Genomic DNA, 72,089 nt, shown 5'->3' on the forward strand with positions numbered 1-72,089 from the left:
CCCACCCTCCGTGGTTGTGTAATGCATGGCTATGGTGTTGGGCTGCTAAGCACGGAGTCGCGGGATCGAATCCCGGTCTCGGCGGCCGTATTTCATTCTTGGCGAAATGCGAAAACATCCGTGTACTTAGATTTCGGTGCACGTTAGTGAACCCCAAGTCGTCCAAATTTCCGGAGTTCGCCACTACGGCGTGCCTCATAAACAGATCGTGGTTTTGGCACGTAGGACCCCATAAAATTTTAACAAAGTGGCGCAAACCCACACTCTAAAAAAGTTTACACCTTTTGGTTATATTTTGTCTCCAAACAACAATCGTCATCTGTCTTGCCCGCATTTCCTTTCTTTAACGCTACAAGCCCGGTACTTCCTACACTCTTAGACAAAAGGTACACCCTTTGGTGTGTATCTCTGCCGCACAACGATAATCGTCATCTGCCTTGCTTGCGTTTCCTTTCTTGAAAACACCGAGCCCGCTACTTTCCTGTTGGGGAATGCTATGTCATGCTGATAACGCGCATGCCGTTCGTTACTAGAAAGTACCGGGCTCGCCGCGTTAAAGAAAGGAAATGCGGACAAGACAGATGACGATTATCGTTGTGTGGCAAAAGGGTGTAATTTTGCTTAAGAGTGTAGAGTGTAGTCACGAACAGCTCGCGAGTTATCAGCTAGCCAGAGCATTCTCGACAGGAAAGTAGCGAGCGCCGAGTTTTCAAGAGAGGAAACGCAAGCAACGCAGATGACGATTATCGTTTGGGGACAAGATAAGCCCCAAAGGGTTTAAACTTTTCTTAGAGTGCAGTCGCTCACTTTACACTCTTAAAATGTTTGCACCCTTTTGGGCGTATATTTGTCCCACAACAATAATCGTCATCTTCCTTGCTTGCGTTTCCTTTCCTGAAAACTCGGCGCTCGCTACTTTCCTGTCGAGAATGCTGCGTCACACTGATAAGGCGCATGCCGTTCGTGACTGGAAAGTACCGAGCTCGCAGCGTTAAAGAAAGGAAACGCGGGCAGCACGGATGACGATTATTGTTGTGAGACAAGATACGCCCCAAAGGGTGTAAATTTTTCTAAGAGTGTAGCGGAGTCGAAACTCGTGCTCTCGCCCAGTCGTACCAGTTGTACAGCGCATCCGCAACTGCGTCGCGCCGCCGCCCCCTACCTTCATCCCCTGCGATACCTTCTGTGCCTGCCGAATCGTCGACGGACAAATAGGAAGCGGCCGTCGTTTGAACTATGGCGGTGGCGCCACTTACGTAGGCTTGTCTCGAACACTTTTTACATTTTGGTGCTCGCAGCTGACAAAAAAAATGACAACCATTACACTCTAAAAACAGTTGCACCCTTTGGGGTGTACATTTGCCACACAACAATAATCGTCATCTGTCTTGTCCGCGTTTCCTTTCTTTAACGCGGCGAGCCCGGTACTTTCCAGTAACGAGCGGCATGCGCGTTATCAGCATGACATAGCATTCCCGACAGGAAAGTAATAAGCGCAGTGTCTTCGAGAAAGGAAATGCGGGCAAGACAGATGACGATTATGGTTGTGTGGCAAATATACACTCCAAAGGGTGTAAACTATTCTTAGAGTGTACACTCTGTGAAGATGGAATGGCAGCGAAACCTGGCCACAGTCAAAGCTCTCAAACAAAATGCAAAGTGCGTTCGCTGCCATCCCATCTTCTCAGAGTGGAATTCATGGTTGCCCGGGCTCGAGATTGTCGTTTTCGTTCAGCATAGCGGGAACGTTCTTCGTCGGTGGTCGTTTCGCGCCGGCGCCGTTTACATTCTCGTTGCTCTTCCCTCCGGCGCTTCTCGTACCTGTACGCATGTTGTTCTTCGGGTGTACGAACTATGCGTGTCTGCCCCATCGATAACGCAGCTGTTCTTAGCGCCGATACTCTAAAAAAAGTTTGCACCCTTTGGAGTGCCCCTTGTGCCACACAACGATAATCGTCATCTGCCTTGATGCGTTTCCTTTCTTGAAAACGCCGCGCCCGCTACTTTCCTGTCGGGAATGCTATGTCATGCTGATAACGCGCATGACGTTCGTTACTGGGAAGTACCTGGCTCGCAGCGTTAAAGAAAGGAATTGCGGACAAGACAGATGACGATTATCGTTGTGTGCACTCTTAGGCAAAGTTACACCCTTTGGAGTGCCCCTTCTGCTACACAACGATAATCGTCATCTGCCTCTATGCGTTTCCTTTCTTTAACGCTGCGAGCCCGGTACTTTCCAGTAACGAACGGCATGCGCGTTATCAGCATGACAGCATTCCCGACAGGAAAATAGTGGGCGCGGCGTTTTCAAGAAAGGAAATGCGTCAAGGCAGATAACGATTATTGTTGTGTGGCAGAAGGGGCACACTCTAAAAACAGTTGCACCCTTTGGGGTGTTTTTTTGTCCCACAACAATAATCGTCATCTGTCTTGCCCGCGTTTCCTTTCTTTAACGCTGCGAGCCCGGTACTTCCCAGTCACGAACGACATGCGCGTTACCAGGGTGACGCAGCATTCTCGGCAGGGAAGTATCGAGCGCCGAGTTTTCAAGAAAGGAAACGCAAGCAAGGCAGATGACGATTATTGTTGTGGGACAAATATACACCCCAAAGGGTGCAAACAGTTTTTAGAGTGCACTCCAAAGGGTGTAACTTTGCCTAAGAGTGTGGCAAATATACACCCTAAAGGCACGTTCACACCGAAGGCGGAGCGGACAAGCGGATCCGGACAAGCGGATCCGCTTGTCCGCTTGCCCGTTCCGCCTTCGGTGTGAACGTGCATTAAAGGGTGACACTGTTTTTAGAGTGTTTCCTGCTTACGTACTATGATAACCTTGATGTCACGCTATTTTTCACGGCGAGCGTTCTAATCTGTTCTGCATTTTAACCCGATAGCGTTAAGGAGCCCGTGTCGCAGAAAATCCGGAGTCCTGAGTCCAGCGTCGGAAATCGCATCGACCAAAAAAAAATGTTTCTAACCACATATATTTAGGTGCATGTTAGAGAACCCCAAGTGGTCCAAAATTTCCGGAGTTTCCCACTACGGCGTTCCATCGGATCCAAGTAATTGACTTCATTAATTGAATTTTTAAAGTTAAATACGTATAAATATCGTAAACTATGACTGGCGCACAACTTACAGACATGATAGCTCTCGGATTGTAATCTTACTATACCAGAAAACAATTCTGTTACGCGAAAACGCAAAGAAACTATTTCGAACACACAAACCGGCCGCGGCGTCCGCCATTTTGCGCGCGCCGGCGCGATGGGTGTCTTGGGAGCCACGGATCGGCGCGCCATTAACTCCAGCTGGCGCTCGCCTCCACCGCATTGCAAGAGGCCGTGGTTCCACCACAAAGCTCGCCTTCGAGCATTGCGGTCGCGGGATAAAAAATTATGGGGTTTTACGTGCCAAAACCACTTTCTGATTGTGATGCGCGACGTAGTGGAGGACTCCGGAAATTTAGATCACCTGAGGATCTTTAACGTGCACTTAAATCTAAGTACACGGGTGTTTTCGCATTTCGCCTCCACCGAAATGCGGCCGCCATGGCCGGGATTCGCAGCCCAACAGCATAGCCGCTGAGCAACCACAGCGGGTGCATTCGCGGGAAGCTTTTCCAGGTAAACATTACGGTTACGTTCGCTCCAGTTGCCGGGAAGCGTGAGAAGCAGTCAGGGATCTTTGAATGCTATTGGCGTTCCACTCTTAGAGGCGAAGCTTAAGCGACCTCCAATTTTTTTTACATCTGTGCCGCCGCACTGCACGAGTACGTGATCACACACAAAACAAACATTGAAACCCATTGTGTATGGGTTTGTTAGAAATCGCTAAGTCCGTTTCTGTTGCCGGACGCCGAAAAAACTACGGAATGTTAGTCGTATACCACTTTAGCTGTACAAAAATCGTATGCATCAATAAAAGAGCAGCGCACTTCTGCTTGCCGAATTATTAGCGAAGCAATAACATGGCGTCCGCGATTCGTGTGGCCAAAGCCGTAGTAGACGCCGCGGTTGTCTCCACTCTGTATGGAGCACCGGCCGAGGTAGTGTTCCTGTATGTGCTACCGCAGGGATCAGAGTTGCGTATAACTTTTCCGGCGCCGCTCGCACCACTATTCGCCCAGGGCTAACACGTGGCGCAAAATGGCGTCAAATGTTTAATTGCGCCCCTGCGAAGCGAACTTTACGGGCCCGATACCGACTCATCGTTTCTGTCCATGCCATTGACATTGCAATCAGCGTACCGTCCAGCTAAAGCCCCTCCATACACGTTTCCGCCAACCAAGCGGTGGTGGCGCGTGGATGGAGGGGCTTTACGTCCAACGTGCGTTGCATTCATCGGCTCCGGACTGTAGGCACGGTATTCGACGATATTAAAGCGAAAGCTTTATTTGCCGCGAACTGGCTATTTTGCCGTGGTCATGCTCCGAGGAGGCACATGACGTCACACCGCTTTCCTACACCGCGTTCCTCGTCGTTGCGCTCGCCTACGCTCGCTTCGCCAGCTGCGTCGCATGCCTGATAACATGTCGGAGAATTGAAAAGGAGAGATCGCGTGCGCCGCAACCACAGTTGAGGCGGCAGTATGGGCGGCGACAATTCTGATAAGCAGGAGGAGGCCTGGAATCGACGTCGGAACGAGATCAAGAGGAAACGAATCACCCAGGAAACAGACGAACAGCGCGCCGAACGACTGGCTAAACGCCGTAACATAGCTAGACAACCAGACCAACCTGGACTTGCAACCAAGATTAACCAAGGTTAACCATGCTATACCTTAGCTTTCGCTACGTATATCCTGGCATAGCCGAGCTAAGCCACTGCGAAATTTTTAAGTCAAGGACCTTGGCGAAGTGATACGAAACACATCATATAGACACTTCTATTACAGCATGACGGGGTGCAGCGTACCAAACTGCACAAACCACACGGAAGGTGGCAAAGCTTTTTACGCGGTGCCGCGCGGACGGACAGACGCGCGCCGGCGACGTATGGCTACTGCTTATCAACCGAGACCGGCCGGCTCCGAAATGGACCAGGATATGCGAGATGCGTTCGCCTTGTTTACAGAGGTGAATTTGCCTTGTTTACACTAAAGCAACATTTTTCTCGTGTAACATCCCTGTTAACTCTGAGATGCGTACGGGTGGCATGAAATAAAGGTTGTTCACTTGCACGATTTTTGGCGTACACGTGACACAGACGCGGGACAAAGAATGAACGACACGTCTGTCTCGCGCTGCTCATATACGCCAAGAATATTAACTTACCAACTAGCCCAATTCGCTGTGTTGCTCGTACGATTGTTCTGCCTATGCGGCTCTAGAACAGTGTTTTAAAAACAGCAAATACTAGCGTATACAATTTGCCCGCTGCACCCTGGTTTTTCCTTCCTCTGTTTTCTTTTTTTTGTTCAATTTTTTGTCGGCGTTCTGATTTTCTATGTAACGTTGATTGATGTGCTAGTGTTCATTGTTTTGTAGTACGCGAAAACCTCGCGCGCTCCACTGGAGCTAATGAAGCAGCTGTTATAGCTTCAGCATTTACCGCCCGCAATATCTTCCTTGTTCGATCGGGATTAGTTGACGTGAGCAATGTAAAATTATGTCTGTATGTTTAATAAGCGCTGTGTTGTAGCAAATTGACCCGAGTAGTACGAAAAGATCGAGAAAAATGTGTTGTCATACTACAGTCTGCAATGTGTGCATAATTACTTTGCAGGTTTGCCATCTTGATGATATGAGTGCAATAAAAATAACCTATTGTTATTCTTAATAAATTGCTGCCTTTCCCGTTGCTTTGAATTCAGTCTCACGAATTCAATCTCGGTTCAATCTCGTTCGCGCACGCGAGATTGAACCGCATTCGCTGGCTCACCCTCACACGCTTTCACTCATACGGAACCTCACCGCGACGCCGACGACTACGGCAGGTATGCGCCTGGAGTGTCCATATGATTGCTATCGCAAAAAACGGCCGCTGTTGGAACTTCGGCCGGGGGCCCCACCTACGTTGGACTCCATATGGGACTCTTCGGATCGCTATTTGAACCGCGCCCGCACTAATGGAGGAAGGAACCTTCCTTCATGTCCGCCAGAGTGTGCTAGACTATGGTCGAGTGGGCCGAACGGCGCCCTGTCACTGAGGCACCGCGTGTGGAAAAAGTTTGCGAGGGCGCTGCGAGCGAACTGGATTGGGGCGGAGACGCGCTTCGCGGCAAATTCAACGCAATTTCGCTGCGGGCCCTAAGACCGACTGCGCGCGTACGCTCTTATAACAGCGCTTTATTTCCACTGCAAATTTATATTGACACCTTTTTGCTGCGTATACACATTTGAGGCGTCGGTTATACAGCACGACGTATTCAATTTTGCTCTCGTTGTCAAGTGCGTCGTTTGCTATAGGGAGCGCGCGTTCGTTGCGCGGACGCTGGCGGACGCCCAGTTTTCTCACAGAAAGTGTCTCTGGTAAAAAATTTCTGTGGTTTTACTTGCATTGGTGCGCCCGCGACTCTTGTCGACTGGTACCAATTGTAGTTTTAGCCAGGCGAACTGCTGTTTTTAACATTGTTTTCTAAATGTAACACGCATTTTTTGCCACAGAGGCCGCCTATCTGCAACGTGAGGTTACGATAGAAAATGCTATTGATATCGTAACCACCCGGGGGGCAACCACCCGACGTCGATGCTACGACTACATACAGCGTTGGTTACCAGTCGAATCCTGTATCAGCTACCTCTGATGTCACCCTCAGACAGCCAATACGAGCGCTTAGAAGCCATCCACAGAAAAGGTATCCGACTTTGCCTTGGAGTCCCTCAGCCAGCGTCAAACAAGAAAGTGCTCTACGAAGCTGAGTCACGCCCTCTACGACTTCAGGCTTCCCAGGCTCTGATGATCCAGCTCCTACGATTGAGTGAGTCTTCGCCCGGTAGAGCCCTCTTAAGACGTATAGCTAACAGGCCGCGCTCACATTTTTATGCAGCATTGAACACGCTTCGCGTATTAGGATTGCGCTGCTCGAGACAGAGGGAAAGGATAGAACCACCCTGGACATTCGAGGACATCACATGCAACTTAAGTGTACCACGATTGCAATCAAAGAGCTGCATTCCATCTGCAGAAGCCAAGTCATTAGTCCTGGAACACCTGAACACGATTTACCCGAATCACCTACAAGTATACACAGATGGCTCTGTCAAGGCAGCCGAAGACCGCTGTGCAGCTGCATTTTATATTCCCTCTTTAAGATATACGTGGTCTGGCCGTCTGGACTGTATAGCCTCGTCGACAGTTGTGGAAGGCGTAGCAATAGCTTCTGCTCTGCGCAAACTAAAGACTTTGCCTCCGCAGAATGTGGTTGTCCTTACGGACTCAAAGGCCGCATTACAACAAATATACCGTGGTTTGCCATCCCTCAAGTTCCCACGCAAATCACTAGCCGTCGTGAAAGAACTCAACAACAAAGGCTTCACCGTAAAGTTTCAATGGATTCCTTCTCACATTGGCATCTCAGGAAACGAAAAAGCTGATGCGCTTGCATACGCAGTACTCTATCATCCTCCCAAAATCAAGGCTCCAAAGAGTAATCAAGTGCAAAAACCTGACATTCGAAATCACTTTGAGTCGCTTTGGGTTCCACCGCATATGCCCTGCGTAACCAAGAGATTGCACCGAGAGGAAGCCACACTTCTATATAGAATAAGGACAGGATCTGCTAATACACCGGCCTGGTTATTTAAAACGGGGCGAATCAATTCTCCGAACTGTACGGCATGCAACGAGACAGGAGACATTGAGCACTTTTTGTGGTCCTGCCAGCAATTCCAAGATGAAAGAGCCATTCTCCTGAAAAATCTGCAAAACAAGAACCTTCCGCATGCGCGCCTGCAAGACCTTATATTTCCCGAGGGATCAGTTATAGCCCGCAAAGAAACTTCACGTCTCCTCATCGATTTCTTAAGAGAGACTGGTTTGATGGACAGATGGTGAAACCCTTCAGCGGTATTGTGCGAGACGCTCGGGCGGAGCAATTGCCGGCCTTGTTCGCCAGGCTAAACCCGCCTGTTGCTATACAATTCACCACCACCACCACCACCAAAATGCTATTGATATCGTGTCATTTGACGCGAGCGTCTTGTTGGTGTAATTTTCATTAGAGCCAATGATCAAAGAAAACAATATTATAGTGAAATAAACCAGGTTCATTATATGCGTGGCGCGAAGCTAGAGGTGCAGATGACCAGTGCATTTCTAGGTAAATCTAATTGTACATAGACATATATATCCACGAAATATATGCAAGGGAAAAATTATCAAACATTCTAAATGCACTGATTGCAAAAGTGAAAACTCCCGACCGGTATAAGCGTGTTTCTTCTAAAAGCTGCACGAGCGCCAGGTGAACCAATCGGCTTTCCGAAAAAAGGAATCAAGGCAATTATTATTGGCAGATTAATATGAACAGTGTTAGGGACAAGATATTGCCTATGTACTGTTTGATCCGCACCGATGGCACCGGCTGTTGGAATCTCAGCGCTGCCACCAGCTGTTGGAACCTCAGTGCTGACACCCGTTGTTGCAACCGGACCGTTGGCGCCCGTTGTTGCAAATGGGTCGCAAGCCCCAAGGGTAGCGTTGGCCTGGCGGCCTGGGGCACACTGGAAGCATCCGAAGGTCCCAGCAAAGCATGAGTCGACTGCTAACAGAACAACTTGTTTATTCTAGCATCGCAAAGAGCGGGCGGTCAGGTCGACCGAAGTAGAGAGACGGGAGAGCACGTTACACAACTGAAGAAATCGGAGCCTCTCTCCTGGCGTCCGGGGGCAGCTGCTCTTATACTCTTGGCGTCGCGGGCAAGAAGGAAGGTCACGGGACGACACCACGTGACAGCGAGGCACGGACGGAATGAGACATGTAGAGACGAGTGTAGTGACGCATCAGCCGGGCCGGCGCCGGTCAGTCCTCCTCGCTTCACATTTGGGGAGCTCCTCTCCCCGGCTGCCGCGCTTTGGCAAGCGTGGGCACACACACACACACGCACACACAAAGACACGTGGCACTGAACATGCCGGGACGCGCTCGGCGGGGATGCGTCGCGGCCGCTCCGAACGGGCCAAAATGTCCGCCGCTTTGAGCGAAGCTCCGGCGTACGTTGCATCCGCGCCGGCTTTTGCCGCGCGTCGTAGGCGAAACGTAACAGACCGCCCCGCCGGGGGAAGGAGATCCCGATGGTCAGGGGACTGCATCCGCTGTCCGGAGGGATGTCGCTCGATGATGCTCATTACCGAAGTCGGTCGTCCCTCGGCGTTTCTTGAGCGCAGCGCATCGAGAAGGCCTCGTTCTCACGTTCAGGTTCACAGAGGACACTGCAAAGTGACTTCGGGAGAGTTCTCATTTTTCTCTCGTTCCCAGCAAGCGTTAGAACTACGCCGAAACTCAGCCGCTCAGTCAGCAAGCACGGCACAACCCTCACTAAGCCATGCCAGGCTCTTTCCCCTTTAATACTACTGCCTAGTTCCTTACAGTAGTCTAGCAGCACTCAGAACGCGTCCACAAATCGGAAAATTGCACTAGAAAGCACATTATCACTTTGAAACACTACACAAAAGCAATATGTTAAAAATCCTGCCTCAGGAAGAAAAACATCAATAACAAACAATTTTGAGGCTGATTCCCACGTTAGGGGCTTCGACTTAAGCCATCGGCGTTACCGTTGAGACTCCCCTTTTTGTAACGCACCTCAAAGGAATGTTGTTGCAAAGCGAGGCTCCAGCGCAGGAGGCGGCCATTTGTGAAAGAGATAGAATGCCAGTGATCCGTTTCGAAGCATGCGAAGCGGAGATCGCAGCGAGCGACCGTACACTAGCTCAGCTGGCGAAAACCCTGTAGCCGCATGCGGCGCGGTCCTCAATGCAAACATCACCCCAGGCAGAAACAGCTCCCAGTCAGTTTGTTGTTCAAACCACAATGCTCTCAACACGCGCTTCATGACGGAGTGGAGCTTCTCAACGGAATTCGACTGTGGGTGGTACACTGAGCTGTGTAACAGCTTTACCCCACACCTTTCGAGAAAAGTTGTCGTCAAAGCGCTAGTGAACACTGTGCCCTGATCTGATTGGATTTCCGCAGGAAAACCAACTCGCCCAAATATGGACAGTAGTGCATTGACTATCTCAACTGAGCTGAGTTCTTTAAGCGGCACTGCTTCAGGGAACTTTGTCGCTGGGCAGATCACAGTCAAAATGTGTCTGTACCCCGTGGCTGTTACCGGCAGAGGTCCCACTGTATCAATAACGAGCCATCTAAAAGGCTCCGTAATGATAGGTACCAACTTCAACGGCGCCCTCGATTTGTCCCCTGGTTTGCCCACCCGCTGACAGGTGTCGCATGTCTTCACAAAGTGGTCTGCGTCCCGAAAACACCCTGGCCAATAGTACTCTTGCAAGAGACGGTCCTTAGTTTTCTTAACTCCTAGGTGTCCGGACCACGAACCCCCATGAGACAAGCGCAACAGATCCTGACGGTAGCACTGAGGCACGATCAGCTGATCGAACTCCACTCCCCTGCGGTCTACATACTTCCGGTACAGGACCCCACCTCTTTCCACAAAGCGAGCATTTTTCTTGGCGATACGTTCCTTGACAATGCAGCGTATGTTTTCTAGGCTGCCATCCTTCTTTTGCTCGGCTATCAAAGCCGACCGGCTGACTTTTAGCAACCTATTAAGTCCGTCTGACGTAGGCGCGATGAGCAAATCTGCAGATAGCTCTTCTAACTTTCCCGCATCGGGAATTTTCTCTCCAGTATCTGGTGCCTTTAACGCTACAGGCTCAATTTTATTCAGTTCGGGCGTGCTCTGAATATCCGCTTGCTGCGCCTCTGACCATTTCTCATCGTTCGACAACGTCGGCCCCGCAACTACCGCCTTTGCAGCGAGCTCCCGAACCTTCGATCTGGTTAAGGCCTGAACGCTAGCCTCACCAAACAAAAGCCCCTTCTCGCGCAGGAGGTGATCGGACCTGTTCGAAAATAGGTACGGGTACTGGGGGGGCAGCATAGATGACACTGCCGCCTCCGTCTCAAGTGCTCCGAAAGGTCCTTCAATAAGCACTTTTGCTACGGGCAGACACACGCTATGAGCTTCCACGGCTTGTTTGATCCATGCGCACTCGCCCGTGAACATATCGGGTTCTACGTAAGAGGGGTGAACTACATCCATCGTAGCTGCGGAATCGCGAAGCACTCGGCACTCTTTCCCGTTTACGAGGAGGTCTCGCATGTAAGGCTCGAGAAGCTTCATGTTCTCGTCAGTGCTGCATAATGACAAAAATACGACTTTTGTTTTTGTTTCCGGACACTGCGCCGAAAAGTGACCCGGCTTCTGGCACGTATAACACACGCGCGCTTGCCTCGCCTCGAACCGCTTTCTGCGTTCGGCTTCGGCTGCCGCCGTCTCCTTACGTTCAGTCGGACTGCTTTCACTCGCGTCCGCACTTCGTGTGTCCCCCTTTGCTCTCATGGGTGTGAACTTCGGCCTCTCAAACTTGGAGCCAAATTCACCCTTTTGACCGTCCTTAGCTCCACGAGCCCGACGCGTCACAACCTCTTCGGCTAGCTCAGCGGCTCTAGCCACCGTACTAACGTCTGGCCTATCCAGGACCCAGTACCGCACGTTCTCAGGTAACCGACTATAAAACTGTTCTAGGCCGAAACACTGCAGAACTTTCTCGTGGTCACCAAACGCTTTCTCTTCTTTGAGCCACTCCTGCATGTTTGACATAAGCCTGTAGGCAAACTCTGTATATGACTCACTTTTACCTTTCTCATTTTCCCGAAACTTCCGACGGAACGCCTCCGCTGACAGCCTGTACTTTTTTAGCAGACTCGATTTCACTTGATCGAAATCCTCTGCCTCCTCTCTCTCCAAGCGAGCGACTACGTCGGCAGCCTCGCCGGGTAACAAAGTGAGCAAGCGCTGTGGCCACGTTTCCCGAGAGAACCCCTGCTTCTCGCACGTTCGCTCAAAGTTAACCAGGAACAAACCAATGTCCTCTCCAAGCTTAAACGGCCGCATCAAGTCAGTCATTTTGAACAATACTCGTTCTCCTGCACCGTGTGCCTGACTGCCATTACGAGCGCGTTCCATCTCTACCTCGAGACGCTTCATTTCCAAAGCGTGTTGACGGTCACGCTCTTCTTTTTTCTCTTGTTGCTCTCGTTCTATCTGTTCTTTACGTTCACGCTCATCTTTCTCTTGTTGCTCTCGCTGTTGCTGTTGCTGTTCTTTAAGTTCGCGTTCCTGTCTTTTTGCCGTCTCCCTCTCCTCAATGGTCTCAAGTAGGGGTGTGCGAATATTGAAATTTTCGAATACGAATCGAATACGAATAAGGCGAAAAACAGTCTTCGAATATCGAATCGAATATCGAATACATGTTTAGTATTAAAAATTGCAAAAGATGTATAGGTAGCTTTATTACCCTTTTAAAAATAATACTGCACTTTACAAGGCTGCTTCAGGTTAAAGAGGCACCCATTATAGATAATGGACTCAGAGGTAATGCTCTCAGTCAGGTAAAACGCTTGTTACAGATTGTCGTGAAGGAAAATTAACTGCTCAATATGGTCAGAAAGTAAACGCTCTCTATGCACTGTCACATTTCTACCGGTAGAAAAGACTTTCACTAGGAACTGAGGTGGCAGGGATCGCCAAGTACTTCTGGGCGAGTGCACTTAAAAGCGGGTACCTGAAGCGGCCAATGGACTACCACCACTCACAAGTATTCATACCCCTTTCCAGAAGAGGCTTTTCTGCGTAGTCTGTAACTTCCCTCTCAGAGGATGCCAAATGTGTCTTCTCTTTGGTCATTAGTAGATCCTCAAAAGCATTCCATACGCTCGATGCCACCAGTGGACACGAAGTCGACGCTGGCACGGCAGTGTCCCCACTGCGTTCCAAGAGAGCTGCCTGAAGCTCCCTTGTCATAAGGTCTTTCAGCCACATCATCTGACCAGATGCCTGATGAACTGTGGCCTTAAAGCGCGGATCAAGAAACATGCCTAGGCTGGCCACTTCATCAAATTCGCACTCCGCATAACGAGTCTTGATAGATTTTGCAAAAATGTTAGAAAACCCTGAGTTGCCTTTGCAACATTCAAGGCAATGTAGCATTCCATAAATAATTGGAATTATAAAGCTCGGTGAAAAAGAAACCGAAACTGATCATGTCTCAAGGGCCTGAAGCAGATATACTGAAACAGACCATACAGATAATGAGCGGATCATGCGAAGTTCTCAGTTAATAAACATGTTCTTAGGAGAATGCGGAGCAAGCATCCAATTCATTAATTGGTCAATTATTCGCAGTCTATCCGAATATTCGCCGTTTTCACCGTTATTCGACCGTCCTCGAATATTCGGGAATTTCCGAATATGCATTTCTCGAATCGAATACGCTTCGAATAAGGAAAATATTCGATTCGTATTCGAAATTTCGAATATTCGCACACCCCTAGTCTCAAGGCATTCCGACAGCTCGTCATCCTCAGCTCCTAACTCAAGAATAGCCCTTAGCAGTTCTGGTTTTCTGAGTTTGTCTGAGACATCCAGACCCAACTCTCTTGCAAGCTCCAACAATTACGGTTTGCGCAACGACTACAAATCCATGGCTGCTCTGAATGCTGCTTTCTCTACTGCCTACTATTGTCTTGCCGCAACTAACCCGGCAGCAACGACAACCACAATTACCAGCTCTGTTTCTGACACTAACAAAAGCCTGGCAAAACTCAGAAGAAAAAAGTCCCGCACTCACCAAACCTCGCAGCCAAGAATTCAGCGCAGTCGTTCCGCTGCAGGCAACCAGTCATCACACAGGGCTCGTTGCACTGCTCCCGGATGGTCGTTGTGCTGCTCAGCATACAGTCAACCGCATATCTTCGCTGCTGGCCTCCGTTGTCGCGATCTCACCGCTGGCAACCAGATGTTTGATCGGCACCGATGGCACCGGCTGTTGGAATCTCAGCGCTGCCACCAGCTGTTGGAACCTCAGTGCTGACACCCGTTGTTGCAACCGGACCGTTGGCGCCCGTTGTTGCAAATGGGTCGCAAGCCCCAAGGGTAGCGTTGGCCTGGCGGCCTGGGGCACACTGGAAGCATCCGAAGGTCCCAGCAAAGCATGAGTCGACTGCTAACAGAACAACTTGTTTATTCTAGCATCGCAAAGAGCGGGCGGTCAGGTCGACCGAAGTAGAGAGACGGGAGAGCACGTTACACAACTGAAGAAATCGGAGCCTCTCTCCTGGCGTCCGGGGGCAGCTGCTCTTATACTCTTGGCGTCGCGGGCAAGAAGGAAGGTCACGGGACGACACCACGTGACAGCGAGGCACGGACGGACTGAGACATGTAGAGACGAGTGTAGTGACGCATCAGCCGGGCCGGCGCCGGTCAGTCCTCCTCGCTTCACACTTGGGGAGCTCCTCTCCCCGGCTGCCGCGCTTTGACAAGCGTGGGCACACACACACACACGCACACACAAAGACACGTGGCACTGAACATGCCGGGACGCGCTCGGCGGGGATGCGTCGCGGCCGCTCCGAACGGACCAAAATGTCCGCCGCTTTGAGCGAAGCTCCGGCGTACGTTGCATCCGCGCCGGCTTTTGCCGCGCGTCGTAGGCGAAACGTAACAGTACTCAGACTGAATCAGGGAGACCGGGAAGTCTTTACCAATTTAAAGTTATCTCCGTGGCTTGTCTGGTGATCTTCTTCAACGTGCCAACAGGCGAAATGAAGTAGAAACATATAGTCTAATCGAATGGTATTTGCTATTCAGATCGTATTCGACTTCAGAATTCACTATTAAAAATTATTGAATAGCCGTTTGCGTTCGAATGTAGCTTTTGAAGTTTCGAAGGTGAGACGATGCAAGTGAGGACTCTTATTCCGAAGAGATTCGTGGCGGTTGCGCAGAGCCGCACCAGTTCCTGAGAGAATTAGCGCGCGGGTGCTAATCAGTTCGGCTGAACAAGTTCCTAGCTGTCATTCAATATAAACGCTCCGTTTCGGGACAGCCAAATCTGCAAACTTGATTCAGGCAAGGAAAAAAAAATTTTTTGACAGTCTCACCATGTCTGCAAGACTGCAACCCATTAAAACTGGGTGCCCAATGTGTTACCCCACTTATCCTTTTCAACGAACGCAGCAGATCTACAAATATCTCTACGTGTATGCGAGGCTTGCCGTTCCTTTAAATGCTTCGTTATTGTCCTAACGATAGTGCACCGGATAACTGAAAGCAGGCGTTTAATTATAATACAGAAGCTGCTTAGTTGAGCGGACGTACAGTCGGGAACGGCATTACATTTAGGTATGAAATATAAGATAAGCGTAACCTGTTTTTCTCAGAAATCAGACTCAAGAATAATTTCCCTCGTTTACACCCCAAGAAAAAAGCCGAAGGACGCAGCTACCTTCTTTTTTTTCTTTTTTTTGTATTTAAACAAATTCTACCGTTTTACGTCTGGCGATATGCTTACGAGGCACCCTGTTCAGTTCTCACCACCTGGGGTTCATTAACGTGCACCTACAGGATATGCTCATGAATATGCTTACGTACACGAGTGTTTTTCCACTTCGTTCCTATGCAATTCCGCGACTTCGTTTGAGCCCATGAGCTCGAGTTTAGCAGCGCAACGCCATATCCATTTAACAGCGAAGCTGTTAAGGGCTACTTTCCCCACTATCGCGTCCGCGTGTAGAAAAAAATCCCGAAGATACTGCAATACCAGGCCGACCCGCGGCGGAGGTGGCGCAGGCGTCAAGCACTCCCCATACGTGGGCCGATCCCGAAGATAGTACAATACCGGGCCTACCCGCGGCAGAAGTGCAGTTCGCCTTTAAGGGGCCCACATACACAGCCTCACTGGTCATCCTTCTTCACAGAGTGGAAGGGCACTGAGTTTTGTTGCTGTTGTTAAGCATGGACTAGACAAAAAATTTCACACGGCTTACAGGCCACAGATTAGCATATATAATAGCTACCGAAAACTTTTTTCGGCGCCCGAGTGCCGACCGCAATAAAAGAACCCTTGCCAGTTACTCTGCGTTCTGTTACGCGAGGAAGACGGCAACATGAATGGAATGTTGCACTGCAGTTTTTTTTTTTCTATAAGAATACTTCCCGTAAATCTGAGTACAGGGCACCGCATGGGGCCGATATGTTTTATTTGTTTGAAGCGGCAAGCAGAAAGTTTACATGTTTTTTTTGTTTGTTTTTTTTTTTTTTGTTCGTCTGCGGTGTTACCACAACAGCGCACTGGGGCCTGCTCATCCACTATACTCGACGGGTGAACGACATGCTGCCCCGGAGAAACCATTCATAATTAATCGCGATCCACGAAACGCAGAACCGACGCACACTCAACATGGGCGCAGGTACACAAATCAACTGGCAAAATCCCCTACACCCTTCCAAAGCGTTCCCAGCGGCGTGCGTCAGAGGGCAGCACAGGAACGTGAAGGAGGCGGATTCGTGGCATTCTCCCGTCATACTTGCTTGGAAGAAGAGGAAGAAGAAGAAGGGTTTCTGCTAGCGTCCCTGCGTGTTTCACGTCAAGGATGTCCACCTCTCACGCCATGACACCTTCCGTGCCGTGAACTCCTTCGAAGGCCGAAGTCTTCGATGTTGTTGTCCCTGCGGGGAATGGTCCCGAGACCGTCGTCGACGCGACGGCCTCAATAGTTGGCCTCTCTGAGGTCTATTGCGTACAACACATGGGAGGCTTCAACTTCCAAGTCACCGCCAAAAGCATGGCTTCCATGTCGATGTTGTCGAATCGTCGATGCTGGCTGCCTTGTCATCGGTGGCGAGCGTTGTCCTGCCGTTCCCGTCGGCCCGCAGTTCACGAACGTAACCTGCCTATTCTTGCCGTCCTTCGTTCCGAACGAAGTCCTCGTCCAGGCGCCATCACCATACGGCAAGGTTCTGTGTGTAAACGCTGGTCTTATGAGCGGACGACGTGGCGTGCTCACGGGCACCCGCTTCGTTCGAATGGAAATGAGCACCACAACCCCTGTCCCCAATTATCTGCGAGTCTCTGGTCATCGTGTGACGTTTGACTACCGTGGCTTGCAACGCGTGTGTCATCGGTGCGGCTCCAGCGACCACTACCGTGCACAGTGCACCGCAGCGTTTTGTGGCCGTTGTGGCATCCATGGCCACGAAAGCGACGGATGTGACCGTCCTTGTCGGCGTTGCAGGGATTGTCACCCTACAGTCGTGTGCCCTGTGCGGCATTCATATTCAGACGCTACTGCTGGTTCCTTTCCCCCATTACCGCCGGCGTCAGCTGCGGTCGCGACTGAGTGTGACGCCGTAACCAAAGAGATTGCCTTGACACCGCATCAACCAGCGTTGGCAAATGACAAAGAAGTATGCAGCTGCAGATCGAGCAATCGCAACACGCCATGTTCGCCGGCCTCGTCGGCCGAAAGGGAGGACCGTGCTATTGATGGCGTGGCCGATCGCAGCACGCCATGTTCGCTGGCCTCCCAGGCAGCGAGGGACACGCACGTTGTGGCCGATGGCGCCTCCGCTTCGGCTTCTACCATCAGTCCTGATCACACGGGAGTTTTGGACATGGCTAAAACACCTGGCCCTGCAATTTCTGCGCTCTCTACACCAACGAAGTCTGCGGTGTCTTCATGCGCTTCAGTTGCGTATACAACGCCGCATCTGATTTGTGACTCTTCTGCAAAAGCCACTGCGTCGTTGTATCTGAATGAGCCCCCGGCTGCCGAAGTTGACGGCAGCGAGGACATCGATCCCGCAGCCCAACCGCTACCAGCATCATCATCATCTGAAAATAGCTTCAGCCTCGGAGTTGGCAGTAACGTTGGACTGTCACCAAGCCTGGATGTACTCGATGTAGAAATGGCGGTCCCGCGAGACGTAAAGCGTGCACACGCGTCAGCCTCTGGCTCGGACGGCGCCCCGGATGGCCGCGCCGAGTTACAACGGCCAAAGAAACCTCGGCCTTCTTCGAGAGGGTCGAAGAAGTGACGTGTGTACTGCATGTTCCCTGGACTTCTTCCCGGGGCACCGACTTGAACAACACTACCAGGTCTGTTCAGTGACACTTATAATTAGATATGGCCGACACCCTGAATATTATTTCATTAAACGCACAGGAGTTCCAAAATCCTATAAAACAAGCCGAAATTGTCAGCGTGGCCCGCGCTAAAAATTGTGACATTCTGTGTTTGCAAGAAACAAATTTTTTTCGCCATTGATCGCGTTTTTGCTTTCAGACGCACTTTCAACCTAAATTGCGTTTTCTCTCTCGCGACGTCACGCTCTAGTGCGGTCGGTATTATTATTTTCAATAGTAGAGCTCTCTTGCGAGATCATCATGTTTTTTATGATGGGACAGGGCGGATATTGGCATTTGATTGTGTGCTATCCTCATTTAGGTTAGGCATGCTGTGCATCTATGGGCCGCTCAAGCCACTAAGTCCAATGATTTTTTTTCGTGACCTGTGGACGTGTATTTCCTGGACGGTCGTCACGTGGTTCTTGTTGGAGATTTTAACTGCGTTTTAGGCACGCGAGCAGATGTGAAAGGCCCGGGCTGGGGTCGCCCTGATTGAAACGCATGGGAGGCACGTTAGAAGAACTGGTGGATACTGCCATGAAGCTTCGTATGGCCCTTCGGGTCAATCAACTGATGCGGTTATGGCAGCGGGAGCTACGGAGGCGTTTCCAACGCCTCATCGCAGCGTCGTTTTTGTCAGTTGCTGCTTGGCGATGCAGACATAATCCGTGTGCACACCCTGAAGTTCTGCGATGTGCAAGAAACTCTCTTTTTAGACAGCCGAATGTACTCGGTTCTGTGGCCCCAAGAGCATTTCCTGTTATGTCACCTCCCGCACGTGATTATTCGCTCTTTGTATCGCATTTTGAAAACATGGCGCGTACGAATATACGAATGGACCACGGTAACGTCGAAATGCTTAGTGAGGGGCCTCAGGTACCGCCTGAAGTCGCTGAACGTCTGTGTGCATGACCGTCAGCTGACGAAGTGAAATCAGCATTATCTTCCATGAAGCGTGGCTCGGCCCCAGGGCCGGACGGGTTACCCGTAGAGGTTTGAAACATCCTGGGAAGATATTGGTGCCACTTTCGTGTTTGTTATCAGCCGCTCCTTTGAGAACTTTGAATTCCCGTCTAGCTTTCGCGACGGTCGTATTGTGCTGATACATACGACCGATCCATCATCAGTTCGTCGAGAATGGAGGCCAATCACACTTCTCAACGTTGACTACAGAACCTTCACAGCTGTTCTCACCCGACGCTTGGGAAGCCCGATGCCTTCCTTAATAGGACACCATCAGGCATGCTCAGTCCCTGGCAGAGAGATACACAGTCTCTCATTCGTTACGCGTGACATAATAACATACGCGCTGATTATGTCAGCACGTGGTCTCTTAGTTTCACTAGATCAAGAAAAAGCATTCGATCGCCTTGAACATAGCTGCATATTTAATATACTGACCTCGTTCGGCTTTTCGTCAAATTTTTTTGAACTTATTAAGACGGCCTATCCAAATATCGGAAGTACATTGTTCCTTGATGGTCGGGAACGTGCACCATTTCCCGTTACTCGTGGTCTTCGTTAAGGGTGCCCTCTATCCCCTGCAGTACTCTTTGTGCTCAGCCTTGAGCCATTTCTGCGCTCAGTACTGAGAGACCCTTACCTGTGCGGTTTCCCACTGCCTTGTAGCGGTATTGTGAAGGTGACATCCTTCGCCGATGACATCACATTGTATCTGAGGGATGAAGATATCCCGCAGCCTTTGAATTTTCACTGAGTACGGAAATATTTCAGGTGCTGCGCTAAATTTTTCAAAATGTCGTTATTTGTTCATTGGTTCACCACAGACACGCCTAAGTCCCCTTTACTGTCTTCAAAAGAACGACTCTGTTCGTATTTTAGGCCTTGATTACACCTATGATGGCATATCAGACTCTGTGTGGCTCTCAATTCTTGAAGATGTAAGACGAAATATTCATATTCAAGGGTATGATTTGCCCCTATTAGAAAGAAGGTACTTAGCACAGTCTGTATTTTGCGGCCGAGTGTGGTACGTTTGTCACGTTGTACAGCCGCCATTGCGAGTTTCTAGGTCCTTGCAGTCCCTTCTTGGTTCCTTCTTCTGGTCGGGCTGGTCTGTCGCGGGGCGCTTAAGCAACCACGCTCTCGCGGTGGGTTCGCGTTCCCATCCGTGTCTGTTCGCTGCCGGCTGCTTGCTCTGCGATTTCTGCTCCGTCCGTTAAAGCGTGATCAGTGTCCTGTGCGTGAACTCGCTGGCTATTTCCTTGGCACGAAAATTCGTTACATGTTACCGGGCGTGCACTTAAGTCTCGGACCACAAGTATTAAACGCACCTACATTTTACTCTACGGCCGTGACATATTATCGCCACATACAACAGGTATGTCCTGATGTAAACGTACTTGAAAACCGTGTGGTGGATACAATGTCAGCCTTACTGCTTCCTCTAGTTCCCCCAACGCGCCGCACACGTTCTAATAATGTGCCGTGGGATGCAATAACGGCGTCATTTCTGCCTCCACCTACGCGACTTCATGTGGTGTCTACGGTGGCAAGTGCTTCCAACTCGTGACAGGCTAGAGCGGTGGGGTGTAGCCCCATCTTCGCTGTGTCCCAATTGCACCCTTCAGGAATCCGATAAACATGTGCTGCTGCAATGCATCGTTGCCAGGGTGTTTTCGAGGGCAGTGCATACTGGTTTCCGTGGCCTTTGAGTTAACCGCTTTGTTACATCTGGTCGCTGCTCACGCGGCCGCTTTGCGCGACTTTTAATTACTGCGGGGGCCTTTTATCTATGGCGTAACAGGTGCGAGGCAGTTGCCGCGGGGCATCGTCGCCGCGCTCTGTTTCCACTTCTGGGGAGACTCTATCCTGAACTAAAGCCCCTCCACCCACGCGCCACCGTGTATGGAGGGTCTTTCTTCTGAACTACTGTCGTTTCTGTCAGTCTGAGTGGTTTTTGAAAGCGAAAATGAAGAGATGAGTACAGCGTTGTTACTGCCTCTCGTGCGAAGGCACCTCCACAGCGCTGTACGGGTGAAGGGAAAGGATAAAAAAGAGTAGAGGAGAAAAGAATGTGTAGAGCCCCTCAATGCTCGCAGCATGCCGGCCACGGTGTGACGGGCAACATCGAACGGCGTCGTCGTTTCTGTCAGAGGAGTTGTTCTTCCTTGGGGAAGAAGAGTTCCTTCGACAGTGGTCATGTCGTGTTCTGTTCGTGACTGATGGACACGTACGGCTTAATTTTCGACCAGCCTGCATGGTTCTTGTAACCAGGCCATCAGAAGTGTTCATTGAATGTGCACAGAATGCAGGTGCCTGTAACTTCTGTGTGTGCGTGCTCTCTTAATATACATGATCATTTTGTATATACACATCTCACAGCATCACTTCAAAATTATGTACAAGTGTATCTGTCATATCAGCATTGTACATAACCATTGTGTACACTGCATATATGGAACATCATTTTATACATGTTACAATTAGTTTATGTGTAACTGTGCTTTTCGGTGAGTTTATGTTGTTTTATGTTAGTGAGTGAGGACTCGGACACTAATTTGAGAACGTGCCGTGTACACAATCCTTCGTTTCTTGTAATATATATGTTATCGTCCTGGTGCAATTGAGCCGTGATTGTGACTCAGTCTTCGTATCGTCTCTTGTCGAAATAAACTTTTTCTAAACACAGTATCTTTCGTCGTCGCGCGCCTCATTGCACAACATGCACCCAACCCCAGCCACTTGCCCCACCCAACTGTATTCTAGTACACTATCCCCGCAAACCATAGAGTTACTATACTGACTCTAGAGGACAAGCTACCCATAGGGCCCATGCATTAAAATCGGGAACCCCAAGAGCGCCGCCATGTTGCTACGCGCCGAGGTTGCCAGCTCCTGAGACGCTTGCTAGACTTGGTGACAGTAGTCAGTTTTAATCCGGCAACAGTAGCAGCGCAGCAGCATGGCGTCTCGCTTGTAGTGTTGTGATGTGTGCGTGCAGCCGTGTGTTTGGGTACAGTGGCTACTGTAGTTTGGGCTTTATAAGTTGGTTCTTTATTCTATGTTGCGGGACGGTGTGGGTGTGGTCCATGTTGGCCGTACAGCTGGCAGTTATGCAACCGAGGGATGATCCTGTTCAAGTTTCCGGCGGTATGCGGTTTTCAGCGGTCACGCCTGTTGCAGGAGTGTCACTCGACCACGTTACGAGCTCGAAGCTGTGGTCAGATTCCTCGTTGGCGTTCCGTAATTCTCTTCGCACGGGCGCGGTATGTTGCAAAAGCCGCTTTCGTGATCTATCGTCGCGACGAGAGATCGGGTTTTTTATTATTATCAGTAATGATCCAGCTGTAGGGCACATGTAATCGACAAACGGAAGTCTCAGAAGAGCACCTGAGATGATAATAGAGCAGGCGGCGCAGGAACTCCAGGGCACCCAAGGGACAGTGGGGGGATCAAAGCTCGAAGCAGAACGGTACGTAGGTTGGGGCCGCCGAGGCAGGTGTGTGCCAGGGAGTGTTCGCACGGACAGCTCCCCTGGCACGCGCAGCGGTGCCTCGCAAGGTCGAGATACTCTAAAGGCACCTGCGCCCATGATCTTTCTTTTGCCTCGGCGCAGTGAGCACGATTAACGAGAATAATGTGGAGGGCATCCGGTGCAGTCGCGAATGCATCATGACAAATGTAGCTCGCGTCGCCTGGCGTCTGTAGTAATATCAGAGTTGGTTGCATGAACTTTATGCATCATACGCTTTGTTACGGTACCTTAACGGAATGGGTCTAGAGGACGGTGTTTGTACATTTTTTCATACCGCCTTAATCCTATACCCCCACTACAAACACACACATACCCCCCCCCCCTTATTTTTATGTATACATACAATTCCTTGCCATGACGGATCATAGCCTCCTTTATTTTTGAAAAATAGAGGAGGCTATAGACCGATTGACCAGTTCAAGTTGTCAACCTGTCAGTAACTGTGATAGGAATTACCGTAATAAACACAATTCCACGATCGGATTGTTTATTCTCATTTTTTGTTGTAACACTGAGGACTACATAGAACTTTATTTGGTATATGTGAGAGAAGTATGTGGATATCACGAGCTTAAGCCAATGTGCGATACACAGACAAAGCAGCTGCTACAACATGAACTGCATTGAGGGCCACACAACACATACGTAATTAAAGGTGCAAAATATAGGGGGAAGCTTCAAAATACGCTCTGTAGCACTGCAAAGTATAACATATATCGTATGTGTACAATAAATGTTCAAGAATACAATGCATCAATGTCCCATTTGCCTTCAAGTTTATTATGAAGTTCAAGTTTACTGAAGTTTATTATGAGCATATGTACAACAGGAATCTACTGACACCCGCAGTCAAGGTGGCTGTTCGAGGTGTGCTGGCTGCCTCAGTGTAAGAAAAAGAAATCGGGTAAATGTCGACACCAGTGCCACTGCTTCTTGCCTCTGACCTGCAAGTGCCTCTGCGGCATCTTTGTGCACAAGTGTGCTGGCGTGGCGAGGCGTAGGAGTCATCCGAAAGAAAGAGTATCATTTACATGGAGAAGTGGCTGTTCACATTGCCTGTCGCTTTCCCTCAAATGTTTCCTTGGCGACTAGGGTGACACACCCGCAGTCAAGGTGGCTGTTCGAGGTGTGCTGGCTGCCTAAACGAAATAAAAAGAAATTAGATGAATGTCGATACCAGTGCTATTGCTTATTGCCTCTTACCTGCATTTGCCTCCACGGCCTCTTGGCTTGCGGAGTCTGTATGAGGGAGCTGTTGTGGCTAGGCGTAGGCATTGTCTAAGCAAAAAGAAAAGGCCATTCAAATGGGGAATTATGGAAATAAATGCAGTTGTTATGTCTGCTTCTTGCACTCTTCTTGCCTAAAAGTTTTCAAACACAGTGTCCAGAATACACCAGCACTTTGACTGCTTCTGCTTTCTACCTGCAGGTGTTGCTGCGAGATCCTTAGTATGGCTGCGTGCAGCATTGTAACACTTGGTGGAGGCATTTGAAGTGGTAGCCAAAAATATAAAGAACCATCCTTGTCTGCACGAATGCTTTCAATTTCTAAATGCAGTGGTAACTATCACTATTGGTACAAGGCCCCCCCCCCCCCCCCTCCCACATCGATGCGGCAAGTGCCATAGCTCGAAACTGAATTGTTCTTTTAGTGTTTCACAAGGCATCTGATATGTCCACATTAGATGTGATGTGTTTGTTTTTATTTATCCCAGTGTGGAGGGAGCATCATTAAATGTTTTTTTTATTTTTGCGTGTCTTGTTTTTTTGGTTTATTTCTGAATTTATCATGATGCTAAAGTGACTTATGTAATGGCAATCAGCTTTTGTTTTGCAGAAAAACAATGCATTTCCTGACCCATTGTTTGACATCTCCTCACTCGCATAATTTTGCAGAGTATTCTACCTATGTTGACTTGCTTGACCTACACTAAAGAGTCTTGCATTTTCAAATACGACTCTTTCCTTAAAATCATTCGACACTTCTCATAATTTCTGTACCTTGGGCTTCTGATACTCTGCAGTCACCATTTTTGCTTGTTTCTGACTAGAAATGTCTTCTTTAATTTAGAGCTTAAATTTTACTATTGGAACACATGAACACTTGCCATTGCATATCTCCATAAAAGGGAAACATGTTTTGTAAAGCATTTGCAAAATCCAATTGAAGATTGATGAATGCATGCAGCTTGCAGTGTGATATGACTGAATCAGCCATAAAAGTAACTAATCTCACTTGGTAAATGAAAGCACATATTAGTGTGATGCACAAGATACGTTACACTAACGTGGTCGGTTCTCTTGCTTATACAGCAAAATAATCGGTGCGCGAGAAAAAATTTATTTTTGCATAACCTTGTACACACTGACTTAAGGAAAATGAGCTGGAGCTGTCCACATGATGTACTTATTTTACCTGCGAGTATAGTCAACAAAAATGTGTCCCAGCTGCTTAGTGGTATTCGGGATTATGTCAGTATTGCATATGTGCCTGTTGTCTAAAATAATTGAATTTTGAAAATGCTCGCAGGGATCTGATGTGCATATCTGCAGTTTATGGATACATGTAAAAGACTCAGCATCAAGTGCAAGTGAACGGTCCCACAGGCCCGGAGTCGATCATGCAAATAGATTCGCTGCACAAATTTGTGACCAGAAACGATATTCCACATGAAATGGCATGCAAGGAAGTGTTGAAAATATTGCACAGTTAATAAAACGTCTACGCTATTAATATGTGGGTTGATGCACTCGTTATGCAAAACGGAGGTGAGGCGTGCAGACAGGACACAAGAGTAGAGTATTTACAAGCAAACAACACGAGCGCCGCCCACTTCTCTACTCTTGTGTCGTCTGCACGCCTCACCTCAGTTTTGCATAATGAATCCTTACCAACTAGCTCAGCTTTCTGTCGTTCTAAGTCTCGATGCACTCGATTTCGTCCGCATTAGGCACTCGCCTCTTGATTACTTCGTGGCACAGAAATACTCGGCATCAGGCTGTTTTTCTGCTGTGGCCTTTGTAGAAGCATGACTGTTCAAAGTGCAACAATTAAACAGATTCTTTGAGCTGCTTGTGGCTTCGCCAGTACAATTCCGGTGCGCTGGTCCGCCTGTCCAGCAATTCCTACTGAAGGGAAACCTGCAAATAAAAACACCGCTCCGTATGCAGAAAAGTGCTCTACTGTAACGCTTCTCAAACGATTGTGATGCACCACAAGAGCTGCCTACTCGCGTGACATTCTCAACAAGGAGATACATTCGTTTACTTACATGTGAAGGTATGTGTCAGAGCACTTCGAGGCTTCGGTGGCACATAAGGCACGAACGAGTGTGCCATAGCGTCCGATGTCGACGCGCGATCGCATGTCAAACGTAAACTGTACGAAATTACTACCCATCCAAAAAACAGATTCGAAACCGAAATTCGCGTCATCCTTTATTGCATGAATGCGTACATCGTGATTTACATAAGTCACGGACTTAGCGATCACTTTCTGTAAACTTAATATTAACGCACCACCTTCATAAAGCCATCAGGTATGCGTTTTTAGATGACAAAGCATAAGGTGACCTGTACTTGTTCTCAGCTCTTTCAATAGTAATTGCGCTGGCCACATTGACCAGTAGCAACAGGGCGGCGCCCTAGAGGTTCCCACTTTTCCGGCCCAGCTTTTCCTCTAGAGTTGTTCTACTAACTCTATGCCGCAAACGCCGTCCTAAACCATTAATATGTGAAGAGCGCAAACAACTTTTGTTGTCTGCTGCCGCTACTCGGCGGCAACACCCTACCATGGTCGCCTAGAGCCATGTGAGGGTTATCACTACCCTCAATAAGCTTAAAGATTCTAGTCCTACGCAAGTGGCGCCTCCATAGACAACGGCAGTTCTGCGGTCTCCGGCAGGCATAGTAGTCCGATAGGAGGCTGTGCCCGTACCGACGGCTTTGCGGTTGGTTAAGACTGACTTTCGTTTCTGTGCTTGTACTGCCTTGTTGCAAGCATAGTAAGCAGCATGATGAACCAATGTTCTAGCTGTACTTTATATTTGCTGCAGCATAAAAGTTGTGCTTCGTAGAAAATAGTTGGCGAATAGAGCTATGATTTGGAGTCGCGTGACCGACAAAACGAAAGGCTGTTCAAATGAGCTTGTCCTTCGCTGTGATTGCGACAGATGTGGCCGTGTGAACCCAATTTGGTTTTAACATAGTAAGTACGGTTTACGAAACGCTTTCTCGTCACGCTGTGCTTGGATAATCCAGTTGGAATTCTTTTCTGAGACCTGTGGCTGTTTTGATCTCTTCTTGCCCACACACTTCTCATCCTCGCTCGTTCTTGTGGCTTTTGGTGTTATACATAGCAGCTACGTATTTCTTTAGATTTGCCTGTCCTAGTTTCCACAAAATGTAAAAGTCGATTGTGGTTCTGAACCCGACATGAATGCAATGACACCGTTTTTCGCTCCGCCGTTAGCTGCAGTGTTTATGAATGACAACCAGGCGCCGTATTTCGTTTTAAGCATTCTTTTTCTGCTGTTTTCGGCCTTCGTTATGAGCTTGCATGCCGCCGCTAGCTCCGGGATCGACCACCCGGCGCAACTTGTAATAAGAGTTCAATCGAAGGCACGAAATTGTTATGAAATGCGGCTCCAGGTTGTCCTCACCCACTGCACCAGCCGAGTTTGATACTGTGGCAGCTGTCTTAAGTGTACCAATCTGATGAGTGCAGCAACCAATCGGTAGCGCGCAACCTGCTATCTCGATTGCCTATGCTCGCGGTTATCGGAAAGCCGCACTGACATTGCCGAGTGTCAGTAGTGCTGCAACCAATCAGCAGTGGGACCTCGTATCTCGATTGCGTATTCTCGTGCTTATCGGAAAGTCGCATTCATAGTGCCAAGCGTCAGTGGTTCTGCAACTTATGAGCAGCGGGACCTCCTATCTCGATTGCGTATGCTCGTGGTTATCGAAAGGGTGCACTGACAGATACGCCACGAAGAAAGAAATGTCTTTATGGTATCGAGCGCCTGTAGCTTGGCGCGTTGTCGCTTGTTTACCTTCCGCTATACACTGTCAAAGGCGGTGGTAGTGGTGTGCTCTCGATTACTCCTTTTTTGGGGGCATTCGGCAGCTGCTGTCACCTTTGTTTCTTTCTCATAGAAAACACTGTTTCTTTTTTCGTTTTTGTTTTAATTGGCATTGTTATTCAGCCATTTCTTCCCGCTTACGTATGTAAGCAAGCAGGCCCATTAGAGTGCTTATGTTTGACTCATTACTAAACAGACTCAGTTGGTCCATAAAGCGATTGTCTCATTGGCTTATTATGCCTGTGTTTAAAGGAGAGAGAGAGAGGGTGCTTTGTTCAATAATGTAGTTTCCATTTGGTCTTTTCTTTAGCCTTCCAAGTTTGCTTATTAGACCCCCTCCCAGTTTTTAACAGCAATAATGCATCATCTGACAGCACAGTTGTCATTATTTGCTTTTTATTGTGTGATTCTGTGGCTGAATAACATACGTATAAAAAAAGTGTCTACACTAGTTTTCCTATTGAGGCAAAACTGGATAGAAACCAGAGGGATCTATCCATTTTCTGCACACAGGGGTACAAATGCCTGAATGTGTAGCTTTTTAAACTGTTTTCACTTTTCATTCCTCCACCTTTATGATGCGTTGAAAAGGTTGAACTGGTGACCGCTACACTGTAGTAAAACATGATATGGGTACTACTCTATGCATGAACTTTTTTCTAGGATTTCTTATAAATTAATCAATACTTTTCTAATAACCAGACTGTAGCATAAAAATACAAAGAAAACCCATACAGGTGCTGGAAAGAAAACTTTGCCTTTGGAGAAAAATTCATCCTGGTGCAGCAACATAAAATGGCACCACTACCTTTCAGAAGCTTCAAAGCTACCATGTTTTCTGGACTACGAGTCTCACCTTTGTAGAAGTCGTATCCCCCACTTTTCGCTAGTTTCGAAGAAAAAATTATGTATGTTGCACCAGCATATAAGACACACCTGTTTTATCTCAGTCAGCGTGGTAAAAATGCAATTATGCACGCTTGTATACTTTGTGAAGTGCCCTACTTACCAATTTCAGGGCTCTAAATTTCCATAAACAAAATTTTTACAAGCCGCAATTTCTAGCAGTAAAAGAGCTTCAACCAATACTCCTCTTAAGCGTAGAAAAGCAGCATTTATTATGCTTCACTCTAACCTAGCAAATGCTTTGTCCTTCAATGCAGTCAAAATGTTCAACTACTTCAGCCGGCAGCATCACTGGGTCAGTGATTTCAGCCTCTGAATAGCTTATATGATAACTTATATGAGACGTAGGCACATCACTGGAATTGCTTCTTTAGCATGGTGTTCTTGTGGAAAAAAAGATGCTCATATTGGTCGTGCCAGCGTGCATAGTTCTATGCATATATAGTACTCACCGACAAAGTATTTGGGGGAAAAATTAGACTTATAGTTCGGGAAATGTGGTACAAAGAATGATCTTATTGAGGTCACATGCTGCAGTCTGGTGGATGCAAGGCTTTCCTCTCAATGAATCTTCTGCCACCTTGCAAGTCATATGCAGAATTCATTTCGTCAATTGATAGCCGCAGTACAGTGTAAAATTAACCTTTTCATAGTTTTTATTTTCGGGTCAACAGCTTCTATAATTCAATATGTACTACTACTTCTACGTTAAAAGATTGCTGACGGCAGGCAAAAAAGCTTTTCTGTGCACACCCATGAAATTGCCAAAGCTAATATTGAAAAGCATGTGCAGACTTGTGTGAGCCAGCCGTCTATTGATCTAACTAAGCAGGAGCTTTTCTAGATAAATCTTTACTGCATCTTATCCATGTGACCACTGATTTTGTCATCCCACTTACGAAAGTCTCCTTATTATCATTTTTTGTGTGGCCTTGTATATTCAATTGGCATGTTTTCAATAAACCTGCAGTAGAAAGAGCACGCCTGTCATCCCATATATATATATATATATATATATATATATATATATATATATATATATATATATATATATATATATATATATATATATATATTGTGTTTTTTTTTTCTTTTCTTTTTTTTGTCCGTGTTTTTTTGTGCTGTAAATTGTTAATCTGTTCTGGCTCATTGCATACTCCATTCTTAATTCTTATCCAGTATGAAACATGCTGGCACCAGGCTTGAGTAAATATACTTCGTACTCATTTCCTGGACAGCTTTGTCCTGGATAGGTAGCACCTCTGTGTGACATCATGGTCACTCATGCAGCGCAAGCAGACTGATGCTGGGACGAGACAGGACACAGCCTCCATCTGCTTGCACTGTATGTGTATGTTCAATGTCACACCGAACAGCCAAAATAAATGATATGATGGCAGTACACTTGCATCAAGGAGTTCTTTGTACTTCATGTCTGTGAAGTCTACTGTAATTCTGGCAATGGTGCTCAACAAATGTCTTTTAACAGATACCTCTTGTGTGGATTGTACTGCATGTAGGGATCAGAGCTGGTATAACGTAAAACTATTACAATCTGTTTTTATTCCAAATCGGCGATTAGCCCTTCGAGATAGATCAAATGGACTCAGGCTCCGCCCATTTGGGCGTGGCACCTGCCCATATAGGCACGACTCGAACCATTCTCACCTATCATGGAGGGCTAATGGCTGATTTGGAATAAAAACACATTGGAATAGTTTTACATTATGCTGGCCCTGCATTGCCTTTGTGATTTGACATTGGTCTGTTCTATTGTCACATGCAGCAGGCTTATACAGTTGTTCTTCAACAATGTCTGAGCCCACTTGCATTTTGAGCATTTCAATGTAGTTATATCTTGATTTCTGCTCCCATGTAGCAGCTCTTTCTCCCGTTGTGTTATTGTGATGTGAGCCCATTCACTGTAGCATTATACAGTTGCCTATCGCAGCCATATTACCTGCAGTGCCTTTACTTGAGCCAAACGCAATCATTGCCATGTGTTTGTCCTAGCAGGTCCTCAATAAGGCTTGCACGGTAAAGCACATATTATATTTAAAGGGACACTGAAGAGCAGAGTTAGATTGGAAGGTCACACTCCTGGAGTGTCACATAATTCAGTCCTTCAGTCAGTAGAAGCTCTTTAGGGGACAAAGAACAAAAGACAGATAACATTGCCGCCTTGAGATGCCTGCACCGACTCCCCCATGACATTATAGATTGTGGCAACATCTGCTCCAGCTTACTTAAGGGTGTAACAATTACGAAGGATTACCTATTGCATTCTAAAGTATGTAAAGACTGAGGCTGGCAGCTTCTGTGAACCGTTCCTGCTTGAAAATGGCCAAATCGTGCAGTGAAATCTATTGGATTGAACCATCATCATCAGTACCAGTTTGAGCACAAAATTAAAAAGGGGGAGTTCATCCTTAATTTTAGCTGCTTGTAGTGTTTTTCTTTTTTCTTCTTTTTTTTTGTTAACCAAAGAAATCTGAATGGAGCTTAAAAAGAATTCGTTGCCAGTCTAAGCTGATTTATTGTTTCTCGTTAATGTTCGTTTGAATATGCCAGGTAAAAGCTATGACATATTGTTTGCTACCTTGATTACCATAGTGAGCATCACCGTAGTCAGTCAGCCTTGGCTAACCACTGTCAGTCAAGCCAGTGATTACGCTGCAGGTTCAAGCTGCCTCATCGATCATATCGCTTGCATTTCATTAGCTGATGCTACCCATTCCAAACCTTTATTACAGCTCTTGCAATTTCATAATTCAGCAAATTATTTACAAAATTTCACTTTTTGTTTGAGTTCTCATAGTTTATTTGTTTTACGTTATGTGCATTTTCCTACGTATTACAATGCCACTCTTGTAGTCAGTTTGCTTTGCCTTATTGTTAAAGGGACACTTGTTGCTTTAATTTTAGTCCTTACCTTTACTTATTTTGGATACGAAAGATGGCTTTTACTCTGTTAACTGTTAGCAATGTATGTGCTGTGCTCTTAGTTCCTTCTGTGGGTGATGTCAGCGGTATATCTACCTGCATAGGCTTTCGTGTTTGTAAAATAAATGTGCTTTGTGTTTGTTTATGTCTCTAACTTTAGAAGAGAATTCAGTTGCATGATGACAAAATCCCTGCTTCCTGTATAATTACAATAAGTATACTTACAGCTTGGCTCCATGCTTTGCAAAATAATGACGTCTGTAATTGAGTGCTTGTCTAAGTGCAGCGCATCACTGACATGTTTTGGCACTGCTACCATGCAGTCGATGTGGCAACCACAGTGCTGCTGCTGCGTCTGTAATAACATTCATATATTCGAGATGTAACCTTCATGGCTTCGTGTGCTATTATTTAAACAGGATGAAAGATTGGAGCAAAGTAAAGAAGAGTAATTGCACTTCTGCATATTTTTGTGTTGTGACTGCACTTGTAGAAATTGTGACCAACCCCTTTCTGTTACCTTAGGCACGTGTCAACAATTGAAGATGTGGCGCTCAGCCCCAGACATGGTGCGCAGTGTCTTATCCAAGTATCAGCGAGAATGCCTGCTTCAAGAGGAGGGCTCGCGCCAGGAGGAGAAGCGCCAGAGCCTTGAAGACGCTGCCTGGCGACTAGTCTGTAAGCTTCCACATGCAAATAAGTTTGTCTGCAAACCTGTTGAAGCTGTGCTGCGTCGAGCACTTGAGGATGGAGCCTCTTTTGAGCCTCTTCAAGCTGCCACTGCCTTTGCTGCTCTTGAAGAGTATGCCACCAACTTAATACTCCAGCCATGGCGAACAGAGCTACTCCAAATTAAGGTATGTCTGTAATCAGGTGGCTTCTAAATAATGTCTTTATTAGCACTCTGGGCAATAAGTGCCTTTTATGTGCAGCTTTACAGTGGTTATTACAAGCACACAGTGGAGCGGTACCTCAAGAATGCAGAAACAGTGCTTCAACTTATGGGATATGAGAAGAGAGAAGGCAGTGTACTATACCTGGCTGATGCTGTTGACACTGCCACTTTGGGTGATGTGGCACTAGATTGCCTCATAGCAGCAGCTGAATGTAGGGTGAGTATGGCTTGCTATATCATCTTAGCATTCGCTACTTTCTGTAACATGAAAATGTACGCGGTCCTGCACTCTTAAGGGAAACGCACGCATAGCCGTGCTCCCCGGAGCACCAGATGCAGCCGCCGGGAGAGTTACTGGCACAGACGCATTGAGAGACAAAGGTGACACCTACGGTGCGTCGTCTGCTATTGTTCCAGCATGCATGAAACCTCGCCTGATGCTGGTACTGTAAATTATCTTACATCATGGTTCAGCATGCCTGTAGGCAGGCCTTTTACATCACGGTACATAAAGTGCAGGGTGCTATAACGCGTCCCAGGATAAGCTGCTCAAAAGTCTAAAGGACCTATTTTCATAATAATATCATTATGTGTGGTGCATTCGTGAGGGACTTTTGACATATTTTATGAATGTTTATCATACTTCGCATGACGGAGGAGCTGAGGCACATAGTACAGCATGAACTTTTCGTACAATCTGTTGTGTAGCTTCTTTTCCTTCTATGTCCAGCCTCTCTGGCTGTCTTTGCTGGCCGAGTATTCACTACCTACTCAGCCAATCTCTGTATTGTGTAATCACAAACAGTAAATGTGCATTTATTTGCTGTTTGACAATGCAAAGGCACCATCCTAATGCCCGGATGGCTAACTTGTGTTCAGCAGCAAAATGACCTAATGTGACAACACAAGTGTACATTAACAAAAACTACATATGCCACTGGCTAAACGAATAAAAAATCTTCAACTGTGTTGCTTTTTTCTATTCTACACATGGCATCACTGATTCCAATACGCTATGCTAATATGTTTTTTTTTTCCATGTTTATTAGGTAAATTGAGGCGGATAGCACATAGGCGCACTCACTGTGGCTATGGCATATTGTGGAATATTGAACCAAATAACAACGCTATAAAAAATTTCGGCAGAGACTGCTTATGTGTGGTAATGTGGAAGCATTATAGAATATAGTCCCTTTGGTCAAATGCTTTTTTCTGTGCGTTCCTTGTCTGCGCAAGCTCTCGCCTGCATTCTAACTGTGCTTCGGTAAGGCCAAATCAAAATGCACCAAGCGTCTCAACACGCTCGCTTGCTCGCAAGATGTTCATAACTTGAAGGATCGCTCAGCGGTGTTCAATAGGACATTCATGCTTTTTATTTTATACACTCATTTTATACACTGATGATGTGGCGCCACCTCATCCCCATTGGCTGCGTTGTCACATGCTCAACAACGCATGCACTAGGCCACATGTTTAGTCACCCAGATGGCTATGATGTGATGTGTGCAATGAATGACACATGCCTTAGGCACACCTCTAGTCAACCAGAACCGTAGAGCCACCGTGGCATCGGGCAAGCATGCTTGTTTTGCTTCCCGGGGGCCCGGGTTCGATTCCCATCCGGACGGTAATTTACCAAATTTTCTTTTAAAAGGCATTAATTTACTTTGTTTACAGGAACCTCCCCGAGAAATTTGACATCAATCCGAGCATTCTTTGACGTGTTTTTACTCTCTGCGCTATCAGCCATTTTTGGTACCGACTATGCCCATGAATTTTCGCATAATGGGGCGTATAATGCTTTCACATTAAAATTGTCATTATTGGGCTGCCATCACTTACCACTTCAAGCAGTTCCTTACGCCGCATGCCATAAACACTCAGTATTTTAAGTAGGCTGATATGAGAGACCGTAGTTCGTGCACCGTGATGCGAGCAAATTTACAGCATCAGGCAAGGTTTCGCACATGCCACAGACTAAAAGAAGACATGCAGCACACATGGCCTTCAGCTTTCAATACACCTGCGCAAGTAGTTCTCCCGGAGGCTGCATCTGGCGCTCCGTGGAGCACAGTCGCATGCTTGCATGTATTCACTTAAAGTGGACAATGCTGTACATAATTTTTTTAGATATAAAATTTAATTTCTGTGAAGTACAAGCTATAATATGGATTTGCTCACTTTTTGTTCTAGATCAAGAACTGTACCATTCTTGTTTTCATCGTACTTAGAGAGACAACTATTTAATGAATCTTTGAGAGTTTCGCCTGATGGCATCCCTGGCATGCTACTCCAGATAGCCATGATGAAGTGAAATTTTATGCGTGAGACACACAGGCAGTCAGTGACTCTGGAAGTATTTGGGCAGACACACAGACAGCGCAGTAGAGGAAATGGCAGCATTTTTTAAATTTATCTTTATTTTGTTGTTGTATAAAGAAAAAAGAAACATGTTGTGCTTTTTTATTTTCTTTGTAATAAAATTCATGACAAGTTACACTCATTATTTATGGAATACTTTGTTTCTGTGCATCTTTTGCACTGTAGTACATTTAGCCTACATGGCTACTGCAGCTAATTGTTCTATAATATCTTACATAAATGCTAATTACATGTGCACTTCCTCTGGTAATTTTAGAAAATGTGCATGTACACACACAAAAAGACAAAAAAAAAACACTTGAAGCTGAATTTTCAGTAAATTGCATTTATTACACTCTAGATTTGCACATTTATTCACAAAAGTATCCACTCTGCAAGTTCTCTTTAAAATCATGTGCAAACAAAAAAGCTACATGATTAGTATATAGCAGAAAACATACAAAACAGTAGCACCTTTGTTCTTTCCATCCTTTACCCTCACTCTTGGGGTCTGCTTTTAATACATTATCGCATGAAAACTGAGCCATTTCATCAGGACAGTGTACACGGAGTTAAAAAAATTAATACATACTTATTATTTTATGTTACACACGTGTGCAATAGATATACATATAAGCAGCTTTACATATTTAATTGCGAGAAGTATGAAGATCAATGCTCCGCAGTTGTAATTACAGCATTTGCAATATATACAAGTAATGATGAAGCAATACATCGGTTTACAAGCAAAAACTTTGGGTTATCAGTCCTCCTTGTCGTCGCTCAAAGCTCAGTGAAATTACCCGTCTCTTTATTTTCTGCTTGAAGTGCACTTACAACCCACATTCCAATCTGCTCTGTGTGCGAAAACGGTGCTTGAAGGGGGATGGAGAAGAGCTGTACGAGGAACATTGTGGTATGCATTGCTTGCAGCAGAATGATTCTTTATGGGCTCAAGCTTATTCAAGGCAGTGCTGCTTCATCATACAGCTCTAAACAGCCTGCCTATGGACTCGTGTTCTGTAATTCAAGGTAGACGTAACTAGCAGAGAGAGAGAAAAGGAGAGAGACGGATAGCTGCACATACTTAGTGCATGCAGTCTGCTCCAAATTTCAAAGGCATGACAGATGCACACCTTACCACTCGCCTCAAAAACCAGAAGTGGCTGTTCGTTCGGCAGTCCTGGTAACAAATTCTTTGATCATATCTTCTAAGTTGAGCGTGGTGGCACTTTCTTTGTGAATGTGTAAAGATGTGTTAGCCTCCTCTGCATTATGTGGTTCCGCAAATAAGTTTTCATTCAGCACTTTATGCTGAATGAGCTTTCTGCCAAAGCTACTGATGCAGGTATACAAAGAAGTTGCATGATCCGGTGACTTCGTCTATCAGCTCATGGACTTGTTCAGATTTTGCCTGTGGAGTCTTCTAAATGCTTTCAATTGATAAAGACTCAATATTAGACAAACTTGAAGGAAAAAGTAAGAACTGCGCCAAGAGACTGCTTAGGTCAAAATCAGCTGCGTGCACGCCTAATGCCGTATTGAGGTCATCAGTAGATAATTGTCTTCCTCTGGCGGTGTCTGTCAACGTACGTTCTAATTTCACTAGCCAGGCTTATCAAAGGGCCACCGCATTTGTCTCGTAATACAATTGATCGCCTCGAAGTATTCTTTGTGTAATGCTGCTTTGGGATCTAGTGCAACTGGCGGGAGAGGCATGCTGTGCATCTCAAACCTCCTTGGTGGCTTTGTAGGCTTTCCACTGTGAGGCTCCTTCAGACCTAGCAGAGTTGAACCAGCGCTCGTGCGGTCCCACAACTCCTTTAGCGTATTTTCAGACCACAGGCAGAACACTGCCTCACGCAGAGTCTCGGCAGCTTCTTTCACACCTGCAGAACGAAACGTTGAGCGTTGGGGAGCCCTTGCTAGTCCCTCAAATGGACCACATGGAGCTATGGAGATATTTATTCCCAACAACGCTTCAAACATCCCCAGGAGTGTTTGGTGTCCTTGCAAAACTGCTTTGCTGTTGTCTGCCATCGAGCCTGTTCCTTCAAAGATCTCACTTGGTATTTCTTGGACCCTGGCATAGTTCTCAGTGAACCCTTTCATTGACTTTACCGTGACTGTCCTCCTTGTCGGGCACAGTGGCAGAAGGCTAGCTGGCATTGACTCTGGCTCATCTGATGAATCCTCTACTGAGGGAAGAACAATAGAGGAATAAACACTTTTGTACTTTTTTGATTCAAGAATGCCTTTGGAAAGACCATTTATGGTACTCAAAAGCTCTGCCAATGATATCGCAGCTCATGCTAGTCTCCTGCAATACAAGATCTAGGCAATGATTACTACAGTGTACATACATAGGTCTCGACTCAGAATCACTCATGTTTTTCTGGACTGCTTCAATACGGCTGGATGTGTTAGCTGCACCGTCAAAACAGTGGCCAGGAACGTTGTGGAAATCAAGGCCAAGGTGCAAAATCATATCTTTGATGGCCATGTGCAGTGTGTCAGCCCTGCTATCTGGCACATTGTACAGGCCAATATAGTTTTCGTGGGCGTTGAGTGCCATGTCAGCACAGTGTACACTGATGGCAAACTGCTCTTCGCCATCAAAGCATCAACATCAGTTGTTGCTTCAGCTATTATGCCGTAGAATGGGCTACACACCTTGCCTCTAATGATTTCCCATTGGATTGCGTGGATCATGATCTCACTTAACTCGTTTTGCACGTCACTGCTTATCCATTTGTCCCTTTTTCCATCCATTTCGTCAGTGCTGGAACATCCCCTGACCTTTCATCAAGCAAATCAAGTGAATTTCCATCGTATTTAGTGCACCTAATCTGAGCTTGGCCCGTGCGACACAGGTAGTAGACTGAACTTACAATGACATATAGTGCCATCCTGGCTTCCTCCTGCTGCTTGCTACACTGCTGTGTTGGGAACTGTATTTCGCAGATACCTCTCTACCTCAACAGGTTGTGGTTCAAGGAATCTAAGTGGAACTGGCTTTTCTCATGCCATCAGAACCTCTCTATAGCTTTTTTCCAGTTATTAACCCTTTCAGGGTTGATTTTTTTCGCCATATGCGACCGCCCAGGGTCGATTTTTTTCATTGCAGATTTCAATTCTTCTGAGCAACATACTTTGAAAAAATTTAGCGGAATTTTTCTAGGGTGACCGTAAAGTGATAAAAAAATATTTTGCATTGCTATATATGTACTTTTTATTCATTAATAACAACAATAAAGAAAGGAAATAAACTTATAATAAATAAAAATTTGATGCATTGTTATAGTTCAACACTTAGAATATGTGCACACGAGAATATTTCGCAAGTCTCTAATGTTCCTGCTCTTACACTAATATTTACGTCCATAGCGTAATTGAACTGCTTAGGTGACCGCACTCAAGAAAACTGTGTGGTTGTGTGCCCGTCAAAAAAGCAAAACTTGTGACAAAGTTCCGCTAATCTTCATCTTATTACCAACCAGAGGCAATTAGATATTGCGAGTCTCCCCCCCAAAAAAAAGAAAAGGAAACGCATGCATGGCGGCATCCTTCTTATGCTCACTCCTGTGTGCACTAAACGAGCGAGGAACAGGCGGCCGCCCTTTGAGCAATTAGTAACGAGATAGCCATCATTTGCGAGTGCAAAAAGCTGAAACCGTCCGCGGAACAAAACCCAAACCACCGCCTGCCCGCACGCGCGCCAATGCGCGAGCAGTAGTATATAGACACGCCGGAGCAAACTAGCTCTAAAACGAACCATGCAACGAAAACTAAGAGAAGGTGGCGTGAGAAATAAATTCTCTGTATTCCCACGTAGTGGCAGCACATGCCAGGATAGAAAAAATTAGGAAATTGGCACGCTTTTTAAATGTACAGATGGCGCCGTATATATACGGCATCGGCCATTTTGTACTTGTCCGTGGCGCCGTATATTTACGTCATTGACCCTGAAAGGGTTCAAACCAGTCTTCACAAAAGCTCGTTCGCAGAGGCACACATTCATATGCACTTCTTTCAGCTTGAAGCCAAGTACTCACGCCCAGAATTTTACACCAACACATCAAAGTCGCATGCTGGCATGTCTTATGCAGCTGTCGGTCCATCATTTTCAAGATCTGACATTCTGCACCCACTAACAAGCATCTTCACTGCTGAGGCCTATGCACTATTGTCAGCTGGGAAGCATATTATGCAATTAAAGTTAGAGAAGGCAATTGTATGTACGAGCTCATTAAGCATAGTTAAGGCCTTGATGTCACTACAAAAGCATAAAAATCCTGTAAATAGTGAACTATATTTGCTTCTGTACACTATTTATGCAGCTGAACAACATATCGTAATACACTGGCTGCCTGGACTCAGAGGCGTCGAGGGTAATATGCTTGCTGATGAACTCGCTACATTCACATTCATAGCAACAAAAGCCTGCAATGCTCCCACGGCTCTTTCAGCCATAGATTTGAAACCTTTGCTGTGGAAAAAACTAAGAAGCATTTGGCAACACCTTTGGGATGCTGAAATTTCTAATAAGTTTCACCTGATTAGACCACAGTTAGGAATTAGGCCATCAACATTGAAATCACAGGAAACTGGTGTCCTGCTAAGTCGGTTGAGAATAGGACACACATACAGGACACACCACTACTTATTAACAGGTGATGAACCTCCGATCTGCGGTAAATGTATTGAGGGGTTGACTGTCCTCCACGTCTTAGATGTTAAAAGGAAAAAACACTTTACACTAGCTTACGGACAACGTATTCTGCTTCACCCGACAGTGTTTCTCGGTAAGGAACCATTATTTAACACAAAATCAGTTTTAGGTGGTTTCTTCAAGGAAATCCACTTACTATTATCAGCCCAAAAAATTTGTAGTACAGCCTCTCTTGGGAGGCTTCTGTTGCAGTGGTAGATTTTGTATAGCGCACGCCTCCAGGCCCTTACTTTCGAAGTGCCCTGATGAGGTAGTAGTGCTACTGACAGTGACACATTTTAGTGTATCACTCCTTCGCAGCCTATATTTCATGTTCATAGAACATATTATTGTACACCCTATGTATCACTGTCATACTTTTATTACATATATACTTTGCGCACTGGTATGTGTATATATATATATATATATATATATATATATATATATATATATATATATATATATATATATATCACCTGGTATTTTTTTTTTTTATCCCACTGAAATCTCGATACACAGGTATTACTGCATTCCAGTCAAACTAAATTGCAACCGCTGATGAAGTGTACCTACAAAACCATTGACCTTATGTTCGACATCAGAATTCCATAGTGGCTTAGTCACAATGGCAGGCTATATGAACACCTCACGTAAACCGTGACAAACAGCAGTTAGACACTGGTGGTCTGACAAGGGATGTCGCTAGAGCCATTTCTACGGGTGGCTTTGTCTTCATCAGGGCAGCAAGATGACAGTAGTGTAATCATTTGTCTAATTATGATTTCAATCTATGTGATATGTGTGACTGTGTTTCATAGACTCCACAGCAGTTTGCAATGAGCGCTTTAGATGGGGCTGTTGATCTTAGTTGTCCTTTATTTAACTGTCGCCTTTTCCGAATTGAGTTGAACAGGCACCTTTAACGTTGCGGTGTATACTGGGCGCCTTATGTAACTATAATGAAGCATTGAAGAGGAAGTTCATGGATCATATATAGATGGGATCAGCAGCATACTGTTTGCATTCATCTCAAGCAGCTTGAAATACTGTAATGCACTTTGATTGTGCGATTTCTAAATATATATCAAAGCAAACATGTTTTGTGAAAGTTTCTAGAGCATATCCAGAAAACACCTGATGCTGTTGTTAGTGTTAATTACCACTTACATAAATCCTTTTTCTGCAACTAGAGTAGGGCCTACAAAATGACCATTTGCATTGATGCACCATCAGTATAATGCTGATAGCCTCAAACAAGTTGATTACCATATTGAAAAGCTGCAGTCGCCTGTAAAAGCATGTACAGGAGAGCCAACAGAAAGAGAACAAACCAAACATTTAAAGATGAACTGAAAGCTTAAAACACAAGAACACTTCTGCTTAATGTGCTCAAAGTAAGCATTTCTGCCTAGAGAATATGGGAATCATCTCATTTAACAGTACATCGCCCGAATTAGTGCCATGATAACCAGATTAATCATCGCATTGCTTTTTGTTGCAGTCTGTGTAAGGTAGACACAGCTTCCATATGTTTTCATATCATAAAAGCCACTTGCAGTCAAATATGCTGCCGTTAATGTCACTTGCTACTACATAGATCCTTCTTCTACAACTTGGAAGAAAGTCTGCCCGTAAAATGGACATTTGCATTGATGTAAATGATCATTGAAGCGTTGTTGATTAGCTGTATAGTTAGTTTTCTTTAATAGTTATTCATTGAAGTTCAACAATTACTGTGTGTTGTCACAAACTATAAGGGTGTGTTTATTAGTGCTGTTGAGATTTCATAGCTTTGGCCAAGGTAGTTCTAGTTGTCACTGAAGATTTAAGTTCATTGTCTGATTACAGGTGCTGGCAGCTATTATGGATGGCATCAGGGATCGTGGCTTGTCCTTGAGCTGGAAAGAAATTTATAGATTTCGGCGAGAATGCAGCTGTGATCCTGAGGACGCTGTTCGAGGCTTGGTGCAGAAGCATAAGTTCAAGAGCTCCAAGCAGCTGGCTCCAGTATTTGGTGCAAATGAACCCTGTGTATCCTGGAGAGATTTACCTGTTAGTGATTATCAGATGCCCTCCAATGGCACTTGGCCATCACCCCATTGGCAGTCGCATCTAGGGGCAACACCTCCCGATACCTCCGAGGCTAAACGACGCACAGGATCAAGTTACAGAGCTTCAGTGCATGCAGCCAGACACCCTGAGGAATTGGTAATGGGCACTGCAGATGTCTTGGGCAATGCTATAGGTGATGGTGACTCTTACGGAGACGCTTATGGTGTTTCTGCTGGTTCCTGGAGTGGGTACTGTACTGCCACTGGTTACGAGTTTCCTGGGGCTGTGTCAAGAGCTGGTGATCGATCTTTTCTGCACTGCAGTCTGGCTGGGGAACAGTGCTACACTGTTCCTGCAGATAACATGCCTGGCCGCCTACCACGTCACTCCGGGGACTGTAGTAGCAGCAGGGACACGATTGGTCATCTATCCCAAGATCTTAGATCACTTTCCCTGGGATCCAAGCGGAGTGGGCTGGAAATGAATGGTATACCTCATGAACCATCCCTGGCCATGGCAAATGCTGGACTGCCTCCTCATCCTGACAGTGCTGGAGACTGTCTCGACGCAGCTGCTGTGGTAGAGGCCTCCCAACGCTACTTAGATGCCGAGGAGGCGGCTAGTGACAAGCAGATATGGTCCTGTGGGGCGTGCACATATCTCAACGCACCAGAGCGTGATGTGTGTGAGATGTGCAGCAAAAGCAAGCATCTGGGCCCCGAGATGACTCCATTGCTCTCTGGTGGCAAGCAGTGCCCTTTGTGCACACTTGTCAATGATCGTCAGGCATTATCCTGCAGTGCATGTAGTCAGTCACTGAAAGACTCGCCCACATACATTTGATATACTGCCTCTAGCCCTGTGATTGTGTTAGATCTTAAGAAATGGGTCATGGGCATTGGAATAGACATTAGTGTGTTTCAGCTGGCTTGCTGCTGTATTTTCATTATATTACATCACATCCTTCAGAGGTTCATCACGTGCAAATATTTAAAAAATGCCTATGTTTGGCAGCTAGAATATCCAGTGTGATTTAAAGGCCAAGCCTTAACAAAAACTTAATTTCTTTCCCACATTTCAGGCTTAAAATTGTGTCTCTTGGAGAATCCAGACTTTCTTCTTTAGCAGATAAGTCTGATGAGCAGGAGGTTGATGTGGGCGGGTTAGTGTTAAGTTAGCGCCTGTCCATCATACTTGTTCTTCTTTTAGTCCTCGTCTTTTTAGCACTGTTTTTTCTTCAAGTCTGACGAGAATGTCACATTGAAGCCTTTGTGTTAGGCATGGTAATGTCTATGTCTTGAAGTATAAAGCTCGTAAATAGTATGTTAGCAGGTGCTCACCTGATGTCCCTCTGGAGTGTTCTTCACATAATTTATTTCACTATGGCATGGCCTTCAGTTATATTTTGCTGAAGTTTATCATCCACGAGCAAGTGCTTTTAAGGCTATGAGCATTCAACAGGGTGCCATCACTTTTACCATTGCATTAGTCTTTATTCTTGGAATGAAACTAATGTTAAGTTAGGACATGTACAGTGTGTTTGTAGTATAGTTCTTTTTTTTTGCTATAAGCAGCAGCAAAGCCCTCATCACTACTTTTGTGGGTTAAGGACCTTTTCTAAGATGTAAGGTCACAATTCCTGCATTTTGTGGCAGATTGCTCTTTAACCACTTGTTAACTCAGGATTGTTGTGCAGCTAAAGAAGTCAAATGGGAAGACCTTTAGATGGCTTGAGTGCTTGTTGTTGTGTTGGCATTGTTAGTTATGGCAGTTGAACACTGTTTAGCAGTGTTACAGAACCTACGAATGAATGCATCTTTGCTCTTATAAAAAATTTAGCATTTTATCGACACCTTCTTTTTATAACTGCTGCTCACCCTGTTGCAGAAGATCTCCACGCAAGTATCATCATTCTTAAAGGGCTCCTCACCAGGCACCATTGCAAATTTTAGTTATGCTCTGGAAGTTCTTACTGGGATCGTTATACCAAAATAATGTTTCATATCTGTTTATTATTGGAGGAGGTAATGTCCTCTTACCATACCACCAGGAGGTGAGTGCGACTGCGAACAGAGGCACTCTCCTGCTGTCCCTCGTAGAGTCCACAAGCAACGTTCCTTCCCCACCTTCTCCCATACAGAATGAGAGCCATGGCTTGTCACGTTCACATAACAAGCCATGCCTCTTCTTTTTTCTTCTCTTCCATATTTGCTGATCAGCACATTTCTAGTAGCGGCATTGTGCATTGCACAATTTGCCCAAGTAATGTGTCATGGTGAGTGGTGTTGCTAGTACTGCGATTGATGTCATGGCATTTGTGCATTTTACTTTGATGCTCTTGCTGGGAGAAGCACATTCTCGCAAGGAGGATGCACAGCATTTGATTTGAAATTTCAGCTGTTTTTGTGGCTGCAGCATTAATACTTTGCAGACATGATCTTTAGCGTGGGAAGTATGTGCTGCACTAGTCTGTTTAAGATGGCCAAACCTGGTGATGAGCCCTTTAAAGGGGCAGTAAAGCTCTACTGGTAACTTAAATTTATGGGACACTAGAAACATCATTCTTATTGTGAGGGGAGTCTTTGTAAGCCAGGAAAGTTGCAGGCATGAAAGAGCTTGAAGTTCCCACACTAGCTCCTTGTGACGTCATGAGATATGGACAGCATCTGCTTGAGACTAGGCAATCGTTTATCAATAATCAAGGTTTATGCTGCATTTTTAAAGGAACTAAAGACACCCAGTGAGTTCGGAAATCTTTTCCTGAACAAAAACGTCACAAAAATGAAAAAAATTTTTTTTGAAATTATGACATCATACTGGGGCCCTATAACATAAAACTATTCCGATATGTTTTTATTCCAATCTCCTGACGTGAAATTTGCGTGACCACCAACGCAAGCGCCGGGCGGTCCACCCGCAGGGTTGTCTGAACAGACCAATCAAACGCTCTCCTCGTTCATAGGAGGTCAATTTTGTTTGCCTGAAAAATGAATAACATTGCCTACACTGAGCGGCTTGTCTAATCTAATTGGCTGACAAGAGGCGAGGAGCATGCTCAAGTGGAGAGGGATTCGCTGGGGCTGAACCACTGCACTGAAAGTTGATAACCGGATAAAGAGGGTGGTACCGGTGTCTGCGACTGGTCCGCTTTCCCTAACTTAGCTTGCGGTGGCTGGTTGAAAATCGCGGCAGCATGCAGCGGAAGCTTAATAATGACGCTAAAACGGATCCTCAGCAAAGAAGAGTTGGCAGAGCGAGGTTGTAAATGTGCCGAAAGTGCTCAGAAACATTACACGGCCAAGCAAAAAGTTTTATTATAATATCAAATAAACCCTTGCTCTCCGGCAGGTGCGAGTAGCCAGTGCCTGAGCGATCGGCGGCAGCCATCTTTTATTCTTTTCGAAACTCAATTTCAGAATTTCAGTTTTGTTCAGCATTAAAGTGCATCTTTAATGCGTATACGTCAGTTTGGCCCGGTAAGTTTTTGCAGTTTTGTGACGTCGTGCGACAGGCAGGTGAAGTGGGTGCAGTCCAAAAACTTCTGACCAATAGCCGGGTGCTAATGGCAAGAAGGCGTCTAATCAGAAATAACTTTTTATTTTGTTCAGTCAAATCATGCTTAATCAGTGTGTACACGTCATATCAGATGGGGAGCTATCGCGGTTTTTGTGACGTCGCGTGAGGTTAAGTGGGAGTGGTCCAAAAAAGTTTTTGACCAATCGCAGAGGGCTGATTACAGAATTGGAATAGAAAAGTTTGGAATAGTTTTATGCTATAGCTCCCCTGATGTACAGGCACTGCAGTTCAAATGTGATATTTGGAAAGGGATACTGTTCACTTTCTTTGTTTATAACCAAGTTATTTTTCCTCGAATTGAATACAAATTGAGTCTTGAAAAATACTTTGCCAGACTGAACTAGGTACCAGTGTTGTTCTTTAGTATCGCTTAGAACACTTACGTTTAGAAACTGACACTGAGAAATTGTGGCTACCAATTTTATTGCAGTAATTGTTTGTCAAAAAAGTTAAAAGCATCTTGGAAATGGCAGCTTGTAATTTTGTTTATTCAGGGTTCCATTTTCTATGTTGCTGCATCAGTTGCATAAGTGACTTTAGATACCTTGACGATAGGACAGTTTGTCGCTTGCATACTCTATACGTCAAACATGCATAAATAAAATTTATTGGCTTTATGCAATGTCTGCTGTCAATCTTTAGCCAGGCCTTGTACAATGCAGGTGATGTGAAACAATATGGGACCTTTTGCTGGGTGCCTCAGTGCCGTTTCTTTAGTGATCTTCCTTGACATGACAGAAAGCAGAAGACAAAATCTTTAAGTGTTGCAATGTGGCAGTTTACATTCTGTGGTTAGGTATTAAGATAAGCTCTTACATAGCTGCCAAATTACAAGCATTAAGCAAAAGAGCCCTATTTGGCAGTTACATGAAGCCTGCAAGCCAGCTGCTCATGTGAAATCATCTTTGAATTCAAAGTTACTGCATCATGATGCTACACAACCCTCTCGGATTACCTGCACATCCTCAATCGGTTCTAAACGTAATAGTCGTAGTTTGCAACTCCTGTATTTTTGAGGAAAACTAGTTGCATGCAAGCAAGACTTGTTTTGCACAAGCACTGAGCCGGCACTGAATTGCCATCATGTATGCTTTTTGAAGATTAAATAAATATAAATAATCTCAAACCAGACTTTTTTTTTCCTCACTAAATTATTGCTCTTCTAGGAACATCTCGGGGAAGAGCTTACCTATTGACTCGGAAAATTATAATTGAGGCTTCATTCTTGAAATCTTATTTCACATTCTAACCACAGCCAGTGTTGCCATTTTAGTAGTTTTGTCACTAGATTTAGCAACCTTTCTGCCTGTTTGTTCGGCGAGAAATGTTTTTATTTAGTGACATGTCTGGACAATTTGCAAAATTTTAGCAGCTTCGAAGTTAAGGAAGTTGCTTCAAAAGTGGCTTTCTTTTTTATTAAATAGCTACAAGTAACAGTAAAAATTGGCTACGTGGTGCATCAGCTTTGTAACCATAATGAAGCAACAGTGGTATCCACTAACAAAGGCCATACACTGCAGTTAATTGTACCCAGAGAAACGGGCTTTACATTGTACTCCTAAAATGCAGGTTTTTTATAAATTGTTACTGTTTAGAAAACCCAATAGAATGTGTATTAAGTATGACAGTGCTGCAGTTTTACTAAATATGTTCAATTAGTGCACGTTCACAAGTGTTGCAGAAAATCAATTTACCAAAACTTATTGCAATAAATTTTATAATGGCCTGGGATTTAGTATGCAGCAAGAAAACAACAAACCAGCTGTAAAAAGGCATACAGATTGGAGCAGCTGGGCTCATTAAGACAAATATGAACGTACTGCTTTCACTTCCCATGGCTTTTGAAGAAATAAATATTGCAGGAAGCTTTCAGGTAGATCAAAGGGTGGCAACGTAGTATTTGACTTGTATAAAGGTTGCATAATTATCATCACTGTGTTAAAAGCACAACTAAGCTCATGTTGCGAGATTTAGTTCTCACTTAGTGAGCACTGATAACTATAAAATTTGCAGGCATATTGTGGTCTAATGCGTTTCATGCTGAAAAATTAGCCATGTTGTTTTGAAACATGCTGGATTTGTAACCTTACAATCTGAATGTAAATGCAGAATTTCGGCTGCCATTATTCATTGCTCTGTAACTATGTTATTGAAGCAAAAGCTCTTTCCACCCTGCTGGTAAATTGACCATTCATTTCTCACATGTACAAACATTAGGGGTGCGATCTTGTACGCGTTCCAAAATAGAACGGAGGCGGTTCGTTCCACCGAGCCAAATACGGTTCGTCAATTTGAACCGCGCTGAACGCCATGACGTCAATTGTGACGTGATATCTGCTGTCAATCATTCGGTGTCGTCTGCTATCGGACGTACGGAACGGATCATACCGCCTATTTCGTGACGTAAAGAACGAACCGCCTCCGTTCTATTTTGGAACGCGTACAAGATCGCACCCTTGATCAACGTAAAACGTTTCGGTTGATGTGCTGTCATATTATAGTAGGATACAACTTAAAGAAACAGCAGCTGGAAACCAAGGCAGACGCACCGTGCGACGTTGTGTCACTGCTAGCCAATCACAGGAGCAATCAAAGTCGTCGTCGTGCAATGTTTTCAAAATGGTGTCATACTTGATACCTCCGCAGCGTCTGCTGTTCTTGAAGAGTCTTTTCATCGGCGGAAGCGATAAGGTGTGCAACAGACATGGATAAAGTATATGGAGTCTGAGCATTTCACTCTTCAAGAGTCTTCAGTGCAGTTCATTTCATTGCTGAGCTTGTTTTACTCGTGAAACTTCAATGCCAACTGAAGTGAAACTTGACAGTAAATACATAGTTGCAACGAAACAAGCATTTTATTTCAATTCAATAAACAATAACACTTTCGCCATTCGGCTATAACAAACAAGTGAAAACGTATAAAATTACGCTCTTTTCACTTTATTTTTGTGGTTTCGTCGTGATGTCTAACAACATGCAAAAAGTGATGAACACACAAAGTTAAAAACAAAAAGAAAAGATTCAGTTTCGCCAAAAAGGTGAAGCCTCGATTACAAAAGCAAATTACGCAAGATAAGCGCAGCAGCAGCAGCCAGCGAATCGACCTTCGTGCTGTGTCTTGCTTCAATGCGAACTAAACGTCTAAAGCACGGCTCATACGAAGCTACCAGCATTGAGCGCTCTTTGTCCACATCGCAGATCGCTTTGAAGATGAGGCCTGTGCGGGCGCACACTTTTTTTTACATCGCAAATCACTTTCAGTAAACAGCGGCTTCTGTAAACATCCGTTGCCTCCACATTGTTCACCCGTGCATTCCGATTATGCTCGACTACTGACGCACGCAGAGCTGAGTTGAAGAGAGTGACGCAGGATTTAGCAGCAATGGCTACCCTGGCCAGATTATAAAGACTGAAGAAAAGCGTGCAGCTGAACCGCCTGTAAGGCCGATAAGAACAAGAAAACGGGCGTCTCTCCCCAAGGGCGAGGCATGAGCGAGTCAATATCAAGAATTTTCAAAGATTATGATGTACAAATCTGCCACGTCCCTTCAAGCAAGCTAAAACAACAACTCGTCCGAGTGAAAGACCGCCTCGAAAAAGAAACATTTCCGGGCGTCTTCTACAAAACTCCTTGCCAGGCGAGACGAGTAACTTTAAAAGAAGGCTACAGCAGCATCGCAATGATGTAGCCAAAGGACACACGGTCTCCAGCGCCCTGGCAGAGCATCACGAAAGACTGGACACAGTATTAACTGGCATTCGGCTTCTATCATCGAAAGAGAAAAAAAAAGTATCATCCCGATTGCTCCTTGAATCATTCTGCATACGATCTACTACTAACACGATAAACCGGACACTGGGACTCCTCCCTGAGTTGTACGCAAGTGCATTACGTCTTCCGACGCATATATAATAAAGACCACCATGCATTCGTTAATTATGAACAAGGCACCCGTATTGGGCGCCGAAACGTCAATCTGTGTTTTGAGTTTTTTCAGTTGGCGAGTGTATGTTTATTCAGCCACGTTCTTTCCTCTCCAGACGAGTTTTCGTCAAGCCCTAGACTTCATAATATATATATATATATATATATAAATTTAAAATTCACTCTACAGTTATAGCGACAATTTAGCAACCTTGCAACAAAATTTTGCCATAATTTGGTGACTTCTTTGTCTGAGTTTAGTGACATGCTCAAAAAAAGTTGGCGACATTCACCACCATGGCTCTGTGATTTCCAACACTGCCCCTTTTTTTTACAGCAAGTTCCACACACTCGCCACACTCAGCGTGGAGTTGTGACACTTGGTCCTAGGCACTGAGAGGCAAGGTGAACAAAAATGAGAATGGTAGCCGTTAACTACTGCCACTGCTAATGTAAGGGCTAGCACCACTAGGCACCAAAAACAGAAACCTCAGCTGTGTCCGTCCTCGTGGTTACAAGCCAGTTGAGCCTGTGCTTCCAAGCATCTATAAAGCTGTGTGAGCAAAAGTAACCTTGAAACATGACACATCACCTCCTTGTAGCATAGCAGAACCGGGAGTTGTTGCTTGACAATGGTGTTTCTGCCCATCCATCTTCCACTCATTATTTTCTCACTTGCTTTGGCTTCTTCGTATAAGCAGTATGTTTGTTCTTTCACAAAAGTAACCTATAAGTCTAAACTGCCTGAATTTTTTTCTATTTAGTTCCTCATCAGGTGGAAATGAAAAGCAACTTCCACACTCAGTCTGTATGAACCCATCAAGGCAGAGTGGTTTGGGCATGCACAGTGCAGCTTCATGAAGAAATTGCAAACTTCAGAGCAAACATGGACACAAACATACTTAAGTGACTATCATGATATGCAACTGGCTCATGTGGACCAAGTAGTGTTGTGATTTACCTCTCAAATGTAAGAAACATACAGGTGTACGTTCCCATGTTGGGATGATTTCCCTCATCCCAGAAAAGGCTGTTAGAATCAGCCTGGACTTCGACCTCTCAAGTGGGGGAAAGATTCAAGCAGGCGTTCCCATGTCGAGATAATTGCCCTCTTCCCGAAAAAGCATCGCCCCTGTATGCCCTGAGCACACACAGAGGGGAGAGCCCAAAGGAGAAGACACGAAGGGGAAGATCAGCTTGTTGACTTCACAACCTGACAACGGCACCGACACTTCCACAAGTTTTCCAAGAAGACGTCAACGACTACAAGCCTTATTAAAGGCCTCCTGGCCTCCATGTTAGGCAGAACCGCTCGAGACTCGGATAGTCGCAACCATGTACCAATGAAGTGAATACATTCTTTTCTGTTTTGTTTTTTTCCTCATCATGATGCCCGTCTTCGTCGTCGTTTCCCAATTCTTGCAGTGAAGACCCACTTCACTCAGTCGAGATAGTATCAGCTGGTTGGCAGCAATGGAATACTCCACCCTTCATCCTGGCTTCAGCAGAATGGTGAGCGCTCGAGGTTTTAGCTTGTGTGTTTTCTAAAACGGCAGATTAGTTTCTGTACGTGCAGGCTCCTGTTGAAAGTTTCCTCACGTCACAGCAGAGTAAGAAAGTCCTCGTTCGGGATTGACCAAGGATTTAAGCAAACGGAGAAAGCCAGAGTTGTTATTACTTTGTGAACAGCTCGGAATTGAGGTAGTGAAAAGTCAGAGAAAGCTGCAGCTTAGTGAGGCGATTGAGAAGTGCGAGGCTTTTGAGGACGATATTTCAGAAGCATGGGAAGAGATGGAGAAAGAAGCTGAGAAAGCGGAACAGAATGCTGCAGAAAAGGAAGCTGCAGAAGGAAAGGAACAAGAGGAAGAGAGAGCACTCAAACTTGAGCTAAAAAGAACTAGACGTGCAGCAGGATCTGGCCAGGCAATCGGCAGATAACCTCTCAATAGAAGAAAGATGTTCAGGTGAAGCAGGAGTAAAAATAAGGAATCTCATGTTATCGTCCAAGGTAAATAATGACATGGGATTGTTTTTCATTAATTTTGAACGAACCTGCGAGAAAAACTGGTTGGCTCTAGAGAGAGTTGGCCACAACAGATTCTGACCGTTCTTCCTGGCGAAGCAACGGAAATGAATGCAAGGCCGACGAGAGACGACGCAGATGACTATCAGAAAATAAAAGCTTGCGTTGCTAAGGAAGTATCGGCTCTCAGCGGAGGCTTTCTGCCGTCATTTTCGGGAGGCAGCTAGAACATCGGGCAAGTCTTTTCAAGGTTTCACTTAAAGTTGAAAGCCAATTTAATTGAGTGGCTAAAAAGGGCAAGATGCATTCAGTTGTCATGATAAGGTTGTTGAGCTAACCTGCATAGAGCATTTCTATGGGTCCTTGAGCGAAGAGGTGCACCTGTGGATTCAAGATAGGTTGGGTAAAAAAGGCTTGGAACATGTTGCAGTGCTAGCAGATAAATTCACTGCATGTCACGAATCTAAGAAAACACGTGTCAGACAATTTACTAAATTCAGCAAAGGAAAAACAGGTGCCCCATTCACCACGAAAAACCTGGAGGTGGGACAAAAGACGTACAGCCCGATAATTCAGGTCAGAATAGCACCGCAGTAAAAGACAAAAGAAAAACAGAAAAAGCGTTTGAGGCTAGAAAACCGGTAATCTGTTTCCGTTACTAGGAGCCTGGACACCTTGTGACCAGCTGTCGGAAGCATAGAATTGTTTATTCTTTCGTGAATGGCGACGACGACAAGTTGGCCCTCTTAACACTACCCCGCCACTCCCCCCCCCCCCCTTCATGACCTAGTACTGTAGTGAATGGAACGCCGTGGAAGGTACTTAGGGACTCGGCTACGACAATGGACATTGTCCACCCTGCGTTTGTGAAACTCGAGGATTTCACCGGGGATTATGCATGGATCCTGCAGATAGTCGAGGAGAATAGTGTTTGCTTGCCCATAGCCAGCATGAAGATTGAAGGGCCGTTTGGACTATAACTGACTGAAGCCACAGTATCGCAAAATCTGTCGAGACATTATGTCTACTTATTTTCAAATCGCTGCTCAGAAGTGCTGTTGAAGGAAAAAGGCCTGAGTTTTGGCGACCATACGGTCCAAGCTCTCCCGCATTCCAAGGCTCGGGAGATCATGGCGGAGATAAAGCACGGCACTGAAGCGAAGAATATGCCTCGTGACATAGTTACCCAGGAAGCACAGCACATAGCTAGTGAAAGCAGGGGAAAAGGTGCTAGCAAGGAGACATCCGGTTCAGTGAAAATACCACAGCAAGGGCTAGCAGAGGAATTGGAGACCAATTTGGTGCTGCCACATTCAGAAACCTCTTTAGACCTAGACGGTTGTTTAAGAAGGAATCGCAGCAGAAGAAGAGAGCACTTACATTGCTAAAGTAAAGATGACTATTCCGGAGGACATTCCTTGTGGAGACGAGGCTTGCTTAAGCAGCCCCAAATTGGCCAAGGAGGCACTGAAAAACTCCCTTGTACCTCCGCACTTGAACGACTTTCCGGAATCATCAAAAGGAGAAGAGAATGCCATGGCAGTCTAGCAGGGCAGGAACTCGATGCTCGGGAATTTCAAAGGCACATTTGGTGACCGCCTGGCATAGCAAAAATTTTTCAGACGGCGCAAGTTAAAACGAGTGAAGTATTCGGCGCAGTGACAAATCGAGAAAGATACCATACCACAGCCCATTACAAAAGAGAACAAGCCATCGCACAGAACATCAAAAGGTTCTTTGTGGCAGTTGAGAAAACGGAGGCATCACCTAACAACAAAACAGGGCGCGTCTCTGCAAGCAGGGGTGTGGCTGAAAGTTTCAATCTGGCTGAGACATGCGTGTACGAACAGGGCCAGTCACATTCACTGCAGTAGAATGTGCCACGAGAGTGAGGACAAAGGGAGAATGGCTATTCGTCTCGTGTTTACGGCCTCCCTTTCAGGGACAAGAGGGCAAGCCGAGGCCACACAAAACTGCCGGCAACAGCAGCAGAGGGCAGTGCATGTCTGGCACGCTTTGTTGCCCTCGGCAAGGCCCAAAAGCTTTCAGACTGCGACCCAATCGAGTGCGCATTAAGAGGGAGTAATTTTTGAATTAGGCACCTCAATAAGTTTCTTGTTTAGAAATAGAGCGCAATGCAAATTCTTTTGATTATTAGTTAAAAACTTATTATTTTTAATTTCAAAGGTTTCGCATTACGCTCAAAGTTTCTTTGCAGTGTTTGTTGTATGACATTGCCATTTGTTGGGCGTATTGGTAAACTGACTTGGAAAGCATATTTAGCGCCAGTGAACAAGGACAGAAGGGAGACGACACCTCAATGAGCCAGTTACAAAAGGTGCTGCCGGTTTTGCGACAATGGTGGCTCATGGTCACGCTGATTTTTGCAGATAAGCATTGACATTGTGGTTTTGTAGAAACAAACCATTTTGGGCAATTCAATGCTTACAGAGTAGGTGTGTTTATCGGCCACCATTGTAGAATTTTGATTTGCTGAATCGCGTCTGGAGGAGATTTTTTATTTTTTTCACCTAAATAGCACTTTTTTTGTTTTAAATGCTACTTTATGAATCAGTTTAATTTAGAGTTGAAGTGATCAGTAGAGCCCAGTACATATTGCATTAGAGGCGCTGGTACTGGAAGGTAGCATTGACTGAACGAGTAACTCACTACGTGGATTTTATCCGTTTGATCATTTTCGATGCTCTCTCAGTCTCTCAATAACCATGGCTTTCTCAGGAAAGAAAAAAAAAACGTTAGGTATTAGGTTGGTTGAAGTACGCAGTGAAGTCTGGTTTTCTCCTTTTCTTAATTCTAGGGAATCTCGAATAAGGGCTACAGGTACGATTCTGATAACGTGTTATGTGAAGAACGTGTGAACCTGCAGTTGTCATGGTTAGTTGGGTGCTCTCTGTTTGTTGTGCCTTGGACTTGGCTTGGTTTATTTCCATAAGGTGTCACCTGGCATGCCTTGGAACAATCAGTGAAATGAAGCAGAGGCACGAGGTCTACTGGTCTCATCGAGTTGCTTGGATGCTGCAATTCCTTCAAGACCTCCTGTGGCGGCGGACAGGCTGTTATGATCGACCTCTCAAATGTCAGAAACATTCAGGCATGCATTCCCATGACGAGATGATTTCCCTCATCCCAGAATAGGCTGTTAGGATCAGCCTGGACTTCAACCTTTCAAGTGTGGGAGAGATTCAAGTGGGCGTTCCCATGTTGAGGTAATTGCCCTCTTTCCCCAAAAAAGCGTTACCCCAGTACACCCTGAGCAGACAGAAAGGGGAGGATCCGAAGGAGAAGACACGAAGGGGAAGAGCCTGTCTACTTCTGAAGCAGCAGAAGCTTCAGAAAAGAGGAACATGTACGACGTGTCCGTCGTACATGTCGTACAGCGCCGTGTCTGTCTACTTCACAACCTAAGGCACTGGCACTTCAACAAGTTCCCCAAGTTTTCCAAGAAGACATCAACAACCGCAAGACTGCGAGAGGTTATTTAAGGCTGTCCTGGCCCCCGTGTTTGGCAGAACCACTCGAGACTCGGATACAGTCACAACTATGTACCAATGAAGTGAATACATTCTATTTATTTTTTTCCTCATCATGATGCCCGCCTTCGTCGTTGTTTCCGATTCTTGCAGTGAAGATCCACCTCACCCGGTCAAGATCGTATCAATAGTGAGTCAGAAAAAATTACAGGTGGGTGAACATCAAATTTTCTATTACAAATCAAATACGTAGAGTAAGTATTGAATACCAAATGGAATATTGTATATTCGAACACATATGTATATATATTTATAGCTGGAGTATTTATTTCAGTATAATTAGGCACCACGCTTGTACTGGCTAGTGAAAGAAAGATGGCCAACTATCACAGACGATTAGGATCAGTTTTAAACACAAGATCACTAATTGTCAGAAAAATAATTCCACAAACAGTCTCTGAACATTCTAGAACCTGGCAACAAAAGCTTTCCAAGACTGAATGGCTGCTATATGACTAGCTTTCTTAAAACGCTAAATAAATGGTAGTGAAAGAACGATCAGAAGTTGTGAACAAAGAAAAGAAAAAGGCCTTCTGTGCCGCATAGTACACATGGAAAATGGCCCGTTCCAAAAACGATGTCACTGGCTGTAGCATAAAAAATTAAACTGCTACTACCATCACTAGACTGCAATAAACACTAAATTACACACTACAAGGAAAAATTGCAGGTTGTTATGTAGATTTCCACTGCAAAACTGAAAACAAACCTTTAATTACTCATTTTGTTTGTGCATCGCTTCAAAAATGTTTGTCATTGTTTCATTTGTGATAATTTATGATACTTAGCAGATGAAGCACAGTAACCCAACTTTAACAGTCAGTTGTTGCAAAATATTTGGCTTCAATATTCGAAAATACCAGATAGTTCATTTTTGAATACCGATAGGCATAGTTTGTGTGTAATATATTGATCCATATTTGAAAAATTGAATATTCGCCCACTCCTAGTAAAGATGCAAAACGATCTGTGCCAATACTTTGTACTGCCACTGCCAGACTTAACTAAAACGCTTCAGTGCATGGCTCCTGCAGGCACTAGCACAGCTGAGCATTCAGTGCCGGGTCCCAAACGGAACCATGGGATGGCATGCGGCACCTTCTTGCAGTTAATGTGATGGCTGTGGCTGTCATGCAACAATTACCAGCATGCATATACCACTTATCACCAAACTTCAGAGGCTGCACACATATTTCCCTTTAAATTTCAAATTTCAAAATCAGATTATGGTGTTTAACATACTGAAGCAACACATGGGCTATGAGGGACACAGTAATGGAGGACTCTGGATTAATTTTGACTACTTGATGGTTCATAAACGTGCACCTAAATCAAAGCAGACGAGTGTTTTTACATTTAGCCTACAAATGGTGTGTTGCCGCGGCCAGGAATCGAACCCATGACCTCATGCTCAGCAGCAAAACATTTAACTCTTTTGTTCCCACGCCTATTCAAATCGATCACCGGTGAACGATGCTTTGGATAGCCGATTTTGACACGTTGAAGCCGTTTCTTATCCACTTAAGGTCATCCAGTAGTTAGTACAGGCACTGAACTTTCACAGTCAGTTTAAATTCTCACGCTCCGGCAATGATGTGATTTTTGACGGACCTTTTTTCGAACTAATGTGCGTATGTTGTAGCGAAAAGAGGCTTGGCTGTCAACTTCTGCTGCGCTCGAGAAAAAGGCACGCCGCTCACGATTATGCTGCACTAGCATTACCTGGTATGTCTGGTCTGGTATCATACAAAAACAAGGCAAAGGAACTCAATGGAATTCCAGCAGATTTCAAAGAAGTCTTTCAGAATCATTATTGATGGTTTCTACTGGAATTTTTTGAAGTATTCATGCAACCAGAATTTTTGGTGACGATCATGAATACATACTTGTATTTACCTTCAAGGCATAATGAAGGCCTGGTATAAGCTTTAGGTCTCTGTGAAATTTATCAATTCATTGGGTTTACAGCCCTGAAGCTGCATTGTGGGCCATGAAGGGCACCGTAGTGGAGCACTACGAATTCATTTTGATCACCTGTGTTCTTTGATGTGTACCTAAATATAAGTACATGAGCGTTTTTGCATTTTTTCCCCACCAAATACAGCCACCATGGCTGGGAATCGAACCTGCAACCTCGAGTACAGCAGGACACCACAGCCATTGAGCCACAATGGCGGGTAGATGACGGAGAAAGTAAACAGAGTGGAGAGATGGAGTGCTTTGGCTTTTTAAAGAATAAGCTACAAAGCTGGGACAGTACTCTGTATCCTTCAAGTATAACACTAGACCCCTTGTGGGCTACCACTCTGGGAAGAGGCTGACCCAATGCTGACCCATTGCCGACTCCACATTACATAACTCCTCACTCATAGCCCTCACTTTACTAGGAGTGCCTAAGAGCATGCAGCACAATGTCCAACGACAAATACCACTTACAGTGGGTGCCTTGCTACAAAATATGAGAGATTTTATAAGAGATTCACGATTTATGAACAATCAGCCAATGACTGGCATCTACGGGCTGTCATTCTGGCTATGATGTCGCTGACAGCAGAAAAAGAGAGGGGGCCTCAAAAACCACAGCAGGGAGTGAACAAAAAGTTTAAGATATGCAATATTGTAGGCTCCCTGCATCATGCATCAAGATTATATTTGGCTCGCATGTTCATGGCAGCATTGTTTACTGATTTGCGAACATTTTTTTATCATACTCAAAAATTGTTGCAATACCCTTTTGAATATCTTGTACAATAACGAAATCAAGCTAATAGGCATTTAATTCTTCAATTCTTTAACACCTCCCTTCATAGCAGCTTAGACTTGTGCTATAGTCTAAGCACCTCAAAGAAATTTTTGTTGCACTCAATCGACTGTTCTTGCCTGGTGCAGCACATTTCGCAAAGTTGCTGACAGACTTACTTTTCTTGGTCAAAGTGGATATGTGAGTTTCCATAAGCAACACAAAGGTGCACAGTCCATCGCTACAGCACCTCTCCTGATACACAGATTCTACCATGGCCTTTTGTGCCACTACACCAACTTAGTTGATATCAGCTGTGGAAAGCTAGACATCAGAATTCACATGAAAAGGCGCTAAAACAGAGAGGTGGCTAGCTCCAGGCATAGGCACTGGAGTGACAGTGCATGGCTTTGTCTGAGCGTTCTCTCGAAATATCGAGAGCTAAGGTAGAGAGAGAACCAAGTGGATAGCATACGCTCTCTTCCTATGCGTCCTTTGGGAATCCCAGCGGGATTGTACCCATGCACTAAATGTCTTAGCACCTGCTATGCCGCAGTCTTCACAAACCATTGCTGCAGCATGCAGTGAGAATTTATGTTAACCCAACAAAATAAATGGTAAAGTAAGTTTATGTGAACACTTAACAAAAAAACCTCAGTGCCCTTCCACTCTGAAGAAGGATGACCAGTGAAGCTGTGTATGTGGGCCCCTTAATGGCGAACTGCACCTCCGCCGCGGTTCAGCCTGGCATTGCACTATCTTTGGGATCGCCTCACATATGGGGAGTGTTTAATGTCTGCTTCACTTCCGCCGTGGTGCCGGCCCGGCATTGCACTATATTTGGGATCAGCTCATGTATGGGGAGTGTTTAACGCCTGCTTCACTTCCGCTGCGGGTTGGCCCGGCATTGCACTATCTTTGGGATTTTTTCCTACATGCGGACACGATAGCGGGGAAAGTAGCCCCATAACAGCTTCATTGTAAAAACGTGGATTGGTTATATAATTCAGTATTTTTTCTGTTGCAGCTGGTTGTATTTACATATCAGTGCGAAAAAAAGATGACCACATAGCTAGAAGCATCTTTTATCAGCGGTTACGTAGGTTTCCTGCTGTCATTGTAGCCTTTGATGGCAGACTTGCACACATTACAGGAAACAAGTAACCAATTATGATTCCACTTAAATTGTTCAAAAATGCAATTTATTACAGTGACCAATTAATGTTCCATGAAAGCAACTGAGTAATTACTAAATAGTAATCAGTTACTTTTTCGTTATTTTTCTTCCAGCTGTTATTGGCACTGCACAAATACAGTAAACAAAAACAGCTGCCCTGGCTTTTTAGTGTGTCCTCAGCAGCCCTTCACATGTTTATCTTCACTAGTAATTGCTTTTCAAAATTTTCGTTGGTCACCTTTCTTTTTTTCTCATTATGTCAACAGCGACATTGAAAACTCGCTCTCTGTGCGTGTTGAGGGGAAAGGCGGTGTTGTGACCTACAAACACCGGATGGCAAAATTAGCAAACAAAGGTCGGGAACTATCCCATGACAATGAAATAAGCAAAGTCTGAACTCGCTAAAGATGAGCACTCTGACGTGGTGCCACTCGTGCCAAATAGATATGTGAAACCATTGCCAGAAGGCAGAATGCGGTGCAACAATACAAGCCCCATGACCTGTCGTTAAGATGAGGAAACAAATACTGAGCACCCACTTTGCCTGTCTAAGCATGTAAATCCCCAAGGCTGCTGCCTGCAGTGATCGTAGGTGTTCTACTGTAGTTCCCACCACATTCAAGTGCTCAAGGCTGTATCACCCATCACAGTTTGTCTCGTCTATAAAATAACTGATTAATGCCATTGGCTATTGAAAAAGTTATTGATGTGCCATAGCCCATACCGAGTAAACAAAGTAATTGATCAGTTAATAACTACCATGTTACATTACCATGTAATGTAATTGATTACAAGTAATTAATTACATGTAATTTATTAATCAAAAGTCTGTTTGATGGTGACCAATTTTAAACACACCCAAGTATTTCTCATGAACCTGTGCCACCGATCAACGAACCACACTGAAATCCTCGAAATGCTGCTATCACTCCTAAAATGACATTAAAACTTTTCATTTGTTCTTTTCAGTTTCTTCAGTTGCAGTTTGTGCAAAAGCAATGTTTCCTTCTTAACAGAGCAACGAATTGGGCTAGTTTGTGTACATCCACTGTTCTTGCACTTGTGCAGCACACACTAATGGGGACAAGAGGAACACCGACTAAGAAGGAAAACACACCCCGACACAAAGAAACGCAAACTACAACCATTAGACCAGACCACATATTTAACTGAAAACAATGATGCATAGCAGCTGCGCGAGTAAGCTGGGAATCAAGTCAACAAATCTACTCAATTGTGTCCTCACATTTATTTCTCCCTATATTATTCTTCACCATTTACATATAGATGCATCACATGCATATGTAATTTCGGCATCACTAAGCATGACTGAAGGTGGGCTCACACACTTGTCTTCTTATTCTTTCTCTAAAGCCTCTCGAATTTCTCTTGTGAATTTTTCTTTTTCTTTAGCGACAACTGTTGTCTTGCCAAAGTTTGGCATAGATTGCACATCCTACAATGTATGGCCAGATTGTTGGACTTAGCTATATGCTGCCTTGCATATCGGTGTTTTCTGAGCTTGTCATTGAGACAATGTCCCGTCTGGCCCATATATACCTTGCCACATGAAAATGGGAATGGCCAGAAAAATAGGGGAAAAAGAAGAATAATGAATGAACTAAGAGACCGGTAATTCTGCCTTACGTACACGACCTGTCGCATCACCTAAAAAAGGTAGCTGAGAGGCATGAAGTCCCAGTGCTCTCCTTTGGACCAAGCTATGAGCCTTGTGCAAAAAAGTAAATTCTGATAAGGAGCTTACATGAGGAACATGTGGTGTGTAACATGTGGTGTGAAACATGCAGTGTGAAAAATGCACAAAAGTTTGTCGATTGTGTATGAAATGTGATCTACAAGATCCTGCTTTCATGTGGCAAGGTATACGTAAACTCGTGTCAAATTCACATGACAGCACAAGGAACATCTTTATTGTATGTTTTAAACACCTATCCAGATGACAAATAACAGTTCGTCAGATACTAATACGGGAAAGGTGTGGTGAGGTGATGTTCACCAACTATTGCCATTTGATGCAGAGGGCAAGCAATGAAGCATTATAAGCAGGTTAGCAATTATTTGGATTCTTTCAGACTTGTGACAACAAATCTTTGCTAGTGTTAATGATAGTGGTAATGATAGTGGTAAGCTCCCAGTCGAGATCTGGCAATGCCTGCCGTATGCACTCCAACCTTTTAGTCTTCTGTACATTTCCTTCTCCTGATGAGGGTTCTCTACGAGTAATTGACCTAGATAAACATACCTTATCACCGAATCTAGAGGCTGACTGGCGATCCCGAACTGTTGTTCCATTGCCATTGTTTCTTCATCAGTCCCCAAGTTTCTGCCCCACATGTAAGCACCGGTAGAATGCATTGATTGTACACCTTTCTTTTTAATGATAATGGTAGCGTCCAGTCAGGATCTGACATTGTTGGTCGAATGCGCTCCAACCCATTTTTATTCTTGAGTAAATTTCCTTCCCCTATGTGACCTAGGTACACATGCTCCTTCACAGACTACAGAGGCTGACTCACGATCCTGAACTCGTATTCCTTTCCCCGTATATTGATCATTATCTTTGTCTTGTGCATATTAATCTTCAACCTTACTCTTACACTTTCTCTGTTAAGGTCCTCAATCATTTGTTGCAATTCGTCCTGTGTTGCTGAATAGGACAATGTCATCTGCAAACTGAAGGTTGCAGAGATATTTGTCGTTGATCTTCACTCCCAAGCCTTCCAAGTTTAATAGCTTGAATACTTATTCCAAGCATGCAGTGAATAGCATTAGAGAGATTGTGTCTCCTTGCCTGACCCCTTTGTTTATAGGTATCTTTCTACTTTTCTTGTGGAGAACCAAGGTAGCTGTGGAATCTTTGTAGATCTTTCCCAAGATATTCACGTATGCCTCCTGTACTCCTTGATTACGTAATGCCTCTATGACTGCCGGTATCTCTACTGAATCAAATGCTTTTTCATAATCTATGAAAGCCATATAGAGAGGTTGATTGTACTCCGCAGATTTCTCGATTACCTGATTGACAACATGGATGTGATCCATTGTAGAGTATCTTTTCCTAAAGCCAGCCTGTTCTCTTGGTTGGCTGAATTCAAGTGTTGCCCTTATTTTATTGGAAATTATCATGGTGAATATTTTATACAATACTGAAAGTAAGCTAATGGGCCTATAATTTTTCAATTGTAACGTCTTCCTTTTTGTGGATGAGTATAATGTTGGTATTCTTCCAGTTCTCTGGAACCCTTGACATCATGAGACCTTTTGTATAAAGGGCCACAAGCTTTTCAAGCGTGATATCTCCTCCATCTCTGATTAAATTGACTGTTATTCCATCTACTCCTGCCACTTTTCCCCAGGTCATAATTAGCAATCCTCTTATAACTTCATTGTTGGTTCTAGAAGGAGCCTCTGTATCCTGTGCATTACTACTTTGGATGAAGGTAGCATGGCTGCTCTGGGTACAGTACAGGTCAGTACAGAACTGTTCTGCTGCATTTACTAAATCTTCTAAATTGCTGATGACATTACCCGCTTATCTTTCAGTGCATACATCTTGGCTTGTCCTATGCCAAGTTTTCTTCACACTGATTTCATTGTGTCCATTTCTTACGGCTTCCTCAGCCTTTCGCACATTATAATTTAGAATAGCCCTTGCTTCCTCTTTGGTCAATTTTGACAGTTCCGTGAATTCTATCTGATCTCTTGAGTCGTACACTTTCAGGCTTTGTCATTTCTTTATTAGGTCCTTTGTTAATTGGGAGAGCTTACCTACTGGTTGCCTTGGTGTCTTACCTCCTACTTTAGTTGCTGCTTCTGAAGCCAGCCTAATTAGGGTTTTATTCATTACCTCTATGCAAATGCATCTAGCTTATTCTGCATCTGGATGACAATGTCTAATTGAACGGCTCGTGTACACAGAATGATGACCTGCCCTCCCCCCTTCATTGCTGGTGTTGTTCACTTCTATAGGACCATGCAGTTTTCTTTTCAACGCAATTATCATCCTTTGGCTACTTCAGTCATTTTCAGCCTATCTATCTGCTTATCTAAGCAGCCTCTTACACTGACCCAGTGACCCAAGTTGTTTACCATGTTGGACAACTAGGTACGCACTCGTGGTCGCAATACCATTGTGGTCATTCTGTCATCGTTATTTCAACTTCGTGACCTGACTCCTGTCATGCCATTGCCATCATGCCTTCAACACTGACTCAGTGGCCCAAGTTGCCTATTAGATATTTGCTAGTGGTCATGATGCTGCCGTGGTTGTCACATTGTTATCAGTCCAGCTTTGTCGTCCGACTCTCATCATGCCATAGTCGTCGTACAGTGATCATGCATTTGTTGTCACACTGCCGTCGTGATGCCATCGAGGTCGTTCCAACGTGTTATAGTTTCGTCATTCGACTCGTCATATCATCATCGTCGAGCCTCATTGTCATACAGGCTTTCTGATACAGTCGTTGTCACGGCATTGTCGTCACACACTCGTCGTCATCCCACTGTCCTCATAAAGCTGTTGCAACGCCATTGTGGTCATCCCATCATTGTCATCTGATTCGCATTATACTGTCATCGTTACACCATCGTCATCATGCTGTTGTTTCACCATCCTTGTTATTCAGTAACATCCTATTGTCATCAAGCCATTATCATAATACCGCCTTTATCGTTCTATTGATGTCAATCCTTCTTTGCCATTCTATCATACTAGGCCTTTGTCATTCAATCGTGATTATGCCACTATTGCCATGTCACCTTGTTATGCCATCATATTCAGACAGTCTCTATCACACATTTATCGTCACAGTCGTCATGCTGTCGTGGTCTTGCCATCGCTGTCAATCCATCTTCGTTATCCAACTCTCGATATGCCGTCGTTGTCATACAGGCTTCATGATACAGTCATCATCACACCACTGCCGTGATACACTCATCGTCATCCCATTTTCCTCGTACCGTTGTCATGCCATCATCATCATTGCATCGTCGTCATGCATTTGTTATCATACCGTCATGATGTCGTCACGGTCGATATGTCATCATTATTCTAAATCAGACACATCCTACTCTTGTCATGCCGTCGCCGCCATGTCATCGTCGTCACGCCATCATCGCCACACAGTCATAGCCGTACAATTGCATTATGCTGTCATTTTAACTCTATCACTACAGTAACCATGCTATTGTTGCCAAGCCGTCGTCACTATACTCCCTTCGTCGATCCAGCGGCATGATTCCTTCTTCGTCATTCCATCGTGATTATGCTGGCACCGTCGTCATTGCGTCGTCGTGCCATCGTCATCCTCTTTTTACGAATTGTCATTTCATCATCCTCATCCCGTCGTCATCATGCCACCTTGCGTTTCATTGACTTTATTCCTTCTTCATTCCATTGTCGTCACTACGTCGGCGTCATACAGTCGTTGTCATGCCGCCATGCTCATGGGCTGCATATGCAAGTGAGTGCCATAGCAAAGTGGGCAATGCCGGGGTATGTCGCATAAGGCTAAAACGGAAGTCTGAGAGTGACCACTACAGATCTTAAATAAACGTATCTTCAGAAATACGGGGTGCCGCTACATTGCTCGAATGCTAATCGCATTACCATGGACAGTCATCGTGAGACGAGTTCTGCCGGAATTTTTTCTGCAGATGCTAGTGATGGTGTGCTTTGAGAATCCCATCTGATCGAACTTTTCAAGCTCTTAAGATGATCCATCGCCATAGAAATAGATGCACACCATGTGGTTACCACCTCACCTCACCTCTGCCACGCGCAAGGTGCGCGTGCGTTTAGCACCTGCATAGCACAGCCCGCACCTGTTTGGAGCGCTAACTGTACCACACAGCGGAGACTAAAATGTTCAGCTCAAAAGCATGCTCGAATATAAGTAACAGTGGGAGATCCTGATCTCTGCCGAATATATGTAACTTCTTCAGAAAGCTGATCGTACCGACCATTTGTAGCAACAGGTTGGTTGTAGCACTGTAGCACTCGAACTGTAGTTTCAGATGTTCTGTTCGAACATGGCGCCATATTGAAGTATCTCAAAACAAGACGCCGGCAGCGCCGAGCGTCACAAATAGAATTCATTTAAGCAAATATTTTTTTGTTCATACGCTTTCTCAGCTAACATTTATTATAGTTTATTCTCATGCGTTTACTTGTTCTGACAGTAGGCGAGCATTTTTTAAAACTAAAAGTTGCATTATTACTCGGCTTGGTTTGGCGAACGTGTGGATGTGTTGTGGCTCTAGAGTCGAGTCAAGTCCTAGTTGTTTTCTGTTGTGGCTGGAGTGTACAGTCAGTTGTGACGGTTCACTTTTGAACTTGCGGCGTTGTTGCAGTTATTTCCCGCGGTTTCGTGGCCTTTTCGTGATGTGCTGCTGATTATAATGTCATCAACCAAGTCTGGTCGTTGTGGTAGCCAGGAAGCTAAGCCAGGACCGACGCTACTTGACAAGGGGCAGAATGTCAGCGAGAAAATTCAGGCTCTGAAACACATCGACACATTGTACTGCCTGTCTTTCACGCTGCTGCTCACGACCTGCTACTGGTAAAGGTTTAAAGCTTGGTTAACGGTGTTGTTTTGATTTCTTTTTTTTTAGCTACAACCAGGCTCCACCGGGTCTAATTCAGGAGGAAAAGGAGAATCCCGAAGACTGTATTCCTGACTTGCCAGAAAACAAACATGCGCGAGAGTTTCTGTCAAAGGCACCTACGAAGGGTCTGTGGATGCCCCTGGGAAAGGAAGTTAAAGTAATGAAATGTGCGTGATATACTGTAGCACCGCTAGTACATGAGACGTTCAACATCAGACGCTCTTTTCCAATAGGTTGGAGGTGCAAAGCCTACGGACATAGGACAGGAGACAGGGAGTGTCCTATGTTCCTCAGTGGAAACTCTGCAAGCGAGAAGTTTAGATTTGTAAGTGCACTATGAAAGTTGCATTTATTCCGAACTACTTTTAAAGTGCGTCAGAGCGCTACTTCATTCCTAGGTGCATGAAGATCCGATGCACGAGTTCGTGAAAGAAAGCAAAGCGACTGAAAAGCAGGAACGGTAAGTTCGCCCATTGGTGGGAATTAACGATCCGATGCATTAGTTGAGGAAATAGTTGTTCATCTGCCGTCTTTCGTTAGCGCCATGTACTCGTAGGGCATGAGGTTGTTGCTCCTGGATATTGGGGAACAAACGATGGAATGAACGCATTACGGCTACGGTCACTGAAAGATAACGGACAAAATTGTATCGCTGTCAAGCTTTGTCTTGCCTTCTACCTGTCATTTTATTAAATCGTGCATGACCGATCATATTGACAAGTGTAATGTGTTGCAGTTAGCTTTTTTGAGTGTGTATATTCGCTTTTCTTTTTTTATTATTTCATGATAGAATTCGCCAGCTGCAGGAACTTCTTGAAGGATCGTCGGATTCTGACAGCAGCTCAAGCTCTTCAAGCAGCAGTAGCTCCCCGGGAGAATCCAGAAAGCGTCGCCGCAAGCACAGCCACTCAAAACACGAGTCCAGAAAAAAGCAGAAGCATCATCGTAAATCTAAGAAGCGTAGAAGAAAGTGAACTCTTCCACTTCCTTTTGTCGCGTTCATAATTGCCTTAGTTATATCGTGCGTACCACATTAAATAAATATTTCGTATCATACAGATTTGTGTTGATTATTGGCAATGATGAGAGCGGGATGAAGACCTCTCCGCATAACTTTCATCTATAATCTCTTCACGCGCATTTCTGAAGTCCCAGGATAAACTTTCTTCAAAAGAAGTGCGACCAGTGACTTGAGATGTATGAGCCACTCTGCGATATGTGCAGTCGGCGTCAAAGAATTACGGACCGGTGGATCTGAGGAAGCGTTGAATTTCCGAGCAGTTGGCGAGCATAGCCAACAAGCGTACATCACCGTGTTCGCATAACTAGTACACGGTGAAAATGGAACACCAAGCTAAGCGAATATTCAACCTTATTTTTATCGGAATCGGCAGCGGTGCATCAAAGCATCATAAAATGAGTGTAGTCCTGCGGCCAACCACCATCTGCTGGTAACTTACCGTACCCATAAGTGATCCTCGGGGAAAAATTGATAAAAAAGATCTGTCCTTGAGGAGTGAGGCCGTTCCTGGTCCATGCGTTGTGACAGGTAGTGTGCTGGTCGACTACGGGGCGCTTGGGGCCCGAGCCCCTCTGGAGTTTTCCGGAGGGGGCTGAGCCTACCCCCCCCCCCCCCTCCTCAGACGCACACACCTAAAGCTCCATTGCCAGAGCATGGCCAGAGCTTTGTCACCCACATCATGTGAGGCTTCTTTTGACTTTCATCGACCTTCTCACTTGACATTTTACTGGGGCTAATAGCTTACTGCATCATTGTTGGCGCGGACGTGCACGAATTTTAATTCATACTTTCGCTTTATTTCTACAAATCCTGACAATGAAAGGACATGCGCATTACAAGCATTAGCCGCGGCTGCCTCATCAGTATTTTCTCACTTCAACATTGTTTTAAATTTCCACTGTAAACTCCATGCACATACACAATATAAATAAATATACACACACCACAAAGTTCATTATGTCTTTCAAGAAGATGGAGGTAGCCAATTAAAAATTATTTCTAAAGGTATGGATAGTGTATGCCTAGAGAATGAATATGTTGTATATTCACCACGCTTCAAATTGCATTGCGTGCTTTTTTGACCATGAAAAAAAAAAAGTATTAACTTCATTGACCCCTTTGGCAGAGTCTTCTATCAGTGGCGTGTGAAATGCACATGAATGTTGTGTGTCTGAGTATTGCTTCTCTTTCCAGTAAGCAATGGTAACGATTCTTGAAAAAAAAAAACATTAATAACGAATTACAACATTTATTAGGGATGGAAACATCGTCACTTGCATGCAAAGGTCATAAATATATATAGGGTGTCTTATAATGCCCAAAGATTTAAAAGAAGATCAATGCCTTACTCGAAAAAAACCTAGTGCTTATTGTTTACTGTACAGTAGAGTAGGTGCCAGTAATTTTTTCTTTACTGAGGTTTAGTTGGGTAATTGTAATTAATTATCTAATTCGAGACCTACTATCCTAATTATCAATGTTTCAATGAGGCATTTGAAGGCACAGCCGAGGGACAGCTAACTGCGGTATTTTCAGCGAAGTACTAATTGTGTACTAATTTCTTTCCGACTGATAAATACCGCTAAATATGAGAATACGCACGTGACCGCGCTCCTACCCGGATCATAAAGCAGCGGCCTCGAACAGGCTCCCTCTAAGTTATTCAGAACGAAATAAGAAAAGCATCGTGATCGAGCTAGTGCCTTATCTGCCGCGCCCCGGCCGAAGTAACACGTCGCGTTTGGTGTTAGTTGAAACAAGCTGTGATAACTGTTGTCTTAGCGTAGAGAAAATGCACAGTTGGTGTGCGTTCTTTTTTTTTTTTGCCGCATAACCTATCACCACAAAAGCGAATCGACAACGCCAGTGAAAATGTTTAAAGGTGCGTTTTGTTTCGTCTCAGTCGCATTGTCTTTCTCTAATGAGCAGAAGGCAAAAATTATCCTTGCCTTGAGAGCTGCAAATGAGAACAAAAGGAAGGCCGCAAATATAAATATAAATAAATAAATAAATAAATATATATATATATATATATATATATATATATATATATATATATATATATATATATATATATATATATATATATATATATATATATATAAGGCATGGAAGTGTGGCGGTAGGCCAAACGCATCGACTAGTATCATCAGAAATTATGGAAACCTGAGACAAACCGGTAGCTTTTTTTTTTGTTTGTACCATTTGTTCAGTTGGCTTGGTTAATTCTATAATTCTCTCCTAATTTCGTAATTTGTATCCAGTGGTCATATACGGATCGTCCCGTACGACTTGCGACCTTGGGACCCTCCCTCTTCTGCATATCCTTTTTGTAATCATGCTTTGGAAAAAAAAGAAATCTTTGATTTGATTTTCAAGAAACAGCGGTGGAGGATTCCATCTTTGAGTCCAAGCCTACGCACGGATGTTCTAGCATTTATGGCATCAAACCCTCATGCTGATGTGCGGACGTGGCCGCCCAGGTGCCCAATTTCCAAGTCATCAGTTAGGAGGAATCTAAATGACAGCCTTTCACCATTGCTTGGAAGATAAGTACATTTAGAATCGTCTAGATTTCCCGAACTGGGGGTCCCTTACAAAAAGCCGATGAGTCACCGGACCTTTTGAGCAATAACATGTGCACAGATGAAGCCAATTTTCGCAGAAACGACTATGTAAATTTGCATAATGCAAACTATTTGAGTTACCCCAATCCACACTACGCAAAGCGCAATCGGCACCAGTACCAGTGATGTGTGGTGCTGGTGGTGCAATGTGTGGCGCTGAATTTACGCCGGTGCTACAATCAGCCCCATCATATTCGATCACACACTGATTGGACAGCGTTACTTGAACGAAATCCTTGAAGGAGTGGTGGATGAGTTTCTCAGCAAGTCCCGCTGTCACGTCTTCCAATTCTGTGGTATCAGCAAGATGGGGCACCGCACACAGCAGCAGCCGAGCACGAAACTGACTGGATTCGACTTTTCATGCGCAATAGATTCAAAGGAACGGGCCTGCAAATTGGCCCGTCTAGAACACCTGACCTCTCTCTACTCGATTTATTTCTTTGGGGTTTGTTTATGTATTTATTAGTATTACCCTCAGGGCCAGACGCATTACAGAGGGAGTGGAACACACGAGAAAAAAGACACGATACAGGTTTTTGTTCTGTTAATACAATGTTAGCTAAAAGGATGGATAAAAGCAGGAAGCAACAAAAATTCAAGCAATTGACCGATAACAAATATAATTGCATACTTGGTTAGTTACATTGAAATACACTTGTGTTTAAGACATTATGAAACTGGGAATAGTGAGCAGTGGACATGAGTGACCCCGGAAGGTGGTTCCAGTCCTGTGAAGTGCGGGGTACAAATGATTGATAACATGTTTGCGTTAAGCACTACATTATTCCCACCTTTTGTGCAGGATCGAAAACGAGGATAAATTTATGATGGAGGAAGAATAAGGTCGTTGTGCAGGGCGGGACCGTAGCATATTTTGTGGAAAAGACATAGGCGAGAAAACTTGCGGCGACAGGCGAGTGACGCAAGCTGGTAGAGACTCTTTCATTAAAGTGATACTGGCAGTACGACTGTAGTTTCCTAGAATAAGGTGGACACAGATATGTTGAACAAGCTCGAGGGCAGAGGTTAATATAGCAGTGCTGGGGTCCCAGATGGAAGAGGCATATTGGAGTTTACTTCGGACTAAAGATTTGTAAAGGAGGAGTTATAGAGAAACAGGAGCAGATGAAAAATTGCGCCAGAGGTAACCTAACGAGCGGTTTCCATTGCTAATTATTTTACTAATATGAAAAGACCAAGAAAGAGAGGAAGTTATGTGGACATCTAAGTAGCTATAGGTTGTTACGGATTCGAGAGCGTAATTCTCGAGCAAGTAGGAAGTGGGGCAAGAAGTTGTACGGGAGATATGTAATATCTTACACTTCGTTGTGTTGAGTTCCATCAGCCAGACTTTACACCAGTTGGATATACAGTTGATATCGTTTTGAAGGATCGTAACATCATTTTGGTCAATAATTTGTCGGAAGACTACGCACTCGTCGGCGAATAAGTGCATGTTAGAGGTCATGCATTGCGGCAAGTCATTAATATAAATGAGAAACAGAAGAGGTCCGAGCACTGAACCTTGGGGCACGCCAGAATGAACTGGCCTCGACGTGGAATTAAATGTGTTAGCAGACACGAATTGTGAGCGTCCGGTTAAAAATTATTCGATCCACGAGAGAAGTTTCCTATCAATGTTCAATTTGCTTAATTTAAAGAGAAGTAAACTGTGGCAAACTTTTTCAAAAGCTTTTGCGAAATCTAGGAAGACACAGTCAGCTATAGAACGACGATCAAGAACTGTATCTAGTTTGTGTGTAAAGGAAGCCAACTATGTTTTGCAGGAAAGAGATCGGCGGAAACAATGTTGAGCCTTCGAAAAGAACGAGTTAGCATCAAGGAAATTAACAATGTGTGTGTAAAGGACATGTTCGAGGATTTTACACGGAATACTAGTTAGTGAAATCGGGCGGTAGTTTAGGGGTGAATTTTTACTTGCAGGTTTATGAACTGGAACCACCTTTCCGACTTTCCAGTCGGATGGCAGTGTGGATTCATCAATTGATTGTTGAAATATCTTGGATAGCATAATACTAGAATATATTTTGGTACTTTTTAAGAATTTAGCAATGATAAGGTCAATTCCTGGGTTTGAGGACACTTTCCAATGATTCGATAATTTTTTCGATGCCAAGGGGTTGAATAATTACTGGATCCATTGTTAGTGAATCAAAACACTGCACGTTGGGAAATGTTGTAGACGAGGTTGTAACAAAATTAAGGCAAAATACATCATTTAACACAACAGAGCAGTCGGCAACTGGGATTGCTTCACCAGAAGAGTCAAGTAACGTGATTTCGCTGTTACGGTCGGGGTGAATGGTTCGGCAAAACTTTTTTGGGTCAGTTGGCAAAGTATCTTGTAGGAAATTATTACGATAACATTTCAGTGCGGAGACATAAGCATTATTCGCTTTCACATATGCATCCCACCGCTGCTCGGAGGGAGAATGCTTGGCAGAGCGATACAGCCGCTTTTTTTTTTTTTGTTACGAAGTCGTTTTAACTGCGAGTTATACCACAGTGCTTTTGAATGCGAAGAACTAGTGAGCATAGGTACGTGCCTGTCAATTAGATCATGCAGTTTTGTTGTAAACATATTCCAGTTAGTTTCGGCAGTGCGGCTTTCAAAATCATCAAAGAAAACGTTAAGAAAGGTAGACAGTTCGTTAGTTTCAAAGTTGGCTTTGCTGTAATTACGAAGGGACTTTTTTACTCTCCGGTTTATTGACTGACAATATTTTAGTTCAAAACAGAGCACTAGATGATCGCTAATACCTGGCAGATACGATAAATCAGAGACCATATCAGGGCAGTTCGTTAGTATAAGGTCAAGCGTATTTGCGATATTGTGCGATAGCCTAGTAGGTTGTGAAACAAGCGGATAAAGAGAAAATACCGAGCAAAGATTGATAAAATCAAAGCTTTCTGATGAAAACGGTTTCAAAGCCGGGGGATCAGAAGACCAGGAAATGTTGGGAAAGTTGAAGTCTCCCAAGAGAAAAATGAAAGCGTTAGGATGACGTGCAATAATGGTACCAATGGCATCATGTAAATGGGCAGCAAAATTTGAGCAATTATTGGGCGGATGATAGCAAACCCCAAATACAAAGCTTTTAGGACAGATATAAGCGTGCGCCCATACAGTTTCTAGATAAGTTTGAACAGGAATATAGGAAGACCGAATATCTCGCGAGATAGCCAACATA

At 44.9% G+C, this 72,089-nt stretch overlaps 2 protein-coding genes across 3 annotated transcripts; both read left to right on the forward strand.

The window, feature by feature from the left end:
• Positions 1-26,533: 26,533 nt before the first annotated feature.
• tamo (PUB and ZnF_RBZ domain-containing protein tamozhennic) lies at positions 26,534-46,309 on the forward strand. Its single transcript, XM_065444455.1, has 4 exons — positions 26,534-26,859; positions 32,111-32,442; positions 32,518-32,697; positions 41,404-46,309. Exons 2-4 carry the CDS (start codon positions 32,131-32,133, stop codon positions 42,448-42,450), a joined length of 1,539 nt encoding a protein of 512 aa, XP_065300527.1. The 5' UTR covers positions 26,534-26,859; positions 32,111-32,130; the 3' UTR covers positions 42,451-46,309.
• Positions 46,310-64,849: 18,540 nt separating this feature from the next.
• On the forward strand, positions 64,850-66,284 carry LOC135912052 (retinitis pigmentosa 9 protein-like). 2 transcript variants are annotated; one of them, XM_065444425.1, is made up of 5 exons: positions 64,854-65,138; positions 65,233-65,393; positions 65,460-65,551; positions 65,625-65,686; positions 66,017-66,284. In XM_065444425.1, the coding sequence occupies exons 1-5, from the start codon at positions 65,020-65,022 to the stop codon at positions 66,198-66,200; spliced, it is 618 nt and encodes a 205-aa protein (XP_065300497.1). In that variant the 5' UTR covers positions 64,854-65,019; the 3' UTR covers positions 66,201-66,284. The 2 variants fall into 2 exon arrangements, with proteins under 2 accessions (XP_065300498.1, XP_065300497.1); XM_065444426.1 differs by lacking the exon at positions 65,625-65,686 and having other exon boundaries at positions 64,850-65,138; positions 65,233-65,383.
• Positions 66,285-72,089: the final 5,805 nt, after the last annotated feature.

This window comes from Dermacentor albipictus, chromosome 1 (assembly GCF_038994185.2).
Source record: "Dermacentor albipictus isolate Rhodes 1998 colony chromosome 1, USDA_Dalb.pri_finalv2, whole genome shotgun sequence".
Lineage (NCBI taxonomy): Eukaryota > Metazoa > Arthropoda > Arachnida > Ixodida > Ixodidae > Dermacentor > Dermacentor albipictus.

What these genes read in the sequence shown, in the direction of transcription:
- tamo (XM_065444455.1), top strand. Translation starts at nt 32,131, where the DNA reads ATGTGGCGCTCAGCCCCAGACATGGTGCGCAGTGTCTTATCCAAGTAT. An exon ending in CAGAGCTACTCCAAATTAAG is followed by an intron (nt 32,443 to 32,517) that starts GTATGTCTGTAA and finishes TTTTATGTGCAG; the next exon opens with CTTTACAGTGGTTATTACAA. An exon ending in TAGCAGCAGCTGAATGTAGG is followed by an intron (nt 32,698 to 41,403) that starts GTGAGTATGGCT and finishes GTCTGATTACAG; the next exon opens with GTGCTGGCAGCTATTATGGA.
- LOC135912052 (XM_065444425.1), top strand. Translation starts at nt 65,020, where the DNA reads ATGTCATCAACCAAGTCTGGTCGTTGTGGTAGCCAGGAAGCTAAGCCA. An exon ending in CTGAAACACATCGACACATT is followed by an intron (nt 65,139 to 65,232) that starts GTACTGCCTGTC and finishes CTTTTTTTTTAG; the next exon opens with CTACAACCAGGCTCCACCGG. An exon ending in GGAAGTTAAAGTAATGAAAT is followed by an intron (nt 65,394 to 65,459) that starts GTGCGTGATATA and finishes CTTTTCCAATAG; the next exon opens with GTTGGAGGTGCAAAGCCTAC.